Here is a 72,089-nt window from a genome sequence, read left to right as displayed (position 1 = left end):
TAAAAGCTATTCATATGAAATCTGCCGGATTACTTCAGCCATTGCCTATTCCAGGTTGGAAATGGGAAGAAATCAGTATGGACTTTATCACAGGTCTTCCAATGACACAGCAAGGTCATGACTCAATATGGGTCATTGTAGATCGTCTCACCAAGTCAGCACATTTTATACCTGTGAACATAAGGTATCACGTGGTGAAGTACACTGAGCTGTATGTTTCTCAGATTGTGAGGCTACATGGGGTACCCAGGACTATAATCTTAGATCAAGGACCACAGTTTATAGCTCATTTCTGGGAGCACTTGCACCAGGCTTTGGGGACTAAACTGATCAGAAGTTCGGCATACCATCCACAAACTTTGGGACTAGACAGAACGAGTGAACCAAATCTTAGAAGATTTGCTGAGAGCTTGTGTTATATCTTCCAAGGGTTCATGGGAGAAATGGTTACCTTTAGTTGAGTTCTCCTATAATAACAGTTATCAAGCAAGCATCAAGATGGCTCCTTTTAAAGCCTTGTACGACAGAAAATGTAGAACTCTATTGAATTGGATCGAGCCCGGTGAAAGGAGATACTTTGGTATTGACTTTGTCACTGAAGCTAAAGAGCAAGTGCGTATTATCCAACTAGCATATGAAGGCAGCTCAATCCAGACAAAAGAGTTATGCCGATAAAAGAAGAAGACCATTGACTTTTGAAGTGGGTGACTATGTATACTTGAAAGTATCACCCATGAAAGGGGTGAAGAGATTTGGAGTGAAAATGAAAGCTTGCACCTAGATATGTAGGGCCATACAAAATTTTGGAACGGAAAGGGAATGTCGCTTATAAGTTACAACTTCCACCAGAGATGAGTGCAATATTCGATGTCTTCCATGTTTCTCAGTTGAAGAGATGTCTTCGTGTACCTGAAGAAGCTATTGCACCCACCAACATAAAGCTTCAACTGGATTTGACCTATGAAGAGAAGCCAATCCGAGTGTTAGAAGAGATGAAAAGAGTAACACGGAGTAAGATCATTAAATTCTATAAGGTGGTGTGGAACAATCACAGTGAACAAGATGCCACGTGGGAACGAGAGGATTATTTACGAGAGGTTTATCCCGCCTTTTCCAAGAATGGTAGGTCTTGCAAATCTCGGGACTGAGATTTTTATAAGGGGGAGGGCTATAACACCCTAGGTGTTAGGCATTGCATAATTTGACTTGCATTGCATGAGCATGAGCATCAAGCATTCATAATTAAGCTTTTACATTTGAAACATGTGATTGAAACATATGAAACATGTGTGTTAATTTATGTTTCCTTGTATATATGCATATGATCATGAGTGAATACATGTAAATGGTTGAGGTGAGTCACTAAAACATCTTAGCTATACTTAGGATGACTAATGGAACATTGTTCATGAAAATCACTTTGTCTAATTAAGCCTCTAAGTAATGCTACGCATGTTGACATGGAAAGCTTTATGTGTAAATAATGTGTGAAATGATTGTGTGACCTTATAAATAGCTTAAACATGTTTAGAGTGTCATTATGAACAACTTTGGTATTCATGGCTAGGGCTAATTTGGTCACTAAGTCATAGTTCAAGTATAAGTCATCATTTGAATGTATTAGGTTTGACCAAGTTTGAACTATATGATAGAGACTTTGCATGGATGTGTGCACTAAAGCAAAGTTGTAGTATCTGATAAGGGGAACAACTTTTATGTTTGGGTCATAGACTAGTTTAGCTCCTAACATGCTTGAAAGGAGCTCACAAAAAATCAGCTTTGCACTGTTTTCAACACTTATAATTTTTGCTAAGTCATTTTCGACTGATAGTGTGACGAGCTCAACTTTGGGCTGATTTTACTCCCTAACTGTTGCGAATTAGAAGAAGGTTTCTTAAGAGATTTTGTAGCTGGTACTTAGGTCTACAAGTTCTGTTTAGGTTGTTTGCACTAACAAGCTACGAACTAGGTGATTTAATTGCTTCAAATCGCGTCGTCGGGCTCGGTTCGGGGCTCTGATGGCCAACTCGTTCGGTCTTCAGTGGCCGACCGACCACAGATGCTGGCCACCGCGTGGTGGAAATGGAGGTCGCGTGTCACCGTTGCTCTGACCAGCCAGGCCACACCGAGCCAGGGCGTGCCTTCATCATCCCCAGCACCCGCCCTCTCCATCCCCGCACTCACATTTGCATTTCACTGCCTCCTCCTTCGCCGTCCACAGTAGCGCAACAGCCACCGTAGCTTAGGCGCGCCGTTGTCAGCATTACCAGCACCGGCTCGCTCCACCTCGCTCGTTCACCACCACAGCCACTCCATAGTCATCCTAGAGTCTCATCGTGCCCACATTTGCTTACCAACCGCGCCCGGTAAGCCGTCGTGCCGCGCACGACCTCGTTGGTGCTCCGCCGCCTCACTCCATCGTCGTGGCCGCACCGCCTCCGACCGCCTTTCGCCGTAGTGGTTGGTGCTCTAGAACCGCCGTCATGTGTAGCAGCTCATAGACTCATTAGATCGAGTCATCAGCGGTCACCGCCGGCGTAGCGCCGTCGACCCATACCGCCACACTGCCATGGCCGCCACCGTCGTCGATAGCCCCGGCCATAGGTCAAATTAGTTGCATCAATGTGTGCAGGAGGTAGTGGGGATGCTTTTAGTACCAACACCGTCACCGGAGAGGCCGCCGTCGACGAGCTCCGTCGAACTCCGGCCGATCCCGCGCCGTGCCCTGTTTTTGTTTCACTGACAGTGACTCAGTTCAGAAAGATAGCTCATTTATTTTAGTTTTACATCCCAACTTTGAAAAATGAAAGTGGAGTTATAGATGTCCATTTCTGGTGAACCCAATTTTGTTGTGTTCCTTAGGAAGTGTAGTTTTTTTTAAATATGAAATGTGCATTTTCTGGTATTTTCATGGTGATTTTAATATAGTTAAATGAGTGCTTTTTGTATGTTTACCATTTTGTAAATTAGATATCTTGACCTAGAAAAATGATAAAAATGTGATTCCAATTTTGTGGGTTTTGTATTGACATGCTCTGGCTAGGAAAAATAATAAGCTTGCTGTAAACTTGATTTAAATGTGGTCTTTCTATTTATTCATTAATAAATAGCATTTTCTAAGGAAATTTGTCAGGATAAAAATATGTAATATATTGCTATGCAAATTTTTGTACAGTAGTATGTCACTAATATGAAGCTAGGAAAAATATATAATCTATTGCTTGACACTTTTCTATAGGGTTTTCTATTTTCACTAAAATAACCTTGCTAGCTTGTCATTTTTGTATAGGATGTTATACATGTGCAAATGGTATGAAATTTCCACAGTAGCTATTGTGAGCATTAGGAGTCCACTGTAATTTTCTGAGAATTTTTTATGCACATTGGGTATATGTTTATTATTTAACCTAATTATCGAGTTAAATTGATAAAGGCATTTAAATGAATAGTTTGGGATTGGACATTATGTTTTCTTGAGTTTATTTGATGTCCTTGAACTGTTGGTATGCTTGGTGAGGTCAGATTTGGAATGTTTATATGCAGTAAAAATATTGTTGCTTTATAATTTAGGTGAGAAAGGTTTTCGGACTAGATTCCGTGGTTTGTATGTTGCATAGTAAAAATGATGTTTGCTGTAAAAATGGTTAATAACAAAGTTGTAGGTAAATTCTTTCATATATCTTGTGTTAAAATTTTAGTACAATAGGCCAAAGGGTTTAGGAGTTAAAGCTGTTTAAAGTTAGTTTTCCGAAATGCTTGCTCTCTGAAATGTCTGGACCGCACTGAATTGATTGCCTGTTTTGGTTAGGATAGATTGTCGAATTAGCTTTTGGTGATTAAATAAGAGTTGTAGACAATTTTATAAGCTTTCCATAAAGTTCAAGATCACAGCATTTGGATAAGTAGAACTCCAGTTATGAGTAAAATAAGTAGCTAGCTGTTTTGTAGTGTAGTAAACGAATTGTTGAAGTGTTTGATTAAGTAATCAAGAAGAGATATGCACCTACTCCAGTAAAATGTGATGCACTTATTATTACTTTAACACCATGCTGTTAAGAATACTTACAAGAATGCATTCATCATGTATCATCATACTATACTTGTCAGCTATGTATGCATTCGCAATATCTTATGCCATATTCATGCATCTAGGATCGACGGAGGAGATAACGTTGCTAGGAATTCAACGAATGAGAGGAAGGGGACCAGCAGGAGATTCCTCAAGCCGCAGCTCCCAAAGAAGAGGAGCAGACCCCTAGAAGAGCTTCTGGAGTGCCCTGACCACCGCCCCACTTCTTTTCTGAAAGGCAAGCCTCGAAGCATTCTAAGTCTCCCAGTGTTTTACAAAATATTACTTGAGTCCTTTATGATTGATGCATTAGGTTATAAGAGTTGGTTGGAACCACTTGATGCATGGAACTACCTTGTCCAGATAAATATCCCTTTAACCCTGTGTAGGTCCAGGATCGAATATATGCTTAGCCCTGCTTAGACCGGTAGAAGTCGGGTGATTTCCTGTCACCTGTGAGATATAGATGGATACCGAAGCACGGTTGGCTATATTTTCTATCGTGGAAAAGAACCATGGGTTAAAGGTAAATTGAGGCCGGGCAGAGTCGATGCGTAGGTTGACTCATGTGATTCTGTCTGTGCCGATTAAGGACCATACCATTGTTGGCACTTTTGACAAGATTGAACGCATGCCTATCACTTAGCTGGCCAGATAACTCGTTCTGACCGTGAAGCTGAGTAGCTCAACTTAGGCCAGGCCCCGCTCTATAAGAGTGCGCACTCTGGATGGTAGTAAAGATGTGCGGGGAGCTAGACTAAGCCCAAGGGCAGGCTGGGCCTGAACGTCCTAGCATTTGGTGTCCCTGATTGTGCGGCGCTGGGCGAACCCGCGAAATGTGTACTTGAGTTGTACCAAAGGTGACCTATGGCTATCGTGGCTGGTAGACCTAGGTTTGTGTTAGGAATAAATTCCCAGCTGGTTGAAATCGATTCGAATCGCCATCTCTCCCGGATAGTGAGAAACTTGGCTAGCCCCAACATCGTAGTAATTGTATTATGGAATATGATGGTTCGGATAAACATGGAATTACTATACCTGCTATGGTTACTATTGTATGTTCTTAAAATGATATATCACATGTTTGGCACAGTATAGTCGCTAATCTAGAGATGGTTAGTTATAATTAACTTGATGATAGAACTATAATTGTATAACTGAGTTAATTGCTTTTATGCAAAATGTTGTTAAGCCACCTCCACGTATACAGCCTTGCATAATCCTTGGAGTCAATTTATTTCTGGTTTATGACGGGTAAGTCTAGCTGAGTACCTTCTCGTACTCAGGGTTTTATTCCCATTGTTGCAGATGGCACAGTATATCATGGATATTGCAAGAGTTGCTTCTATCCCGATGTGGATGAGGAGTAAGCCTTAGGCAGGCTTCTTTACTAATCCCTCTATATGCTTTTGTGGAATGTGATCGTATGTTGGCACTGTATTAAACTATGTTGGAAACACTACTTTCAAACTTAATTTGCTTCCGCTATTATCTATCAAACTTGGTTTGTAATAACTTTATTTCATACTCTGATGATGGAAATGTATCTACGAACTTTATATAATATGTGACATGTATGTTGAATCATGTACGATCTTGGTTGTTTGTGGATCGTTTATCGAGACCCGTCGTGGTACTCGATAGACTACCGGGTTTATATGGGCTCAAGTATGATAGTGCGACCGCTTGTAGGCTGCCATTATACTTGTGCTCTTATAAATTGGTCGGTTCTGCGACACCAGCGGTGTCCTTCGAAGGCTCCATCACCTCCTTGATGCGCTGCGCCACCTCGGACGGAGGGAGCGCCTCATCGACAAGTGTCGTCCCTTCAAGCGGTGCTCCGAGCACCATCTGGTGCAGGGGAACCACACGCGCCATCAGCGGCACCACCCTCCTCGCATGGTAGGCACCGATGATCCCCAAACCCTTCATGCCCCTGTCCTTCAAATTTTGGAGGGCAGCGAGAAGGTCGTCGATGTTCTTCCTCTCCTTGACTGGGATGCCCCACCTCCACGACCTCGGGGCCTCCTTGATGACGCACCCAAAGAAGACTAGCAAGGGGGCGGCGGCCTCATCCTTAACATAGAACCATTGCGAATGCCACCCCTTGTTGGAGGTGGACAGACGCATTGATGGGTACGCATCTGCCCGATTGTTGTGGAGGTGAATACTGGTGTGGGAGGCTCTAGCGATTGGCGGCGGAGGTTGGCAATACGAAGACAAAAACATGAAGTACGTAACCCTAGGGGTGAACCCCGTGGTTTTATAGGGGCGATGGATGTGAGAAGCACAACCATTCGCCTCGATCTTTGAGCCTACCACGACATGCCGCCACATCATGTCACGGGATACGCGCCCGCGATCCCTATCCTTTCCCACCAAAATTGCCTTGGACGGTTCGCCTTCCCAAGCGGATCGGACTCTTTCCCCGTGGAGGGGATACAGGCCAGAAAATCTCTTTCCAGCCCGTGTGGGCCCAGAAAGCCTAAGGGTCGGCCCGATAGTCTCGATGGCCATCCCAACAAGGGATAGGCCCACGGGCGACTAACACCTAGGTACGTGAACATCAGTAGGGCCTCGATCCATGGTTGAGCCCCAGCCAGGCTGACCCTGGATGAAATCCCCATGAATGGGATACCAGGGTCCCCTTAAAGCTATCCAGTTGATAGAAATCGAGTCTTGTAGCCTTACCCATGAAGGGTCCAAAACACCCCCCGGGCGATTCTGCCTGAATCACCCGAGGGCTCGGGGGCTACAGCCATCGGTTGTGCTCGCGCGCACCCTCTGGTGAACCAAAACACCCCCAAGGCGATTCTGCCCAAATCACCCAGGGGCTCGAGGGCAACACCCATTGGGTGTTGTCAGAACAGAAAGTGACCAACTAGTAAATATTTGTAGTTTTGCTGCACGCTGTGATCGGAGGTGGCCTAGCACTCAATGACACAGGATTTATACTGGTTCAGGCAACGTGCCCTACTGTTCAGTGTGTGTCGGTCGGTGACTTTATTCCTGAGCCCAGGTGCTCAAAGTCTATAGTGGGGTACAAACGAGGGAGAGAGAGATGGGGTGTTCGGTCGGTCCGGTTGGAAGGACCGAGATCGATCGGAGTTATGCTATGAACGAAGTGTCCAACCCTAAACCTGAACTTGAAGAAGTCGACTTGGGTTAACTGCCTGTGCTTGGAGGGAGCACATCCCCTTTTATAGAAGAAGGGGATGGCTTTACAAATGAGAGGGAGAGGGAGTATGAACGTTTCTAAGCCTTGTTGCCCACGCCGACGGGGACAGGGACAATGGTGGGCGCCCGCGATACTATTGATGTCACTGCAGAATGTCAGGTACATGTGGGAGGTTGAGCTGCTTTCTTCAAGACTGGAGGACGTCGGTACCTACAAAAATGTTGTCTCGCCGACTGGAGGCATGGCTTTACCACGTTCACCTGGTACGGTGAATTCCGACGCCCACAATACTATTGATGCCCAGAGGCACATGGGGGGTCTTACCGTACGGGTGTTTTGACCGGCGCCTACAATACTGTAGAGGTAAACGTTGGCGCCTACAATACTGTTTGTGGTAGGGCAGTTATAAAGTACTATTCCACAGGGTATGTGTGGCAGAACCTCCTAAGGAATCGGGCCCACATGCACCTATCGTTGTCTTAATAGACCTTGGATAGCGTACACGAGTTCCCAGCAACTCAACAGGTCTGTCGGGTGTCCTCGAGAAACCCGAATCATCCACGATTCTCTTTTCAAACAGGATCCCAATCACAGTCATTGCAGATTACAACAGTTTATTCAAATATATACCAGAGTAAAAGATAGCGGAAGTCTTAAGATAACATAATTACAAACCAGTTGTTTTCAAACTTACAATACCATAAGTGTTATACAACCATAGTAGCGAGATAATATTACATTAACTTTATTTATCATACAAACTAGTGCCTTGTCCAAAGGCCATTCATCACTCCTCATCGTCATTGACTTCAAACACAGACATGCAGCAGGGACCAAAACAAGCCTACGCATGCGACTCACCTGCAACAAGGGTTAACAAACCCTGAGTACAAAGGTACTCAACAAGACTAACCCGACATAACGGGGTGTAAGACTTTAGAGATGCAGGGGTTTGGGACAAGGTAAGGATGTAGCAAAATTCAAACCCTTTGCCAAAAGCTTACTATATTTATCCTATTCTCAAATTTTACCCCTAAGTCCTTTTAGTTCTTTATCTCAAACTAAATGTACATTTCCCATATTTCATTCCTTCTCATTCTATTCTTTTCTCATATTTTAGTATTTCACCAGTCCTGCATTGCTTCTGTAATGAAACGAGTCTCCATATCCGCGGAGCACCGACAATTCGAATTGATTCAAGTTCCAGCTGGGGATTCCTTATCACACGACATATGTAGAACTTAATCTTGCATATATCAACCTCGCTACTGGATCCTCCTATACTAAGCCATCTCCACGCCACCCGAGAGCACAACACACCTCAAATCCGGCCACATTCTAGCCACGAGGGTACACGCTACTCCTGCCATCTCTCCACTCCCAGTGCGTGGGCATTCATCTTAGTATCGGATTAGCCAAAGTAGGCTTACCGGAGTATGTGACCAGTACTACAAAGTGTCTCGTTCAGAAGATCCACAATGAGTGGCCTTTAAGTGACATAGTCGGCAACATCACCCAACATTCAAGATAATTCACCCGACTAGTCTCTAATTCATTCTATTTTCTTCCTTTCTTTCTTTGGCCAGTATGCCATCTTTGATTGTATCAAAACTTTTACTTTGAAAGCCTACCATAAAGCATACTAAGCATTCTACGCCTTTGTAAATGAAAACATCTTCAAGGATGGTAAACAATTATCAAGGTAGGTAATGCATCAAGTAGGTAATATTTGAATTAAACAACTTAATGCAATAAGTAACATAGGTGATAAACTTTTCAAAGTAAACAAGGTAAGGGCTTAATGCATAAACCGGGGCTTGCCTTCGTTGATGATCTCAGGTTTTGGGTTAGTACCACAATTATCAAATCCCGCGACAACCGGGGATTCTTCCAGAACTTGCTCAACTAGAATCGTTTCGTTCTTGGGTTCTACACGAAATGATAACATATGCTTTAACATGATGATAATGTAAACATGATGCTTTCACGGTATATGAAATGTAAAAACACCCGCAAATGATTTTATTTCACAGTACAGTTGCAAGCCAACAAAACCAACTTGCAACCCTACCATCAAGAACTACACATGTGAAATGACTAAATGGATCTTGGAACCCTACTAGTCACAAAACATGACCAAAACAAGATCCAACACTAATCAAACACTTAGGGTTTGCTTTTATCTATTTTTGAATTAAATTTGGAATTAAGCCCAAAAATGAACTTGTTCCAAATGACCTGAAAATTTTATTCAAGATTCCTCATGACAAATTAGTGTACCAAAACAAATTTCATGATTTTTGGAATTATACAGTGACCTACAAAAATCATGGAAATTGCATTTATTAATTAATTGACTAAATTTTTGAACATTAAAAATTCATCCAAATTTCAAGTTTCATATTTTTAAACCATAGTATAACATATATAGAAGCTACCCACAAATTTTCAGAATTTTTAGATCTGTAAATAAATTCCTACAAAATTGCAAAATTGCTGCACTATTCAAAATTCAGAAATTAGAAAAAGCTCACTGTTCTCTCTCTCTCTCCCTGACAGGTCGACCCCGCGTGTCAGCGTCACAGAGACAGGGCACGGCGGCGCTGCCGACTCCGACCAGCAAAACGCGCCGTCAGCGAGGCTCCGGCGAGGGGGCTGGTACCAACATGATCACCACCTCACGGCGGACCTATCCCGACCCTTGGACAAGCAGCAGGCACACCGGAGATGACACTACGATGACCATGGCGGCCACGGCGGCAATAAACGCGGCGGCACACGGCGTATCACCGGCAACAACACAGTAGAGTCTAAAGCGAAGGGTGAAACACGATCAGGGACTCACCACGATTCTCAGATGCTATCTGGTTGAAGGAGAACATGTCCAGAAAGCTCTGGCCACGGTGCGACCGAGCTTGACGGTGCACTGACCGGACGCGAGGAAGACGAGGTTGATCGGCCACTCCGGTGCGACGAGGTGCTGTGGCTGGCTCCAACAGGTGAACAAGGGAAAGACGGAACTTGTGGCGCGCCCAATTTTGGCAAGGGTCACGCGGCTGAAGCAACGGCGAGGAGCGGAGCACGACGGCGGCGGTGCAGAGCAGAAGGGGAAATGGGAGGAACGACGGTGGCAATGAGGCTATTTATAGCCGGGATGAGCTCGCCCGGCTGCGACAGCGCACGACGGAGGCGCCACGGCGACGGTGATGTGCCTGCGCATGGGAAAGCGGCGAAATTTGATCGGCGGTGACCCCCGCGTGGCGCCGGCAGCAAGCAGTGAGGTGGAGATGATTTTTGAAATAATTACAGAACTGCCACTGCTTCCATTTTTCAAATTACTCCCAAATTTTCTAAAGAAGTTAAAAATCTCCAAAAATGAAAGTTGTTCAATTTTTCAAACTCTACAACTTTGCTTCTAGAAATATTTTCAAATTCTGCCTCCATTTTGAAATTTGAATTTGGGGTGCATTTGAGCATTTGAATCATTTCAAAAGTACTCCAAATTTTATATGTAAACTTGAAAAACTTTGAATACCAAAGTTGATCCTTATAAAATAATCTCCAACTTTGCTTTTTGCCTCAACCCCAAATTCCTCATGGATTTTGAATTAGTTAAAAGGGGCCAAAAGGACTTTTATAATTTGAAAATGAATTCAAATTTGATTTGTCTTCCTTTTACTTAGATTTTGATTTTTGACCAGTAACATGGCCCATTAGGGTTATTTGAGTCAAATGACACATGGCCTCACATGAACACATGAAATTTGACCCTTGTGGTCATGATCTTTGTTTAAGGTTTTTGAAACACATCACATGAAATAACAACATTATGAAATAAACCTTATTTAGTGAATGCATTCAAAACTTTATACTATATGAATGCTTTGCAATGCACATGATGACATGTCAAATTTTAGTATTAGGTCAAAACACCAGAGGTGTTACAATATGGTCCCTGGTGCCGTGGTTTAACTTACGAGCCCTGTCTTGCCTTCCTTCGTACGCCTTCTGGTTCTTCCCAAGCGGGCGTCCCCGGTCGGATGGCCCCAGTCGGTTCTGGTGCGCTAGTCGGAGAATAGCGATGGGCAGGGTTTTCTATGAACCTCGGTCGGAGACACGGGGTCGGAGTCTGACACGGTCCTTGGGTCAGGCTTTCTAAGCGGAGGATGTGCGAAGGCGGCCGGGGCCTGACGCTAGCACTCCGATCGGAGAGGTCGTTCAGAGTTGGCCTGAGCCTGAGCTAGTGCTCCGGTCGGAAAGATGGGCCAAAGGCGGCCAGGGCCTGAAGCGAGTGCTCTGGTCTGTTGAATTTAGACTCTCGGGCCGGCCTAGAAGAAAAAAGTCCGTCCTACTAGGCCGAGCGCTGGCGTGGAAGCCGGTCCCCAAGGGACCCTGGGTTTATGAACCCGACAGGAGCCCCCGAGCCCTCGGGCGATTCGGGCAGAATCGTCCGGGGGATATTTGTCTTGCCGACGGGTGCACGCGAGCGCACCCGCAGGTGTAGCCCCCGAGCCCCCGGGCGGTTCATGCCGAACCGACTGGGGGTGCTTCTGAGTTTGTCAACGGGGGATGTTTTTTCTGTTTTGTTGACGGGTGTGCATGAGCGCACCCACGGGTGTAGCCCCCGAGCCCCAGGCGGTTTGGGCTAAACTGGCTGGGGTGTTGTCTCATCAGGCGTGTATGCGTGTTTTAACCAAGGCGTCGTTACGCAGCCGAGGCGGTGAGGTGCGGGGTGGAGCCGCGAACGGACCCAGGCGTCGGCGCGCGCCATGGATCGAGAGAGTTAGTTTAGTTAGTTCAGGAAGCCATTACGCGAGTTTAGGAGTCGTGGTCCCAGGTTTTATTGGAGTGCAGTGAAGCCGTTACGCGAGTTTAGGAGTCGTGGTCCCAGGAGTCGTAGCCGGATGTCGCCGATCCTATCGACGCGAGTTTAGGAGTCGTTGTCCCAGGGTTTCTTTGGAGCGCAGTGAAGCCATCTGAAGTCATTACGAAGACGTTGTTAGTTTAGTTAAAGATCAGACGAGGCGGTGCCCTCGGGTCCTGGCGTCGGTGCGCGCCGGGGACCGGGCGAGTCATATTCGTGGATCTAGCGAGTTTGAGGTCGCCTTCCTTGGCATTTTTCTTGAACCCCCAAGCCCTGTCGGGCCTTCATAGGGGTCAATGTGAGTTTATGTGCGTTTACCCCATCCTCGGTTCCTCACAACCAGAGGGGCTGAGTTTCGTCTCCTGTCCCGATCGCTCGGGCTCGAAAGACTAGCTCGGTGAGTTGTTAACAGGTGTGATCGAGTGGAATCTGGGTCCATCGTTCGTGACGGGGTCAGCATAGCCCTCTTGTGACATTCCACTACTCCTTTACCTGCAACCCGATAGATGCCGAGGTTGTTCTGGAGACCAACCTAGGTGGCCTTTCGGCCTCCCTTCGATGGAGATTCTATGGGCTTGGCGAGAGGTTCAGGATTGAACGAGAAGGTTGAGATGACCCAGTCTGCTAGACCAGGCGAGGGACGCACGGGGCTCATCTGTGGTTTTCTCCCTGGATCTATTTCGGTTGCTCATATCGAATGAGGCAACCTTCGCTTCGTGGCGCAATCACGGAACGTTTTGATGCATTTCGGTGTATGTGCGATGCTTAGTTCCTGAGCCCCTAGGCGGTTCATGACCAAACCGTTCAGGGGGTTTAGGCGTATGGTATGAAATGCGCGTATGGATGTATGAAATGATTATAAAGAAATAGAGGGGGTTTTACAGTGTTTACCTTTGATAGTTTTGAGTGACAGGGCTCGGAGAGCTTGTGTCAGGAAATGTCCGACTAGGGACCCAGCGCTCATCGTTCGTGACGGAGTCGGCGTGGTCCCACATGGGGCGTCCCTTCGCTTCCTACCTATGTCCCGATGCTTATCCTGAGTGAATCGATCGACTTAGGACGGCCGGTTGATCTCTCTTGGTGGAGATCTCGCTAGTTGGATCTCTCCAGGTCTGGCCTTGATGACTGGAGTGACAGGGGTTCGAAGAGCTCCAATCGGAGACGTCCGATCGAGACCTGCGCTTGTCAATCGTGGGTTAGCCCTTGTGTGAACTGTTTTTATTAATGAACACATGCTCACCTTGGTGACCTAAGAGACGGGGTTTGGATAGCTTCAGTCAGAAATGTCCGACTAGGACTTGTATCTCAGGTGTTTATCCTGAGTGAATCGATCGACTCAGGAGGCCGATTGATCTCTCTCGGTAGGAGATTTCAGCTGTTGGATCTCTCTAGGTCTAGGCCTGGGGAGACAGGGAGTCATCCGCGTGCGGTGGCGCTTCGGTTTTCCTGCCCAACGTGCGGTAGTGGTTGGTCATGCGGTAGTGGTGGGCCATGTCCCGGTCATGTCCCGCCTGATCAGGAGCCATTTTGTCATGCTGGGCATGTCACGTCGGTCAAGGGGCGTCCCATATGCATTAAATGGGAAAGAGAGAAAATTTCGCTCCATCGTTCTGCCTTCCCCGATTGGCGCGTCCTTCCCTAACCGTCGTCCCTTTTCTTTTAAGTAGGAGCAGGGAGAGGTTTTTGTTCTGTTCTTTTGCCTGTTCTTCTTCTTCTGTCGCCCTCCTTCTTTTCTTGCCGTGAGCGTTCCTGAGAGCCGCGGCGGTCTCTAGGAAAGAGAAGGGAGAGGGTGAGAGCGGAAGAGGAGAACTTACTGATTCTTTTTGCAATTCGGAGTGAGGATGTCGGACTGGAAGTCATCCACCATGAGGAAGTCGGTGCTGGAGGCCTTTGTCCAGAAGGGGTTTCCGCCGTCATAGGAGGTGGCGCACTGAAGGGTCCCCGAAAGGGAGTTCCCGCAACCTCATTCTGACGAGGTGGTTTCATTCCTTACCTTCCATGAGCGCGGTTTGGGATACCCCATGCACTGGTTCCTGTGTGGGCTTCTCAACGAGTGGGGCCTGGAGCTACAGCATCTCAATCCGATGATGGTGCTGCACCTTGCCGGTTACATTACTGTCTGTGAGGCTTTTCTTGGGATGGAGCCACACGTGAATTTCTTCTAGCGGCTCTTCTCCCCGAGAGCTTTGACGGCGGGGGACTCGGCTGAGATCGCGCCGGTGGGAGGATTTGCCCTACTAAGGAAGCCAGGCGTGGGAGACTCGTATCCCGGGTACCTCCCCTGCGACTCTAATCGGGGGTGGCATGGGTAGTGGTTCTACATCAGGAATCCGGCGATGGCGCCATTCCAGGTGTTCACCGGCAGGAGGTCGAAGATAAAAAGAAAGTTGGTCATGGGGCTGCACCAAAAAGGAGAAGCACAAGGTGGGAGTCATCGAGGCAGAGCTCCAGAAGCTCGTGAAGAGTGGTCTCAATGGGGTGCGGGTGTTTCACACCCTGTACCGCCGCCGGGTCATGCCGTTGTCGGAGAGGGTGCGGCCGATGTGGATGTACAATAGCCTTTCGGACCCGGACCGTATGTCATCGGAGGATCTGCCGGACGATGAGGTCTAGAGTCGCATTGGCTGGGTGCTATAGCGGAGGCCCAAGGAGAGGGTCAAAGGGAGGCCCATACCTTTCAACGCTTCGATCATGTCCCACCTGGTTTGTTCCCTTCTCTAATCTGCGCATTTTTCTCTGCTTTTCCTATTTCTTGATTGGGGTCGTACGTTCCATAGGGGCTCAAAAAGTACAAGTCCCGGCCACACCTTCCCAAGGGACCGGAGGGTCAGGCCCGGCAAGCCACTCAGAAGGAGGCGGCAGACGCTCGGAAGAAGAAACAAACTAAGGAGGTTCGGTGGAAGGAAGAGAAGATGAAGGAGGTCGTCCAGCGCATGAGGGCCAGGGAACTTAGGAGCGACGTCGAGTCGGAACTCACGTCGGATGATCCTCCTATGGATTTGGATGACATGGTCTTCTCCAACGAGGAGGAGAGTTGGGAGGTCGTTGTGACCTCGGCGGCGACGTCCGCTGGTGGTGAGCAGGAGGCTGCGCGGCGTGCGGCGGTTCCTATGTCGAGGAAGCGCACAGCGAGTGCAGACGTCGTTGGTGAGCGAGCGGTGAAGCGGACGTAGTCACCGTGCCTCTTAGCGGCGTCACCGGTCCTATCGTTGTCTGTGGTGGGCGCAGCTGAGCGAGCCAGGTGGTCCAAGGAGTGGACGGGCGCTCGTGTGGCGACGGAACCGGTGCCCACGACGAACTTATAGCCGGAGGAGGCCTTGCCTGTCACGGCTGCAATCGAGCAGTCTGAGCGGTCTGAGGGGCAGACTAGCGCCTGGTCGATACGCGACTTGCAGTCGGAGGATGCCCCGCCTACCACTCCAGTCGAGGAGTCCCGAGCCGGAGGTCGCAGCGACCCGCAGGCTGGGCAAGAGCCGGTCGGGATGACTCTGACCCCGTCTGAAGTGAGGGGGTGCGGGTCGCAGCCTGGGAGCGGTCCTCATCCCGTAGGTCCATGGTCGTCGGAGTCTGCCTTCCGGGTCATGCCGCTCGCCACTCGGTATGTTTCCTTTTGTTGCTTCTTCGACTCTTGCCGACCGAGTCTCTTTGGAGCGTGGCTTACCCACGATTTTTGTCAGCGGCCGGGGGATGCCGGGGTTGAGCATCGCCCCGACCCCCATGCAGGTGGTTTGGAGACCCACACTATAGCGTGTGGCGGTGAGCGAGGGTGGCAACGAGGGTGGCGGCGGCAAGGCCTTCCCTCCTGGGGGTGTTGCCCCCTGGGGGGCTGCTGATAAGGTGGCAGCAGTGGCGGTGGTGTTGGCGGCGATCTCGGTGCTGACAGCGAAGGTGACTCTCGCGGCCCCTTCTTCGGCGGTGGCGGTGGAGGAGATGCATGGCTTGTCTTTGCCATCGGACCCGAAGGCGCCGGAGGAGAGTGTGGCCATGACGGAGTTGGGGCGCCCGGTGGCGTCCCATGCGAATGAGGTGGTGGAGATCCTGTCTGACGACGAGGCGGATCTTGCGGCGAGGCCACCGGTGTCGCCACGGGAGCTGATTGTGTCGCCGCGGGGGCCTGCGGTGGTCCAGTTGGAGGCTGGGCCCTCCGGCGGTTCAACGGAGGGTGACCTAGAGTGGTCCTTTCCTGAGGACCCATCGAAGGCGAGGTTCATCCTCCAGGATTCCCAGGAGCGCCAGCTCTGGGACATTTTTGGGGGGCAAGGGCATGCCGCGGTGTCCGAGCTCACCAAGCTATCCGCAAAGCTTGAGAGCGCCCGGAAGCAGGCTCAGTTTGCCCATCAGCTGGTTGAGGTCAACCTGCAGCTCGCCGCGGAGGTGAGTTTTTGGTACTTATCCTTGCCCTTTGAATCTTTTCGTCGGTTGTTTCTTAGCATGCTTGTTCTTCACAGGAAATAAGGAAGGTGTCGTCCCACAAGTCATACTTCCTCCGGATGGAACATGCCTGGACGACCGAGCTAGAGCGCTGGGCAGAGTTCGCTTGCCGTGAGTCCCAAGTCCAAACGGCCGAGGCGGCTGCGGCGTGGGCGGAGAGGCAGTGTGCGGCGGAGTGGGCAACTGTTGCCGAGCAAGGGCTCGAGGCGGCGAAGGCCCACCATGAAGAGATCGAGGCAGGGCTGTGGACGTCCCTAGCCAATACTGAGGCGGTGCTTCAAGAGGCCTTGGTGGCCCTTGAGCCGGAGTGGGCCACCCTATTGAGGGCACAGAAGGCCCTGGAGGCAGAGCAGAGGGCCCGGTCGGAGGCGGATCGGGAAGTGCTCGGACTCCGGAGCCAGATGATGGGGATGGAGGACGCGAGTGCCCGGCTGCACGAGCAGATGGCTCAGCGGGTTGAGGATTTCTCCACCCTTGAGGCCTCTCACATCGGTGCGTACCCTTTTGTTTTCTTGTGGTGTTGATTTTCCCCTCAGCCTGTTTCTGAGTTTGTCGCCCTTCCTCCAAAGCTGGGTGAAAAGGTGAAGGCGCTGGAGCGAGACCTGGAGACGTCCAAGGCGAGCTTCAGCCGGAATGCCGAGGAGCTGGCCAAGTCCCGTGAAGAGCAACATGCTCTCGAAGGGGATCTCGACCAGATCCACAACGTTGCCTGACTCGTCGTCTCAGAAATCTTTAGGTCGGCGCCAAGTACCAGTGCACCCACGGTCCAGCTGGCGGAGGTCCTAGATGTGGTCAAGGACCTCATCAGGAGCGGGCTATTTTATGGAACGTCGGGGGTGCTAACCTCGGTGGCGACGCACCACCCGAACCTGGACTTCGACGCTATCTACAGTGGATATGCTGAAGGTCTGAGCATGGAGGACATCCAATCCATCAGGGTGAGCTTGCTGCCACACGCGCGGTCGGTGTCAGAGCAAGTCTCCGCTGAGTGGGTGATGGACGTTCGCCGTCAAGATATGGCCCGAAGCATGCGTGGAGAGAATGCTTCCGAGCCTGCGGATAGCCCAGAGCCTGGTTCGGGGTGAAATGTCGCCTCGGCCTCGATCGAGCCAAATGTCGTGCTGCCAGGGAGTGAGCAGCCTACGCCTTCGTCGGTCGCACCATCGGTAGATGCCGCCGGGTCAGTTTAATAGCTTGCAGAATATAAGTAGTTAGTAAACGTAAAAAGTTTTAAGTTCATGGGGGAGCCCCCATGTAAGACGTTCGTGGTGTGTTTTTAATGACTGCAATCGATTTTTGTTTTTGTGATAGAGTTGCTCCGTTCGGGGAAGCTTGTTCCCTTTCGTTCCTTAGTTTTCCCTTAGCATAATTTTGTTTTAAATTTCTTTCTTTCTCATACCTGCCTGTTTCTTTCATAGGCTGCAACTTTGCGAGCCTAGGGCGTGGCCCGCGAGGCTCGGCCGGTCATAACCATAGGAAAAGGCGGGGTGCAATCAGTCGGAATGTTTCAAAGCAAAGCTACGTAAGGTAAAACAAAGGAACGAACTGCCCTTTCTTTCGGGTAGGAAGGAGTTTCTCCATACGAAAGTAAAAGAGTACTTAAGGTAAAAGCAAAAAGAGGGGTAGTAGAGCCCCCTAGTGGAGCCCCCGAGCGCCCTGAGCCAAAAAGTGTTTGGGTTGGGGTGCTCTTATAGGAGCGTTCGCTAAGTAAAGGTAAGACTAAAACTTAGGAAAAGAATAAAAGACATAGCTGTTCCAAGGTCCACGGAGAGAGCGTCGTCCTTCAGTCGGTAGGCTTCCAGTCAGACCACTTCAGTCATCTGGATCCTTGCCCGTTCTGCCCCCTTCTTTGGTTGCTGCTTCTTTGCCTTTTTCTTTGCTTGGCCTGCCAGTCTACCTCAGCAGGCGCTTGAGGAGCTAGCAGTCCTTGTAGAGATGGTTGACAAGATAGTTGTAGTTGGTGCACGAGCTCTCCATGAGCTCATGGAAGTGTCCTGATCGGTCCTGCTGGGGCTGCGTGCCCAGGTGATCGGCCACGGCGACCGACGTGGAGTTGGCTGGTCGACGGCGACCCTTTCTATTCTTCTTTCCCTCTGCGTGGAGGGGCCCTCATCTTGATCCTGGCGTTTGGCCTTTCCTTTGTCATGGCCGCCGTTGAAGCGCGGTGAGAACGGCGCTTGCTGGGGGAGTTGGGCAAAGGTTGGTGGTCCCGGGCCGTCAGTGCTAGGACTCCGGTCGCCGCTGCACGTGCCTTGGTTTGGTCCAAGGCGTGCGTAGATGGGTAGTCGGCACAGAGTGGTTGTTAAGTCAAGACGAGGTGCCATTGCGGCTTCCTGTGCCATGCTTGGTGGTAGGGCATAGTGCCCCATCTACTGCGTCTCTGTTCCTCGGATGGGGAGCGAGGTCACGACTCAGTGTCGTGATATGGAGCTCTCCGCTTGTTGAACGGCGGTGGTCTCCACTAGTGCCTGGAGGTTCCGGTGGATCGCCTGTTCGCGAGGGTCGTTCGGCTCGGACAAGCTGTGCAGGAGCATTGCCGCGGCGGCAATGTTCTGGCTGGCCTGAGCGAACTGCGGGGGATTGGCTCCCCTATTTGGGGTGTTGTGCTAGACCCGACGGGCGTGACCCCGGGCGCCGTTCGTCGGTCTATGCGCGCGGGACGCAGCGTGGTGCGCCGAGCGCGCTGGCGCAGTTGGTGGCCGATGCGGCCACTATCGTTGTAGATCCTCCCGGTGCTCGCGCGTGAGCTCGAGGGTCTCCGCATGAGGGCCCGGAGGGGCATGAGTCCATGCGGACTCCGTTACCCCTGGCGGCCGTTCCGGAGCGTCCGTCATAGCGCACTCGCGGGACGGACGGTGGCTTGGTGCCACATCGCCGATGCTGGAGTCGTCACTCCCGACATCGTCGTCCATGAAGTCGAGACAGCTAGGACCATAGTCCGCCATCCCCATGAGTTCAGACGTGAGAGGGGGTGGTGCCGGCATCCGCTGGAGCCCTTGGGCGTACGCGTCCACGGGAGACACGAGGCCATAGGGGGACCGGCCGTATGGCGGCTGCGACGGGGACAACGATAACCCACCAGGTATTTGGTGGAAGATAGAATGTAGTAAGTAAATAACAGCATGCCTATTACTCACAGCGGGGTTTGAGCAGAGAGTTTGCTTGGAATGAAGCGCAGATGCTGAGCCGTTGGAGTCGCACGTCCCGGAGTTGATGGAGGACGTCCCTCTGATGGGTGCCGGGTCGCGAGTCTCCTCGTGGAGGTGGAGTACGCCGAGCCGGTCGGCGATGAAGTCTAGGCTTCCAAAGCAGAAGGCCTAGGAAGGCTCGAAGACGGGTGGAACCCGCATCCCGGTGGGCGAGAGTGCGGGAAATTCCATCGAGCCGAAGCGAATCATATCGCCCGAACCCACCACGGCGGGGGTGGCGGAGAAATGGGCCATCCGATTACCAAAAAAGTGTTGAATGTACAGTGTCTTCCCCTACGAACGGCGCCAACTGTCGGTACAGAAAGTGACCAAGCTAGTAAATATTTATAGTTTTGCTGCACGTTGTGATCGGAGGTGGCCTAGCACTCAATGACACAGGATTTATACTGGTTTAGGCAACATGCCCTACGTCCAGTGTGGGTCGGTCGGTGACTTTATTCCCGAGCCCAGGTGCTCGAAGTCTGTAGTGGGGTTACAAACGAGGGAGAGAGAGATGGGGTGTCCGATCGGTCCGGTTGGAAGGGCCGAGATCGACAGGAGTTATGCTATGAACTGAAGTGTCCAACCCTAAACCTGAACTTGAAGAAGTCGACTTGGGTTAACTACCTGTGCTTGGAGGGAGCACATCCCCTTTTATAGAAGAAGGGGATGACTTTACAAATGAGAGGAGAGATAGTACGGACGTTTCTAAGCCTTGTTTCCCACAGCCGACAGGGACAGGACAATGGTGGGCGCCCACGATACTATTGATGTCACTGCAGAATGTCAGGTACATGTGGAAGGTTGAGCTGCTTTCTTCAAGACTGGAGGACGTCGGTACCTGCAAAAATGTTGTCTCGCCGACTAGAGGCATGGCTTTACCACGTTCACCTAGTACTGTGAATTCCAGTGCCCACAATACTGTTGATGCCCAGAGGCACATGGGGGCCTTACCGTACGTGTGTTTTGACCGGCGCCTACAATACTATAGAGGTAAACGTTGGCGCCTACAATACTGTTTGTGGCAGGGCGGTTGTAAAGTACTGTTCCATAGGGTATGGTCCCTGGTGCCATGGTTTGACTTACAAGCCCCGTCTTGCCTTCCTTCGTACGCCTTCTGGTTCTTCCCGAGCGGGCGTCCCCGGTCGGATGGCCCCAGTCGGTTCTGGTGCGCCAGTCGGAGAATAGCGATGGGTAGGGTTTGCTATGAACCCCGATCAAAGACACGGGGTCGGAGTCGGATGCGGTCCTTGGGTCAGGCTTTCTGAGCGGAGGCCGTGCAAAGGCGGCCGGGGCCTGACGCTAGCACTCCGATCGGAGAGACCGTTCGGAGTTGGCCTAAGCCTGAGCTAGTGCTACGGTCGGAAAGATGGGCCGAAGGCAGCCAGGGCCAGAAGCGAGTGCTCCGGTCTGTTGAATTTAGATTCTCGGGCCGGCCCAGAAGAAAAAAGGCCATCCTCCTAGGCCGAGCGCTGGCGTGGAAGCCGGTCCCCGAGGGACCCCGGGTTTATGAACCCGACAGGTGTGCTCGCGCGCACCCTCTGGCGAACCGAAACACCCCCCGGGCGATTCTGCCCGAATCACCCGGGGGCTCAGGGGCTACTGTCAGGGACCTAATACCGGGGTACCTAATGAGGTGGAACTAATGACCATCGAACATTGACACTTCCGATCAGACGAGAATGCTATGCGTTTCTTGTCCGAACGACGGAAGACTGGTTCCGCCTCGCCCGACCTCCGAGGGATGGCTCCGCCTTGCCCGACCCTCGGGGGCTAGGCTCCGCCTCGCTCGACCCCCAAGGGCCGGCTCCGCCTCACCCGACTCCTGAGGGCTAGCTCCGCCTCGCCCGACGTCCGGGGGCTGGCTCCACCTCGCTCGACGTCCGAGGGTAATTTCTGCCTCGCCCGATGACCGAGGACAGGCTCCGCCTTGCACGACGGCCAAGGGCAGACTCTGCCTCGCCCGACGAGTACACCCTGCGCCTTCATAATGATGAGCACAGGGTACGACATGACATTCGAGTCAAACGCGGCACCAAGGACCATGCCCTGCACCGCGGCAGGAAAGTACCGCCAGGGTACGATGGGATGGGCGCTTTAGACCATTCCGGGCATGGCAGAGTCTGAATAGTGTTGTAGGCGCCGCCTTCGGCCCTCGGACACGGAACCTGACATAGACATATGACAACCACTACGGTCCAAGAAGAGACGCGCGCCCTCTACAGTGACGAACGTACAGTCACCGCGCAGTCCGCTCCCCACAGGGCTACAGGTCAACACCCTTGTCCAACACGTCGCCCGGAGGGGCGGGACGGGATGTGACCACTTGCTGATCCGGTAAGGGCATGGCGTCGTCAACACGCAGGCGTCCGGCGAACGTGCCAATCCCTGACACTGTCTGGCCGTGTCAGTGAGGCCGGCTCAGCGGAAAAGAAGGGCCCAACACCTTCAGAGGGGCTTCTTGGCCTCTGATTTTTCTCTTTTCTCCCATCTGTAACCCATGCTCCCCTCTTGGTCTATAAAAGGGAGGGCAGGGTCCCCCACTAAGGGGATCAACTCTCGACGGACAAACTCACAGAGAGATCGAACAACACACATCACACACAGCTGGGCAGAGATCAAGCTCTCGGCGACCTTTCGACCAATCCATCAGAGACTTGAGACTCGCCCCTCTCTCGACCGTTTTGTACCTCCCTACTACGAACCATTTTCGGTACTAATAACACGAGTAGCAGCAGCAGACTGGACGTAGGGACGTTCGGCCCGTACCAGTATAAACCTCGTGTCCTTTAGTGCACCATCCGGGCCTAATGCGCATTAATTATAAATTTACTAGCTGGTGTTTGTTCGAAACACCGACAAGCAAGCACATCGACGTGAAGTTCCACTTCCTCAAGGACTATGTCGATGAAGGGCAGATCGTCATCGAGTTCGTCGAAACTGGTCAGCAACTCACGGACGTCCACACTAAGCCGCTTGGACGTCTTCGACTCACGGAGCTGAATGAGATGATCGACATGGAGGGGTACAAAGGATAGCAGTAGGATTAGGGAAAAATTTGTTAGATAACCTACTGTTTTCTTGTGTGAACACACAACAAGGGAAGGCGGCGCCGAAAAGGCTCCCTGCTGTGTACTGTAGCCGCTGTAAAGTCAGGCGCCGAACGGCTCACCTGCCGCACTGTAGCCACAGCAGGGACAGGTGCAGAAGTCGGTCCTGTTGTGTTATCTAATCACTGTAGCAGCATGTCAGCTATACTAGGACTAGTTGGATATAGTTGTATATATAGTTTGCCAGTGCAACTCAATAAAGAGAGTTTGTCTGTGTGATCTGTTCTTCCTCTCTTTTTCTACCTCTGATCATAAAGTGTGGTCGGACAACATCTATCGTGCTCGAACGTGATCGACAAGACTGGTGAGTGATCAACTCACCTGAACCAGTGATCTAGTGGGCTAACAGCTTTTTCCATACCAAGCACAGTACTATATAGTACAGACAGGGAACAGGCAGGGCTTACCTGGACGAGCCAGATGGCAGTGGTGAGGCCGGCGACGGACCAGCCAGCGACGGCAGCGATGTCGATGCCCTGCGGCCGCCGGTGTGTCGGAAGGAACTTGAACAGGCGAGCGGTGGACAGAACGGCCGGCATTTCTGAAACAAATGCGATACTTTGTGGGTTGCAAGCTTGTAACAGAGTTAGCGCACAAGAGGGACAAGTCACAAGAGCGAAATGATAACACTCTGAGCTCAGTTCTGAGTTTATAAGCCCTGGTTTCTGATGGGAGTGGGCAACATCTCACGGCTTCGAGACACGTCACAAGCACGAAGCTGAGCACTTTCCGGCTTCCCGAGCAGCGAGCATGCTCTAATCTCTCTAAAATAAGCTCGGCATCTCACGAAACTGTCACCACGCGTCCGTGCTCCTGTGCTCCGTGGTGGGCCCCGCCTTCTGCGCTATGGGGCCTGCCACGGCAACGCGGAACTCATGCAGGACCGCTGCGTGTCCTCCTCGGCCCCCACACGGCGCCACGATTCCTTTTCAGACAGAGGCGCCCGGATTCTGTCTATTTTATTATGTGTTATGCATGCAGAGTAATTTTACGTTCTCTTGTCATCTGCTGTTCAGTCTTTCCGCAGACATTGGAGCGGTAAAGCAGCTATTGGTGTTCGGTTAACCACCAACGTTAGTTGAAGCAGGTCCTTAGATTTGGTATTGATGGTTGTGGATCTATTCTTTTGAGTCTGGTGAAGCCTCCATTCTATCTACGACTCAAGACTACTTATCCTCGAAGGTACAGGCCGATCAGACAGTTGAGGGGAGCGCTGGCTGTGCTATCAAAGTACGAAAACGAGGCTCCTGGATGTTTCTACCGCAGCCACTTCTCGTAGGCCTGTGGCCCCGATAGGCCCTCGTCCCTGACGAAAGTATCACCTTTGTCTACGGAAGAAAAAGAAACAGATTAGCAATAGCTTTTCTTTAACTGTACTATGCAATTGGGAATTCTTTTTCCACAAGGATGTACTGTGCTTTAATGTTATATATTAAAAGTTGTTGTAAAAAAAATGTACTCTTTCTAGGCCCCTGCACCTCGCAACTGGGACCTACCTGATCGAAGCAAACAGCTTCATTTCATACAGCTGGTATTCAGGTAGTTTTACCAAAGAAAATGTGAACGTATTTTTTTGTTAAATAATAACTTATATTTGTTCCACGCTACATCGAACATTCTTTATCAGCTCAGGGGTTAGCAATGTTACAATCTAAACCAAAATGGTACTGACAGAACTGTTTCCAAATATGGCAATGCAGGCTTGTCTCTAGGCAGCAAACCAATACAAAAGCACTGCCAATCTGGCGGGTTCCAGATACACAATTTAAGTTAGACTGACTTGGGCAACTGTATGGACTCCACTGCATTGTTAGCATCAGGCCTTTTTGTACTCCTGCCCTTATCAGGACCACCAATCACTCCCCAGGTCTTGAATTGACGCTGCCGAGCCCTAGCCCTTTCCTTCTCCTCCTCGGATTTCGTTGCGAAGCAATACGGGCAAGAGACACCATACTCCCATTCAGGTGATTCCATGTCTTCATCGCTAACTGGCTGCTTACACCCATAGCAAAGTTTGTGGGTGCCTTGGGCCAATCCATGCTCCACCGAGACACGCTTAGTCAAACACAAAGCATTCACCCTCCCACAAACTTTCAGCCTTTGGGATTTCCTCCAGATACTTCAATATCCCACCTTCCAAATGATAAACCTGACATGCAAATGTTAAGGTTATGAATCTACATGAAGAATAACTGCCAAAAGGCATGTTCACGCATAAATTAAGGAATATGTATCCACAGAGGTTCAATGAGAATCTCTTCCGTGAAAAGTTAAAGTAAACCAATTACCCCTAAAGGGGCATGAGTTTCACTGAACCTGCCCTTCAATTTTGAAAGATCACTTCATCAGAACATATGCAGTAACGTAACTGTGATAGCAGGTTGACAGGTCACATTGACTAGTGGTGTTTTAGGATGGTAATATGCATGCAAAACATGAAATATTCAGGAAGTCATCTTCAGCAAAGGTAGTTTTCATGACTAAGATTCAATTAGCTGTTCAAGTTTTCTGTTATTATTAATATTATTATCTGTATTTATTCACAAGTCATTGTTCCCTCGAATAGTAAGCTTCACTTATTACCTCCTACATATATAACTTATAAGATACTCCCTTCGTTCCAAAATGTCGGGAACCAATACTAGAGTACCCGAGGAGGAGGAGCTAATAGTGATCAACATTGATTCATCTGAGCAGTCAAGAACGCGGCTACAGCTCCAACCGACCCCCAGGTGCACAGGCTACACCTCGCCCGGCCTCTGGGGAGGGCTCCGCCTCGCCCGAACTCTGGGGGAGGGCTCCGCCTCGCCCGACCCCGAGGCCGCGGGCTCCGCCTCGCCCGACCTCTGGGGGAGGGCTCCGCCTCGCCCGACCCTGAGGCCGCGGGCTCCGCCTCGCCCGACCTCTGGGGGAGGGCTCCGCCTCGCTCGACCCCGAGGCCACGGGCTCTCTCGCCTGACCCCGAGGCCACGGGCTCCGCCTCGCCTGACCCATGGGTTTACGCTCTGGCTCGCCCGACAGGGTCCCATACCGCCGCCAACCACTCCGGGTCCAGGCGTATGGGCTTGGATCAAAACTCTGACACCAAGGAAAAGACTGGCACGCCCCGATGTAACCCGTGGCCATGACAGGCCATACCTGAGGATTCACGTCGAGAACAGCATCGGGCGTGCGATGCTGTTCTGTCTAACCATCGTACGAACGCTGACAGGCGCGTCGGTTGATCACGACGTTCGCCGGGACGGAATGGAACGCCATGACCGGCAGACGATGCTTGCGCATGGCGCCAGTGATGGACAGGGCCGCGACGTGGAGGTGCCCTGTTGACATACAAGATCGGCGAGACCCGCATGAAGGAGAAGAACCCGACGATCCTAAAGGCCTTCTCTCTCTCGTTCTTCTCTTTTCCTCCGCTGGAACCTGTGCTTTCTCCTGGCCTATAAAAGGAAAAGCAGGGCGTCCCATGAAGGGAGGATTTTTAAGCCAGATCAATCGACCCATCGAGACCGAACCACGAGATAAGCACAACACGAACACACGGCTAAGCAGCAACCAAGCTCTCAACACCCGTTCATTCCCTCTATCAAAGACTTGGGACATGTCCCTCTCTCGCCCGTTTGTAACCCCTACTACAAACTTTCAGTGCTACTAACACGAGCAGCAGCGACGAACTGGACATAGTGACTTTCTGCCCGAACCAGTATAAACCTCGTGTCCTCTTAGCACACCATCCGAGCCAGACGCGCAAATACAAATTTACTCGTCGGTGGTAACTCAAAACACCGACTGTTGACGCGCCAGGTAGAGGCCTTTTGCTCGTATCGACGTCCACACCAGGCCTCGGATGGCCAGTCACAACGTAAGCTGGGTCCCGGGCGCGCGCGTGCTCTTCGGGAACCTGGACTTCATCATCACGACGAAGGGAGAGTTGGCGCAGGCTCCCGCCGCCGTCCAACCTCTCCACTCTGCCAGCCTCGGCCTGATCACCGAGGCGCTTGAAGAGACGCAGTTGCACGCACCGGAGGCACGCGCCCCAGGGAGCGACCAGCTCCTCGACTTCGACTACGGGAGGTTAGAGCGCCAGCTCGACGCCTTCCTGAGACCCCGACCGTTCCGGGAGGACCTGCGCCACCTCACCTTCTCGTTCGCCAACGTCATGACGCAGCTTGCCCGAGGAGAGCCGCTCTCCCCGAAATACCTCATCCGAAGCGCCCCGACAGCGCTGCCGTCCGGTCTCCGCAACACCGCAGAGACCATTGGCCACCCTGTGGCGCAACGCACGCCTCCATCCCCCGCGAACGACGAGTTCGTGGGGATGACCGAATATGTCGCGGAATCTTTCCACGACCTCCTCACAGGAGAATCGGAGTCGTCCTCCAGCTCTAACTCCAACAGGGGGAGCCATCACAACTCTCATGAATGTTTCATGGCAGGTACCCCGCCTCGCCTGCGGGTAGAGCAGTTAAAGGCTCGGCACCAAGAGCTCAAGGAAGCACGACTCCAGCTCGAGCAGGAACGCGCGGAGCTCGAGCGAGATCGAGCGCCACGGAGATGGTAGGCGTGCGCGCGCCATGGCCCGCGACGTGAACCGGAGGATCATCGAGGACGATGAAGCCCTCCCACACTTCACCTGGGCGAGCCAAAACATCGCTGCTGCGGCGGCCTGGCTCCGAGGGTTTCTAGGCCCCACGACGCCCAAGAACCGTCGGGCCCATCGCGAGATTCGCACGCTACTCGAGCGTGCGGCGGCGCAACAGGCCGAAAGCTCGATGTCCCGACGACGCGAGCTCGACGCCAGCCAGCGCACGCAGTCAAAGCGACCCGACAAGGACGTGTCAGTCCACCACGTGCAGCAAGACGGCAGGCCGCGCACCGCAGGCGCACCAGGTGCATAAGCGTCTTGGCCATCACCATGACGCGCGCGACACCCTCAACGCCCGCAGGCGTACCCATGGCGATGCGAGGGAGGGGCTAGCCGCGGCTACCACCCACGTCGTGGCGGACGCTACGACAGCGGCGAGGACCGAAGTCCGAGCCTCGACTTGCCGGGACCTCAGGCCTTCGGTCGACACATCCTTAACGCCGTCTTTCCACCGCGGTACCGACCACCGACAAACATCCCGAAATACTCCAGGGAAACGAACCCCGGACTGTGGCTCGAGGATTATCGGCTTGCTTGCCAAGCCAGTGGAGCAGATAATGACGATTTCATTATCCGCAACCTTCCATTGTTCCTGGCCGATTCGACGCGAACGTGGTTGGAACACCTTTCGTCCAACCGAATCCAAAGTTGGGCGGACCTAAAAGAGATCTTCGTGGGGATTTTCCAGGGCACATAAGCGCGTCCTAGGGAACCCCTGAGATCTCAAAAACTGTCGACAGAAGTCCGGGGAAACCCTTCGTGGGTACATCCGGCACTTCTCCCGACAAAGCAACGAGCTGTCCAACATCGCTGACGCCGATGTCATAGGAGCTTTCCTGTCTGGGACCACCTGCGAGTCCCTGGTCCATAAGCTGGGCGTAAGGGCCCGTGAACAACTAAGGAGCTCCTCGACATCGCCACCAGCCACGCCTCGGGCGAGGAGGCGGTCGGAGCGATCTTCGACCGCCTCAAGGGCAAGGCGAAGCAGGACGAGAATGCCGACGAAGGTGCCTCCTACCGTCCCAGCAAGAAGAACAAGCAGCGACGTGAGGGCTCGCTCGTGGCCGCCGCCGACTGCAAGGGGGGTCGGAAGCCCGCCGAGGGTACCCCAAACCACTTCGAGAAGCTGCTCGAAGGGCCATGCCCGAACCATGCCTTCTCCGTCAACCATCTATACAAGGACTGCGGCCTCATGAACGGTTCTTGTCCGGAGGCTCCAACAAGGGGGAGCATAGGGGGGACCCCAAGCCGACCGCGGATGACGCCGAGGGGAAGGATGGCGGCTTCCCGACGATGGATGGCTGCCTCATGATCTTCAGAGGGTCGACGGCCTACGACTCCAAGCGCCGCCAGAAGCTTGTGCGCCGTGAGGTCTATACGGCAGAGCAAGCCGCGCCTTCCTCCGATGGTCGGAGTCCGTCATAACCTTTGATCGGACCAACCACCCGGAAAGCGTCCCGCAGCCGGGACGATATCCGCTCGTGGTCGACCCGATCATCGGCACAAATTGGCTCACCAAGGTACCAAGGGATGGAGACAGCGGCCTCAACATCATGTACGCTGAAACTCTCGACGCCATGGGCATCGACCGAGGGCGCGTCTGACCAACCGGGGCGCCTTTCCACGGCATCGTGCCTGGAAAGCAGGTCGTGCCACTCGGACAAATTGATCTGCCCGTCACCTTCGGAGATCCGTCCAATTATAGGACGGAGACCCTTACCTTCGAGGTAGTCGGGTTCCATTGAACCTACCACGCCATCCTGGGACGTCCATGCTACGCGAAGTTCATGGCCGTCCCCAACTACACCTATCTAAAGCTGAAGATGCCGGGTCCATGCGGGGTCATCACCACCGGCACCTCCTTCCAGCGCGCCTACGAGTGCGAGGTCGAGTGTTGCGAACACGCCGCGGCAATTGTCGCCTCCAAAGAGCTCGAGGCCATCAGGAAAGAGGTCGTCGAAGAAGCACCCGACCCCAAGCAGTCGGCCGGGTCTTTTAAGCCTATCGAGGGCGCCAAGGAGGTCCTCATACCCCAGCGCCTCCAAGGGCAAAGTGTTGCGCATTGGCACCACGCTTTCTCCGAATAGGAAAGCGCGCTCGTCGACTTCCTCCGCGCCAACAGAGACATCTTTACGTGAAGACCCTCGGACATGCCGGGCATTCCAAGAGAAGTCGCCAAGCACGCCTTGAAGATCAAACCAGGCTCCAAGCCGATGAAGCAGCGCCTACGTCGTTTCGACGAGGAGAAACGCAGGGCGATCGACGAGGAGATTGCGAAGCTTTTAGGCGGCCGGGTTCATCAAGGAAGTATACTGAGTACACCTTTATAGTCCAGTGGCAAGCCCCTGGCTGTACAACCAAGAGGTTGCTAGTTCAATTCTTCCGAGCTGCATTTTTTCCTATTTGCTTTTCGCGGACGATGTAGTGCTAGTTATTGAAAGCCGGACAGGAGTGAATCAGAAATTGAAGTTACGACGGAAGACTTTGGAGTCCAAAGGTTTTAGACTCAGTAGAACTAAAACTGAGTATATGAGATGTGCCTTCGGCACTACTACTCAGGAGGAGGAAGATATTAGCTTGGAAGGTCAAGTAGTGCCTAGAAAGGATATCTTTCGATATTTAGGATCAATGCTATAGAGAGACGGGGATATTGATGAAGATGTTAGCCATAGAATCAAAGCAGGGTGGATGAAGTGGCGCCAAGCATCTGGTATCCTATGTGACAAAATGGTACCATAAAAGCTAAAAGGCAAGTTTTATAGGACGGCGATTTGACCTGCTATGTTGTATGGTGCAGAATGTTGACCTACGAAAAGACAACATGTTCAACAAATAAGTGTCGCGGAAATGCGTATGTTACGTTGGATTTGCGGTCATTCAAGAAGAGGTCGAGTTCGGAACAATGATATACGTGATAAATTAGAGGTAGCACCAATTGAAGAAAAGCTTGTCCAACACCGGTTGAGATGGTTTGGACATGTCCAACGGAGACCTCCAGAGGCACCGGTGAGTAGTGAAATCCTAAGCCACGAAAGTAACGTGAAGAGAGGCAGAGGAAGACCAAAGTTGACTTGGGTAGAGGCAATAAAAGGAGACTTGAAATGATGTAATATACCCAAAGACTTAGCCTTAGTGATGGATAAGTCTCATGTGTGGCTGATCTTTGTGGGGCTGTGCTGCTCACATGGTCCTTGTGGTTGTTTTCTGTTTTTAGGACAGCATCTTAGACTAAAGGACAACATCTTAAGACTAAACGACAGCATCTTAGCTAGGACAGCATATTAGCATCTTAGACTAGCATCTTGGCATATGCTTGGCTGGCTAGCAGCCTATAAATGTGTAACCCCAACCCCTCAGGTTGGTATGGCATTTGTGTGAGCTCGTGTGAGAAATAGACAAGAAAATTGCCCCAACTCCTAGTGTCATCCTCTCTCGATGAGAGTAAGAATTCTCCTACTACCAAGAGTGAGAATTCAGCGACTAACAACTGGTATCGGAGCCGTAGTATCCTGTAGCCTGAGCATCTCTTGTTCATCTTCTCTCCCAGTCCCACAACAGCCCCAGCTGTTGGCAGCAGCAGCTCCTCCGACCGCTCCTGTTCACTCCTCTCCCAGCTCGTCTGAAGCAGCCCTCTCCCCACGCAGCAGCCCCCCGGTAGCGTGTCATGTCCGCAGGGTAGTCTCAGCGCTCGGTCGCCTCGAGCACGCGGCGTCGGCAGGAGGCCGAACTTCCCGCGGCAGAGGAACGCAAGCAAGCGGCGACGGCAAGGGCGTCGAGGCTGGCAGCGGCAGAGCTGGCAGCAGCCAGAGCGGAGGCGGAAGCAGCGGCGGTGGCAGCGGAGGTCGAGACTCTGCGCGACAGCATCGGCAGCTCCATTTCCGCTGACAACACCGCCGACGCGGACCTCGAGCTGCTAGAGAGGGAGGCAGCGCGAGCGCGGGCGGCGCAGCGGGCAGCCACGCACGCCCACGAGCGTGGCGGCAGCCCAGATAGGTGCGGACGCGCTGGCGGCGCTCCTGGAGGAGGCGCGCACGGCGGTGGCGCTCCTGGGGCAGCCGCGCACGCCCACGAGCACGGCGGCAGCCCAGACAGGCGCGGACGCGCCGGCGGCGCTCCTGGTGGAGGCGCACACGGCGGCGGCGCTCCTGGAGAAGGCGCGCAAGGCGGTGGCGCTCCTAGAGGAGGCGCGCACGGCAACGGTGGCGGACGGGTCGATGGAGAGCGTGGCCTTCACAGGCAGCGTGGCTCTCTCCCCGGATCGGTACCGACGGGTCGATGGAGAGCGCGGCCTTCACAGGCAGCGTGGCTCTCTCCCTGGATCGGTACCATGGTTACCACAGGCTCCAGGCTGTTGTCAGGGACGTCGGTCCCGGCAGTGGGTGGCCTATCCTCACCAAGGCCAACTACGTCGAGTGGGCTGCGGTGATGAGGGTAAAGCTCCAGGTGCGGCACATGTGGGAGGCAGTCCGGTACGGCGACGTCAACTACGACCTAGATCAACGGACGTTGGATGCTCTCATCGCTGCAGTCCCGCCTGAGATGCAGTTCTCGCTTACCAGCAAGCGGACTGCCAAGGAGGCTTGGGACGCCATCGCTGTGCACGCATCAGCAGTGACCGCGCCCGCAAGTCCACACTGCAGGCACTTCGCAAGGAGTGGGAGAACCTGACCTTCAAGCCAGGTGAGGACATTGATGACTTTGCTCTCTGTCTCAACACTGTTGCAGAAGATGGTGCAGTTCGGCGACAACACCTACGGCGAGGAGAGAGTGGTCGAAAAGCTCTTCCACTGCGTCCCCGAGAAGTACAAGCAGATGGCTCGCTCGATCGAGTCTCTGCTGGATCTCTCCACGATATCGATCGAGGAGGCGATAGGTCGCCTCAAGGTCGTCGACAGCGATGAGCCACAGTCCCTCTCGGGGCCCATCACCACTGGCGGGAAGCTCCTTCTCACTCGGGAGCAGTGGCTTGCCAGCCAAGGTGACCGGAGGAAGGGGGAGCCTTCTTCCGCGACAGGCGGCCGCAAGCGTGGCAAGCCGCGCAAGGCGCGCAGAGACGCCCAGGCCGGGGCGCGACGTGCCGAGGGTGATGCCCGCGGAGGCGCCCAGGGTGGCGCCGCCGGCGGGCACAAGCCGGCACGAGACGACACCTGCCGCAACTGCGGCCAGCTTGGCCATTGGGCCAAGGACTGTCGACAGCCACGGCACGGCCAGGCCCACGTCGCACAGGCGGAGGAGGAGCCGGCTCTATTCATGGCACATGCCAGCATCGAGCTACCTCCAGCGGCACCGACCGCAGCGGCTCTCCTCCACCTTGACGAGCCAAAAGCACACGCCCTCCTCGGCGACAGCTCCGGCAACGACAAGACTGACGGGTGGTGCCTCGACACCAGCGCCACCCATCACATGACCGGTCGACGGGAGTTCTTCACCGAGCTTGACTCTAGCGTCCGAGGCTCCGTCAAGTTTGGGGATGCCTCCGGCGTGGAGATCAAGGGCGTCGGCTCCATCATCTTCACCGCCGTGTCTGGTGAGCACAGGCTGCTCACCGGAGTCTACTACATCCCCGCGTTGAGGAACTCCATCATCAGCTTAGGACAGCTGGATGAGAACGGTTCGCGCGTGGTGGTTGAGGATGGAGTCATGAGGATTTGGGATCGCCGTCGTCGCCTTCTTGCCAAGGTATCCAGAAGTGCAAATCGACTCTACGTCCTTAACGTGCAGGTGGCACAACCCCTCTGTCTCGCTGCTCGTCGGGACGACGAGGCGTGGCAGTGGCACGAGCGTTTCGGGCACCTTCACTTCGAGGCCCTGAAGCGGCTCAGTGCCATGGAGATGGTGCGAGGCCTGCCGTGCCTCGACCATGTGGAGCAGCTCTGCGACGTTTGCGTGTTGACGAAGCAGAGGCGACTCCCCTTTCCCCAGCGGGCGAGCTTTCGAGCCAAGGAGAGGCTCGAGCTCGTGCACGGGGACTTGTGTGGCCCGGTGACACCGGCCACACCGGAGGACGACGCTACTTCCTGCTGCCCGTCGACGACTTCTCCCGCTACATGTGGGTGATGGTCCTCGGCAGCAAGGGAGAGGCTACGGACGCCATCAGGCGCGCGCAGGCTGCTGCGGAGGCGGAGTGCGGCCGCAAGCTGCGCGTGCTGCGCACCGACAACGGCGGCAAATTCACGGTGGCTGAATTCGCGTCGTTCTGCGCTGATGAGGGCATTCAGCGCCACTACTCCGCGCCGTACATCCCGCAGCAGAACGGCGTCGTCGAGCGGCGCAACCAGACGGTTGTGGGGACGGCTCGGGCCCTTCTCAAGCAGAGGGGGATGCCGGCTGTCTTCTGGGGAGAGGCGGTGGTGTCGGCCGTCTACATCCTCAACTGCTCGCCTACCAAGGCGCTCGACGGCAGGACGCCGTACGAGGCTTGGCATGGGCGCAAGCCGGCGGTCTCTCACTTGCGGGTCTTCGGCTGCCTCGCGTTCGCCAAGGAGCTTGGCCACATCAGCAAGCTCAACGACAGGAGCACTCCGGGAGTGTTCATCGGCTACGCGGAGGGCTCGAAGGCCTACCGCATCCTCGACTCGAAGACACAGCGTGTGCGCACGGCGCGCGACGTTGTGTTCGACGAAGGGCGAGGATGGGCGTGGGACAAGGCGGTGGACGATGGCTCGGCTCCGACGTACGACGACTTCACTGTCGAGTACGTCCACTTCGAGGGAGCTGGGGGAGTAGGCAGCTCTTCTTCGGCGAGCGCGTCTACCCCGTTCCCCGAGCCTCCACCGACCCCGGCGCCTGCTACTCCGACAGCACCACGCTCTCCAGCCAGGACCTCGGCTGCGATGAGTTCTTCGCCGGCTCCACGCTCTCCAACCAGGTCGACTTCGACGACGCCTTTGCTCCCGTGGCACGGATGGAGTCCGTGCGACTCCTTGCGCTAGCTGCCCAGGAGGGCTGGCGTGTTCATCACATGGACGTCAAGTCGACGTTCCTTAACGGCGACTTGAAGGAGGTCTACGTGCACCAGCCGCCGGGATTTGCGATCCCCGGCAAGGAGGGCAAGGTGCTCCGCCTGCGCAAGGCCCTCTATGGCTTGCGGCATGCACCGAGGGCGTGGAATGCCAAGCTGGATTCCACGTTAAAGGGGATGGGCTTCGAGCAAAGCCCGCACGAGGCGGCCATCTACCGACGGGGCAATGGAGGAAATGCCCTGCTGGTGGGTGTCTACGTCGACGACTTGGTGATCACCGGCACCAAGGATGCGGAGGTGGCGGCATTCAAGGAAGAGATGAAGGCCACCTTTCAGATGAGTGACCTAGGGCCTCTCTCCTTCTACCTGGGAATCGAGGTGCACCAGGATGACTCTAGGATCACACTTCGACAGACCGCCTACGCCAAGCGCGTCGTTGAGCTAGCTGGGCTCACCGACTGCAACCCAGCTCTCACTCCGATGGAGGAGAGGCTGAAGCTGAGCCGCGACAGCACGACGGAGGAGGTGGACGCTACGCAGTACCGGCGTCTTGTGGGGAGCCTTCGCTACCTCGCCCACACACGGCCGGACTTGGCATTCTCCGTCGGCTACGTTAGTCGGTTCATGCAGCGACCGACGACGGAGCACCAGCAGGCTGTGAAGAGGATCATCCGCTACGTTGCGGGGACTCTCGACCACGGCCTCTACTACCCGAGGTGCCCTGGGGCGGCACACTTCGTCGGGTACAGCGACAGCGACCACGCCGGCGACATCGACACCAGCAAGAGCACGAGCGGGATCCTCTTCTTCCTCGGCAAGTGCCTCGTTAGCTGGCAGTCAGTCAAGCAGCAGGTGGTGGCCCTGTCCAGCTGCGAGGCCGAGTACATAGCGGCCTCCACCGCTTCGACTCAGGCGCTCTGGCTCGCTCGACTGCTTGGTGATCTCCTCGGCAGAGACACTAGAGCGGTGGAGCTCAGGGTGGACAGCAAGTCCACTCTGGCCCTGGCAAAGAACCCCGTGTTCCACGAACGCAGCAAGCACATCCGGGTGAGGTACCACTTCATCCGAGACTGTTTGGAGGAAGGGAGCATCAAGGCGAGCTACATCAACACCAAGGACCAGCTTGCGGACCTGCTCACCAAGCCCCTTGGGAGGATCAAGTTCCTTGAGCTCTGCTCCAGGACCGGGATGGTTCAACTCTCCCACAAGACGACGCACAAGACTTAGGGGGAGAATGATGGATAAGTCTCATGTGTGGCTAGTATTTGTGGGGCTGTGCTGCTCACATGGTCCTTGTGGCTGTTTTTCTGTTTTTAGGACAGCATCTTAGACTAGAGGACAGCATCTTAGTTAGGACAGCATATTAGCATCTTAGACTAGCATCTTGGCATATGCTTGGCTGGCTAGCATCCTATAAATATGTAACCCCAACCCCTCAGGTTGGTATGGCATTTGTATGAGCTTGTGTGAGAAATAGACAAGAAAATTGTCCCAACTCCTAGTGTCATCCTCTCTCGATGAGAGTAAGAATTCTCCTACTACCAAGAGTGAGAATTCAGCGACTAACACTTAGATAGGAGTGCTTGGAAAACAGCTATTCACGTGCCAGAACCTTGATTGCTTCTGTTGGGTTTCAACTCTAGCTTACCCCAACTTGTTTGGGACTTAAAGGCTTTGTTGTTGTTGTTGTTGTTCATCAAGGAAGTATACCACCCCGAGTGGTTAGCCAATCCCGTTCTTGTACGAAAAAAGAGTAAGAAATGGAGAATGTGTGTTGACTACACGGGTCTCAGCAAAGCGTGCCCAAAGGATCCGTTTCCTTTGCCACGCATAGACCAAGTAGTCTTCTCGACCTCAGGGTGCGAAACGTTTTGCTTCCTTATGCGTACTCCGAGTACCATCAAATCACGATGAAAGAGTCCGACCAGCTTGCCACATATTTAATCACCCCATTCGAATCATTCTGCTACGTCACGATGCCGTTCGGTCTGAAAAACGTGAGGGCTATATACCAGCGTTGTATGCTCAAGTGTTTCGAAAACCTCATCGGGCGAACCGTTGAGGCCTACGTGGATGACATCGTGGTCAAATCCAAACGGGCATACCAGGTCACAGCCGACCTAGAATAAACATTCGCAAAACTCCGAGCAAACGGCATTAAGCTCAACCCCGAGAAGTGCGTTTTCGGGGTCCCAAGGGGTATGCTGCTGGGTTTTATCGTCTCCGAGCGTGGCATCGAAGCCAACCCGGAGAAGATCTCGGCCATCACAAGGATGGGCCCGATTCAAAACATAAAGGGGGTACAGCGAGTTACAAGGTGCCTCGCCGCGCTCAGCCGCTTTATCTCGCGCCTCGACGAATGAGGTCTCCCCCTCTATCGGCTCCTGAAGAAGGCCGACCGTTTCGAATGGAGGCCCGAAGCCCAAGAGGCACTTGACACGGTCAAGCGGCTTCTGACGAAGGCCCCGATCCTAGTCCCTCCGACCGACGAGAAACCGCTTCTGCTCTACATCGCGGCCACAACGCAAGTGGTCAGCACCGCCCTGGTGGTAGAGCGAGAAGAAGAGGGACACGCCCTCAAAGTACAGCGTACCGTATACTTTATTAGCGAGGTCTTGTCTGATTCCAAGACCCGCTACCCCCAAATCCAGAAGCTCCTGTACGTCGTCCTCATCGCCAAGAGGAAGTTTCATCACTACTTCGAGTCGCATCCAGTGACGGTCGTGACGTCCTTCCCTCTCGGCGAGGTCGTACAAAACAGGGATGCCACGGGAAGAATCGCCAAGTGGGCACTCGAGCTGATGGGTCAAGGCATTTCATATGCTCCCCGGACGGCCATCAAGTCCCAAGTGCTAGCTGACTTCGTTGCAGAATGGACCGAGATCCAAATGCCACCAGCAGCCGTCGACCAAGAGTACTGGACGATGTAGTTCGACGGATCGCTGATGAAGAAAGGCGCCGGCGCGGGGCTGGTCTTTGTTTCGCTCCTCGAGGTACGCATGAGGTACATGGTTCGCATCCATTTCCCCTTCACCAACAATGTGGCCGAGTATGAGGCACTCATCAACGGCCTGTGCATCGCCGTCGAGCTAGGTATCCAACGGCTTGACGTCCGGGGCGACTCCCAGCTGGTCATCGACCAAGTCATGAAGGAATCAAGCTGCCACAATGCCAAGATGGTTGCGTATTGCCGAGAAGTCCGCCAGCTGGAGGACAAGTTCGACGGTCTCGAGCTCAATCACATCCCGAGGCATCTCAACAAGGCGGTTGACGCGCTGGCGAAAACGGCGTCCGGCCGAGAGCCGGTGTCGACGGGCGTCTTCACCAGCGATCAATACAAGCCCTCGGTCCGATACGAGGTGCCGAAACAGGAGCCGGTGACGGGCTGCCTACCCTGGGCTCGAGGGCTAACCAGTCATCGGCTCCATCCGACCCCGAAGTCATGGAGCTTGACGAGAATCCAGCGACAGAGCCCGACCCTCTGGCCGACTTGAGGACGCCTTACCTCGACTACCTCCTCCGTGAGGCGCTGCCGATGGACAAAACGGAGGCTCAACGGCTCGCGCGTCGCGCCAAGTCCTTTGTCTTTATTGAGGTCGAGCTCTACAGGTGAAACCACACTAGGATCCTGCAGCGCTGCATCCCCATCGAACAAGGAAAACGGTTGCTGAGCGATATCCACGGTGGGGTCTGCGATCACCATGCTGCGCCTAGAACCCTGGTCGGAAACACGTTCCGACAAGGCTTCTACTGGCCGACCGCAACTACGAAGGGTGTCAATACTACGCTCGGCAGACCCACCTACCAGCCCAAGCACTCCAAAAGATACCCATCACGTGGCCATTCGCAGTCTAGGGGCTCGATCTGGTCGGACATCTCAAGAGGGCGCCCAGAGGCTATACGCACTTGCTTATCGCCGTAGACAAGTTTACAAAGTGGATAGAGGCTCGACCGATCTCCGCGATCAAGTCCGAGCAAGGCGTGTTGTTCTTCCTTACATCGTCCATCGCTTTGGGGTCCCGAACTCCATCATCACGGACAACGGTACACAGTTCACCGGAAAGAAATTCCTCCGATTCTACGATGAATACCACATCCTCGTCGATTGGGTCGCTGTGGCGCACCCCCGCACGAACGAGCAGGTCAAGCGCGCAAACTGCATGGTCCTACACGGCTTCAAGCCTAGGATCTTCATCCGGTAGAACAAGTTTGGCGGACGACGGGTCGCGGAGCTTCCCGTGGTGCTTGGAACCTGAGGACGACCCTCAGTCGTGCCACCGGCTACACACCATTCTTCATGGTCTACGGTTCCGAGGCTATCCTCCCGACCGACCTCGATTATGGAGCGCCGACGGTCAGGGCGTACGACGAACAGGGAGACGAGGCGTCCCTCGAGGATGCCATAGACCAGCTAGATGAAGCGCACGACGTCGCCCTCCTCCGCTCGGCCAAGTACTAGCAAGCATTGCGCCGGTACCACAGCCATCGAGTACGGGGTCGGGCCTTCAACGTCGGGCACCTGGTGCTCCGCCTCGTCCAGAGCAACAAGAACCGCCACAAACTCTCTCCACCGTGGGAGAGACCTCACGTCGTCGCGGAAGTGCTTCGACCAGGCACCTACAAGCTCAAGACCATCGACGGTGAAGTCTTCGTCAACGCCTGAAACATCGAACAGCTACGCCGCTTTTACCCTTAATATACGCACATTCTCTTATCAGTTTCGCTATCAACTCCCCAATCTTTAGTGACACCCGACCCCAGCAACGGCAAGAGGTCGGGCCTCACTCGAGGGATGATAAGACCTTATCTATCCCGTAGACATTCTCTACGCCCGACCCTCTCACATTAAGACCCAGAAGCGAAGGTCGCGGAAATAAACACTGAGTAAAACTGATCGGACTGCAAAAAAAACCTACGCCCCAGCGGCTACGGCGTTTTTGCTCACCAGTGTGATCATAGTTTTTTCCGCACCCTGAGCTTTTTAGCCTTAACTACGGCAAGAGTTGGTACGCGTTCAAGAGTATATTCACCTGGCAAACGTTCTCTATGCCCGACCCTCTCTCACGTTAAGATCTAGAAGCTAGGGTTGCGGAAACAAACGCTGAGTAAAACTGGTCGAACTGCGAGAAACCTACGCCCCAGCGGCTACAGTGTTTTTGCTCACCAGCGTGTTCAAAGTTTATTCACACGCACCCCGAGCTTTACGTCCTTAACGACGGAAAGGGTCGAAACGCACTAACTTTTTTATACAAAAAGGGGAGAAGGGCTAAAAACCTGTTTGGCCATAACGAAATTTAAGAGCTTGTCCACTTGCTACGAGTTCGCCGTCTGGTTTATCTGCCTAACTAATTTCTTGGGGGGATGATCCCGTCCTCTATCTCCGCAGGTAAGTCCTATGTCAGCGGGTCACACAAGTCGATCGGACGGCTTGGCCGCTGCCAAGAGATGGGTAAGTAGTAGGATGCCCCATGCGGGTTATGCCGACTCCGTCACGAACGACGGAGCCGGATTCCACTCAAACATATCCGGTAAGAGCTCCCCGAACCTGTCACTCGAGCCATCAAGGTAAGTCCTATGTCAGCGGGTCACCCAAGTTGATCGGACGGCTCGGGCCGCTGCCGAGAGACGGGTCATCTTTAAGTGACACCCGACCCTAGCAACGACAAGGGGTCGAGCCTCACTCAGGGGCTGGCAAGAGTGTCTATTCGGTAGACATTATCTATGCCCGACCTTTTCTCACGCTAAAACCTAGAGGTAAGGTATGCGGAAACAAACGCTGAGTCAAACTAGTCAAACCACAAGAAACCTACGCCCCAGCGGCTACGGCATTTTTTGCTCACCAGCATGATCAAAGTTTTTGTCCCCGCACCCCGAGCCTTAGCCTCCACCTTCCGAGAAAGGGTTTGGAGGGGCCCACCTGCGGAATCTCCATCGAGGAGAGGCCAGCAGGTCGCCCAAGTCGATCGGACGGCTCCGGCCGCTGCCGAGAGACGGGTCATCTTTAAGTGACACCCGACCTAGCAACGGCAAGGGGTCAGGCCTCACTCGGGGATGGTAAGAGAGTGTCTATTCGGTAGACATTCTCTGTGCCCGCCCCTTTTGTATCTCTAGTGACGCCCGACCCCAGCAACGACAAGGGGTCGGGCTTCACTCGGGCCTGGTAAGAGTGTCTATTCGGTAAACATTCTCTATGCCCGACCCTTTAACACGTTAAAACCTAGGGGCAAGATGTGCGAAAACAAACACTGAGTAAAATTGGTCGGACCGTAAAAAACCTACGCCCCAGCGGCTACGGCGTTTTTGCTCACCAGCGTGATCAGAGTTAGTTGCCCGTACTCCGAGCTTTAGCCTCCGCCTTCCCAAGAAGGGTTTGGAGGGGCCCACCTACGGAATCTCCATCGAGGAAAGGCTAACAGGTCACCCAAATCGATCGGACGGCTCGGGCCGCTGCCGAGAGACGGGTAAGGAGCAGTGGGAGGCCCCATGCGGGTTATGCCGACTCCATCACGAATGACGGACCTAGATTCCACTCGGACATATCCGATAAGAGCTCACCAAACTCGTCACTCGAGCCATCGAGGTAACTTTATCAACCCCCGTTCTGCTTTTCCAGTGCATGAGCATTCATTCATCCATTCTCATGCATAAATCCATACATTTATCCCATACATCAAGCATTGCATATGCAATTATTGCATCAAACGCTTCGCGTCGCGTCACGAAGCGGTAGTCATCTCATTCAGCATGAGCGACAACCGACCGGGGTTCGAAGGCCGGCCCGCGAAGGGCTCGAGGCCGCCTCGCGTCGAACAAAGCCAGGGGAGAAAACGCAGATGAGCCCCAGCGGCCTTCACCCGACCCGCTCAGAAGCGGATAGGCTCATCTCGACCTTCTCGTTCGATCCTAACCTCGAGCCAAACCCACAAAATCTACATCGAGGGGAGGCCAACGGGCCACCTGAGTCAATCTCTGGAACGACTAGGGCATCTGCCGGGAGACGGGTTAAGGAGCAGTGGAATGCCACATGAGGGCTATGCCGACCCCGTCACGAACGACGGACCCGGATTCCACTCGGACATGCCCGTTAGCGAACTCGCTGAGCACGACACTCGAGCCATCGAGGCAAGTGTCGTTAGCTCAACCCCTCCGATTGCGGAAACCGCAGACAAGGTGACGCATAAAACTTGGCCGACCCCTACCGAAACCAACGGGGCTCAAGCCGCTCGACCCCAACTCGGGAGTCTGACCGACCGAGGTTCGAAGGCCGGCCCACGAAGGGCTCGAGGCCGCTTCGCGTCAAACAGAGCCAGGGGAGAAAACACAGATGAGCCCCAGCAGCCTTTGCCCGACCCGCTCAGAAGCAGACAGGGTCATCTCGACCTTCTCTTCGATCCTAACCTCGAGGCAAGCCCACATAATCTCCATCGAGGGGAGGCCAGCGGGCCACCTACATCGGTCTCCAGAACGATTCGAGCATCTGCCGAGAGACGGGTTAAGGAGCAGTGGAATGCCACATGAGGGCTATGCCAACCCCATTACGAACGACAGACCCGGATTCCACTCGGACATGCCCGTTAGTGGGCTCACCGAGCGCGACACTCGACCCATCAAGGCAAGTCACATTAGCTCAACCCCTCCGGTTGCGGAAACCGCGAACGGGGTGACGATCACAAAGACGAGCCGACCCTCGACCGGACCCCCGCTACGCGCGGGGGCTCGAGGAAAGTTGGACTCGCAAGGAGAACGAACGTGCGGTCGCAGAACGACAGACCCCCGTAGGGGTCGAAATCAGGAAAGACCTTTTTCGAACCACCAAATCTCACGGCTTTACCTCCGAGGGGTCCGATCGCGACGAAAGAGAATCGCCGTCCCCTGAACATGTTGTGGGCGACAAAGGAAGGACAAGGCCCTCAGAGTCCTCCCATTCGGAAAAGCGTCCGAATGAGTTTTCTACTCCTCCGCATGCTCGGGGGCTACTGTCGGAGACCAATACTAGGGTACCCGAAGAGAAGCTAATGGTCATCAACATTGATTCATCCGAGCAGTCAAGAGCGTGGCTACAGCTCCAACCGACCCCAGGTGCGTGGGCTCCACCTCCCCTGACCTTTGGAGAGGGCTCCGCCTCGCCCGACCCCGAGGTCGCAGGCTCTGTCTCGCCCGACCTCTAGGGAAGGGCTCCGCCTCGCCCGACCCCGAGGCCGCGGGCTCCGTCCCGCCCAACCTCAAGGCCACGGGCTCCGCCTCGTCCGACCCTTGGGTTTGCGCTCCGCCTCGCCCGACGGGGTCCATACCGCCGCCAACCACTCCGGGTCCAGACGTATGGGCTTGGGTCAAAACTCTGACACCAAGGAAGAGACCGACACGCCCCGATGTAACCCGTGGCTATGACAGGCCATACCTGAGGGTTCACGTCGAGAACAGCGTCGGGCGTGCCGGTGCTGTTCTACCTAACCATCGTACGAACGCTGACAGATGCGTCGATTCATCACGACATCCATCGGGACGAAATGGAACGCCATGACTGGCAGACAACACCTGCGCATGGCGCCAGTGACGGACAGGGCCGCGACGGGGAGCTGTCCCTGTGGACATCTACAGGATCGGCGGGACCCGCACGAAGGAGAAGAATGACCTGACGATCCAGAAGGCCTTCTTCTCTCTCGTTCTTCTCTTTTTCTCTGCTGTAACCCGTGCTTTCCCTTGGCCTATATAAGGGAAAGCAGGGCGTCCCATGAAGGAGGGATTTTTTAAGCCAGATCAATCGACCCATCAAGACCGAACCACGAGATAAGCACAACACGAACACACGGCTGAGCAGCAACCGAGCTCTCAGCACTCGTTCATTCCCTCTATCAGAGACTTGGAACATGTCCCTCTCTCGCCCGTTTGTAACCCCTACTACAAACTTTCAGTGCTAGTAACACGAGCAGCAGCGACGAACTGGACGTAGAGACTTTCTGCCCGAACCAGTATAAACCTCGTGTCCTCTTAGCACACCATCGGAGCCAGACGCACAAATACAAATTTACTCGTCGGTGGTAACTCGAAACACCGACACAAAGTATAAGACGTTTTTTTGGCTTTTCTAGAAACAGTGCTTTAACTATGTATCTAGGCATAGTGTATATCCAAGTACATAGCAAAAACTACGTATCTAGAAAAAACAAAACATCTTATAATTTGTAATGGAAGGAGTAGAAATAACAGACACTGGATTTTACCACCTTTCAAAATAAAGACACTGGATTTTGCCAAATGTTTGGTTAAAAAAAATGCTCAAATTTAAGGAATTACCAAAGGGCTAGCATAGAGCCATAGACTATATAGTAAAAATGCACATAAACTGCAAGAAGAACCTCAGGATGCCATTAACAATTTGTGTTATAGAAATATATCATGCAGTCTACATTAGTACAATATCTACATGCAAAGAGAATGTTGAACAGTAGCATCATGATAAGAAAATCAACAGAACAGCAGATAACAGAGGATAGCCTTTTGGTTTACCTCTTTAAAGCCCTTGCCGAGGAGAAAGCTTGATGCCTTCTCACATCGGATACCACCAGTGCAGTACATAGCAACTCTTGGTAGCTGTTTGGATTTGCTGGCATTAAGGTCTGCTGCTGGTTCACCAGTTCCATTGTCATCTACCCCTGACCCTTGGGTGTTAGATTCAACCAATTGGAATTGATCGTCAACCCAAGTAGGAAACTCTCTGAATGTGTTGGTACATGGATCAACAGCTTTCTTAAACTTTCCTATGCGTATCTCATACATGTTACGCACATCAATTACAACCTGTCACATGAATAGTGTAAACAATTCGCACACAATGGAAAAGAAGTTCAACAATGCAAAGATAGGTGATGGGATACTGGAGAATCTGAGATAGAAGAAACACTTACAGTGTCTGGATCACTAATCAAGTTATTCCAGTCTTTCGGCTTAACATATTTTCCAACCATTTTAGTTGGCGTTACACCTGGGTCTCCAAAAGTCACTATCTGCAAACGGCCAAGGAGCAGGACTAAGCTGGACTGTTTCATCATTAAATATCCGGTCACTACAGTAGCCAACCAACAAGAACCATGTAGGCAAATTAACCTCCTTTTTCAATTTGACACGGACATGATCCCACCGGAATGGTGCATCTTCCCCAGCACCAACAGGAGAGTGACTGGTATGTCCATGATGTAAGGCCTCATCCTCTGGAGTAACAGGTGACTGGATCATTCTCAATCCTTTTAAGCGGTCATCTTCTTGAATAAAGTTTAAGACTTTGTCCACAGCAACTGGGGTTCCACATATACTACCATTGATTCCCTCTGGTGCAAGGATAATGCCACCTGAAACATGCTGAGAAGAATCAGCCAGCAAACTGTGAGCCCAATTTTGCAGAAATGAGATATAATATAGTGCGGTGATTGGTAGTTTCATCATCAAAAGGTGAACACAAGTCGGTAGTTGGTGTTCTCATCACAGAATATTTTGGAGTTACTTATGGTCTAGGTTTTCAGAGCAGAGAGAATGGAAGTGGTGAGAGGATGGGTGAATACCCAAAAGGACATCAAGTAACCAAATCATTTAGCTAACTGAATAGACTTGTACTTTTCCTTAATCTTTGGAGGCAATAAACTTGGCTAGCAGCCAGCTCTAGCAATGCACCAACCCATATGTGTGTCGTGGACATCTAGCCTCACGACCATACCTATTCCTCACCATAACATCGCATCGCTCCATTTCTATGGAAACAGCAAGTTGGCTTTCAGAAGTTGGTTAACCATGTCAATGAATGAAAACTCGCCAAACAGCAGAGCAATTGGGTCAAGACAAGATCAGCAATGGAGGCATGCCAGAAGTGAGCATCTCCAAGTGTTCGGTAATAAAAAAAATACTCCAAAGAGTTGCACTTTAGGATGCTTCCAAAAAAAACTCCAATTCCCTTTTATTTGCTCCTAAAAAAATAAAAAACCGACTTCCAGAAACTCCTTGTGACGGTGCTCAACACTCAACAGGTTGCTCGAGAAGGTGATTTATGAACACCGGCGGCGGGCTCGCAACAGGGATGACGGCGATTGTCGGGACTCCATGGACATGTTACTGGACATGCACAAGGATGACAAAGAGTACAGCATCCATCAGTTTTACATCTACATGCATCTATCATGATCAGTAGTTGATTGATCTCTTTCAGGTATCATCCACAGGTGTCATCAGCACTAGGAAAACGGGACGGATATTTCCCGATATCCATCCCGAAAGGTTCAAAACCCTATATGGATAGTCCGTACTTGAATCTGAACATTTAATATCCGACTGTATCCGAATCCGAATACTCAAAATTGGATTTCTGATATGTATGTGAGATAGATATCAATATAATGATCCGTATCCGGTTCTGAGATCCGATAAAAAAAATATGGGATAGAATACAGGATACGGGACATAATGCAGGATCACTGGTATCAGTTTGTATCCGATCCAGTTTCATCCCTAGCAGGCACGGACACCAGAAGCCACAGGGCCCAATCAACACCATGAGATGAAATATGCAAGCGCATCATACTGATTTCTACATGTCTGCGTTTGCAGGTTCAAGAGGGTTGATCCCAAATGCCAGTAAACGAGAGCCAAGATCCTTGGCAATTAGCACCAGTCGGCCTAGGGGGCGCCATCGCCATGAGCATCCTGCAGAGACCACACTCCCAATTGGGGCACGCCCTGCCACTGCTGCAAACTGGGTGCTGTGCTGCCTGTTCCTCCTCGCCGATGCCAAGGCACGATCGTCATGCAAGCCAGCGACCATGCTGCACCTCCCATGCTCTGCTATGTTCACGATCTATTTGGTGCCTTGGGAGCTGGACACCGGGATCCGAGGGTACCATTCCCGGTGCACGCAACATGGAAAAAAATCGCAGGATAGAAGAAAACCACCCACCAACAAGCGATTGTGAGTCCTGCGCATCTGAATGAAGACACACATGCCCCCTTCAGTTTTCCGAGGCGCGTAAGTATTGGGAGTCATATACAAACCCATTGGAGGGTGCAAAATTTTCCTTCCTAACCAAAACCCGAGATTGGGAGTGGGTTTAGGAAACACTTGGAGTTGCTCTAAATGTGATGCCTTCAACATCTAAACATGAAAAATATCTTGGATTCTGTTGGAACTCGATGCACCGCGCAGGTAGTAGTCGTGGGTTATGGGAGGCCGGGGCTTAGGATCCCGGCGGCAGCGGGGCTGTGACGCCGTCCTGCTGGCCGGTGTCCCAGAGCGAGTGCGTGGCGAGAGGGAGAGAGAGAGAGAGAGAGAGAGAACGCGAGCGAGAGAGCGGGAGAGATTGTAATCAATCTCCAGCTGAATCTATCATTAACCAAGAGTTTAGGCTTTATATCCAAATCCTAACAACCAGAGACTAAGCCAACAAACCGAGCTAACAAACTTGCCAACCAAAGGTCCTAAAGACTAGGAACGGCGGCACCGTGGGCATGATCACCATGCAGATCCGCGCGTCGCGCGTGCAACTCCTCAGCCACGGCTGCGCTTCTTACGCTGATAGACCTGGCCCACCATAACATTCATAGATCAGCTAGAGGAAGCTCAAGACACCCTGTGTGAGCTTGGTCTTGACCACCATTACAATGAAGGCAGCGAAATGCAAAGATGCAAACACAACCAATAACCCACCCAGAAGCTCAGTTCTTGGTGGTTCTTGTCATGGTAATGTTGTGCACTCTCCTGTGAGAGCCAGCAGTGTTCCCATATGGCTGTCTAGAACTCATTATACTCTTGGGGGTGGGGGGGATCACCTGTTGGATAGGGGTATTTCACCCTAGCCAAAATTCATGAATTCACACAGCAAGGCCAATAGGGGACTGTAAGGACTAACTTAACTAACTGCATGGATAGCTCCCACAAAATTTCCTTGGCAACCTAAGCACAAGAATGTTTGCCCAAATCTCAACATTTTGTTTTACTGATCAAACCAGGACTTGCTGACATCTTATATCAATAAACTTTAAACTGTGACCAGACCCTTAGGTTGATTGCAGAGTTGCGACTACCACCAATCACCTTGCCAGACCACCACACAGTAGGACAAAATCACATACAAACATACATATCTGACCACGTGAATCAACAGGCGGAGCCATGACTTGGTACGTGGTATGGGGTGTGTGGGGATGACAACAGACAAGTCAAAAAAAACACATGTAGCACTACATTTAGACTCCAATATAACAAGGATAAAGGAAGCATAGCAGCATGTGCTTACTTATACAAAAGAAAACAAAATCCAGTTAATTTGCTTGGATGACAGAATATGTCAATTAATTTAAATCCAACTTTAGGACCATCAAAAAGATAGTAGACGAACATAATCCCATTGATGACTCAACATGATTGCTCAATATCAATAAAGGTTTTGCATCAAAAAAAAATATCAATACAGGTTTTCATGCCATGCCAAATAAATCCATCTCTAGTCAGTGAGTTCAGTTGACCCTCGAAGAGTAAAAAAAATAATCAAAACTTGTCACTCAATGGTTGCACAAAAGCTAACCCTTTTGAAACTATTCAATTCGTCAAAGCAGCAAGGACAAACCTTAAAAGGTTTAGATGGTTGGGTATGCCAAGCTTGAAATGTAACAGTTGACAGTCCAACTGAGCTTTTCCTTGTCTTTGTAAGCATTGGATCAATCATTTAGTTTTATTCAATATTGATCTGTTGCAATTTTGAGAACAATTGCAACTTCAAGATCTGATTGCAGCAGGCCAGCAGCATACCTACAGACTGCAATATAACTATGTATGTTTCCTTTTTAATACAAGAAAGGCTGCAGTAAAATCATTCCAATTTCAAGATGCAGGGAAAGTGACTACATGCTATTCATACCCGAGATCTCCCTCTCATGCCTCAAACAATAACATTCAGCATGATCTGTAAGAGGATCCTGACTATTTTTTCTTATGTCATCAAGAGTTAAACAGAATCCAATGCATTTAATGTAACCACAAAATTTATGTTGAAGTATTTGAGAGGACACAACAGCGATCTCCATAATGATTTCTTCCAAGTCTAGAAGTGACATAAATTTAAGTGAGTTAAGAATCTTAAAGGGAGCCTCCAACATCACTTCAAAATTATTGAGACTAAGTAACCCTAGCTATAGTTCATACAACTAAATTTTTTGTTAGGCCCCTAGCTATAACATTAAGCATAGTGCTGGTTACAGTTAAATAAACACTTATGAACCTGCTAGCAGTAAAGTTTTACTAAGTATAGCAAATTTTCCTTCAGCAGTTATATGCAAGAGGAGCCCTTTAAACTATTGTCTCATTTGATTTTATGTTCGTTCGAAACTTGGACAAAATAATGGAGATTCCCGTTGTGTACTCTCAAACACTCCAAGAGAAACATTGGGTTTAAAACTGCAGTGGATTGTTTGTAACCCAGCTGATGACTTAAGAGAAACATGGACGTATACTCTTCTTCACAAGCTCAAATATGCGTGAACCCATGAAACTGAGATCTTCGATCAGCAAGTAATTTTTCCCTAACTCAACCGGATGATACCAAATAACAATTAGTTAGTTTAAAAAGATGAAACCCATGTATTGCAATTCACAAGCATATTGATTTGACCAAATATCCAGACAGACACAATAAACCACCACACTGCACCATGACAATGTCAGAGTATTTGAGATGACACAACAGTGATCTCCATCAGAAGCGGTGCAGTGTGTTTGCTTTGGTTGGGTCGTTTCATCTTTTGTCACAGGCGAGTCGGATTGTTAGTAGCAAGGCTTTTGTGGTGTTAGTGTGTGTGTTTGTAAGGGTTCTTCCCCTTTTTTCTTCTTAATATAATGATACGCAGCTCTCCTGTGTGTTTGAGAAAAAAAAAATTCTACCAAGTGTAGCATTGAGACAAAACCAAATGAGACTTAAGGGTCCAACATCTCTTTGAGAACTGAAACTAAGCTAGTGTGAGCAGTAATTCATAATGCTAACATCTTTTTATACTTTATTGAATGAAACAACAGTGAGATATCCTCCTAGTATCTTTCTAAAGATGTGATGTTATTTGCATCGACATCCTGCATCTTGATTTTAAAAGCTTAAAAATGATTCTACATGTGATTTAATTGGATTTTGATACAGGAAAAAGGGAAGATCAGACATGCCCTTTACAAAGATCAAGAGACATTAAATAAAAGTTTATGAAAAATGTTTTCTTGTTCACTTTCAGTCTTAATAAGTATGGCAAATGATTATTCAACTTTGAAACATTCTCGGTGAGATGCAAAAGCCTTTGCAACCTACACTTGATGGACAAAATTATGGAGATCTTTGTTGTGTACTAACACTCCAAGAGGAAAATTGGATAGTTCTAGGTGCATAACAGCCTGGAGTCTCAGTTTAATCTCCCTCTTTTGTGCAAGCCTAACAGGAATTTCAAAACCTCCAAGGTTACATACAAACAATTCAAGTACAGCAGGACTCAACTACAACTGTGTTCTCTACACTAACAATGTGGAGGAAACTGTTTTTCATTTGTTCTTCAGCTGCCCTTTCATCAGTAAAGAGTGTTGGCAGTACTTGGGTATTCAATCGAACAATGGAAATGAACTCTTTCAGATGCTATTATAGGCAAAGCAACACTTTCAGAGCCCTTTTTTCATGGAAATCTTCATCATCACAGCCTGGCAAATTTGGAAGCGAAGAAATGACTTCATCTTTGATAGAGGGCGTCCCTCCTTTAGTTCCTGGAAGAGGTTGTTCACTGAGGAATCTAAACTGCAAGCTCTGAGATTCAGTGACGCTAAATGGCCAGCTTTCTCTCTTTGTATAGACTCCCTAGCTTAGTTTCTTCTCCAGTTCTCCCTCTGTCTTACTTAAACTTGTTGCTCTTTCTCTTCTGGTGGCTGTTTCTATGTTGTACAGGCTTGTCCTTTCTTATCTTCTTTTTTAATAAAAAAAAGTCTCTTAAAGTGGGGGTTTCCCCTGTTGTATTCTCGCTCAAAAAAAAAAAGGATTCTTTGCAACACAATGGAGTTATGACTTAGAGTCTGTTTGGATCCCCTGCTCTAAACTTTAGAGCTAAAGTCTCCAAACAGGTGGTCTAAAGTTAGCTCTAAACTGCCCACCTCACATTAGAGCTTTAGATCTCAAAACTGAGTTAAAGTGCTCTAAGTTTTTAGAACTCTAAAGTTTCGAAGAGGGGATCCAAACAGGCCCTTAAGAGAAAAATGGATGAATAGTCTTCTTGAGAAGTTCAAATCTTTAAGTGGACATTGAAATTGATGGCAAGTACTTCATTTCCTAGATCGCTCAATTGGAATATATGCTACAGCATACAAGGGCCTGTTTGGATTCCCTTGTCTAAACTTTAGAGCTCTAAAAACTTTAGAGCACTTTAGATCACTTTTGAGGTCTAAAACTCTAATGTGAGGTGGGCTAAAGTTTAGAGCTAACTTTAGACTACCTGTTTGGAGACTTTAGCTCTAAAGTTTAGAGCTCTAAAGTTTAGAGCAGCAGATCCAAACAGGCCCTTAATTTAATTGTCCAAAAAATGACACCAATTTATCTTATGCATGTATTGCTATTCACAAGTATATTCATTAGACCAGATCTCCAATCAAGTCCAGTTCTACTTCTAATTAAATCACTACAAACTACAATCAGACTGAGAGCCCGCCTGCTGTTTTCCGCGCCCTCCCGCGCGCGTGATTCCTTCCCTCTTCCCGCCCGCGCGCTGCGCGCTTCCCTGCTCACGAGCCGCGCGTTTTCCACCGCCTAGCTCCGTTTTTTGACAGATTCCTCGCCGTTTAATCGCTGCCACGCGTGTAAACGAGCGCCTAGGCGCGCCCAGCGCCTAATTGAGTGTCTACCCCCTAAACGCAATGCTGGGCCAACGTTCAGCGTTTAAACTAGATTAAACGACGTTTAATAACGTTTTTTTTAACATTGCAATCAGTTTGGTGATTGTGGCAGTAAATCAAAATTAATTGAAAATGTAGTATTGAGTGGTGTTACCATGTCTCGTTATCCATGGCACGTTGGAGCAAATAAGCATGTGGTTTTCTTTACTATTTGCAAGTACATATTGGTATTGTTCTTCATTGTGTCATCCATGCTCTACAAAGTCACAATTATTTCTTGGACCGTGACCTTTCCCAAATCGTCTACCTCCCCCTGCCCACCCACCCCTCCCCCCAACACACACACAACACAACTTTTTTTCTGGCCATGATTCTGCCTGTCTAACGTTTTTTGAAATATTGTAATTTAGTCACTAAAGTTTTTATGCCATTCCAATTTCCAAAGGGGGAAAAAAACAAGCATGTTGAGCTTGCCTAACGCCAACAAATTCAAACAGAACAAATGGGTTATGCTCAGAGCTAGAATTAAGTGCTCCGTCACTGTCCTGTCTCTTAAATAACACCCTACAAGATACAGGCACTTATGAATATGATCTCTCACAGCTTAACTCAAATAAGAACTTTATGCAGCATAAGGTTATTGTTGAATTTGCTATTCTGCCTATAAAATCTTACCTGGCCTGCTCTTGTCTATATTATCACGTGCTCTTTTCTAACAATTTAGCTTCAAAAATCTCCAAATAAACCGATACACCATTCATAAATCGAACACATCACAGGTAACAATATCCTGACGTGAGTGAGATTTCTGGGCACTCACCAGCTCCTCGCAGAGCTCCTTAAGCGGCCGCCGGAATGCAGCATGGTCGGCGAAATCAGCGAACCTGTAGAACGACACCACCACCAGCGACGGGGCCTCGCCATCCAGGACCCCGTCCCCCACTGCCACCGCAAAGTTCCGTCCCACCGGCGGTAGGAGGGCGCGCGCGACCGTGCACTCCTGCGGCATGTGGCCGAAGCGGCGGCGCGGTACGAGAGTGCTCGGGGAAGAGGGGTAGGAGGATAGAGAGCGTACTTGGAGGAGGAGCCGGTGGGCGGCGCCACTCGCGGCAGCTGTGGCGGCGCGGCGGGCGGCGGCGAGCGGTGGAGCTGGTAGCATCTGCTCTTCGGGTGGGGGAGGAGACCTAAAGTAGTTTTTTTTTTTTTTGAGCGGAAACCCTAAAGGCTAAAGTAGATGGATTAACGAATTACGGCATGTTTGGTTCCCAGACTAATTTTCAGTGCACGTCTAGGATGATTGGACACTAATTTGAAATATTAAATATAAACTAATTAAAAAACTAAATACATAAATAAAGATTAATTTACGAGACAAATCTATTAAGCCTAATTAATTCATGATTTGACAATGTGGTGCTATAGTAAACATGTGTCAATGATGGATTAATTGGGCTTAATAGATTCGTCTCGCAAATTACCCTCTATCCGTGCAATTAGTTTAATAATTAGCTAATGTTTAGTCCTTCTAATTAGCATCAAACACTAAACACCTCTTTTAGTCCCTACCATGTTTGGATGGAGGGACTAAAGGCCATTAACCCTACCGTACAAAGACAAAACGTCTCTCCCTTCTATTCTTTTTCTCTCTCTTTTCTTCGTCCCCCGCCTCTCCCACCGCCACCAAGTAGTAGCCGGCACCGGGCGCAGCACTAGGAGCAGCTGAGGGAAGGAGCACTAGGAGCGGAAGAGGCAACAGGCGCTCACGCCCCAAACACTGTCCGCGCTCGCCTCCGTCACGCGCATCCATTGCGCCTACCTCTGACGTCCACACTAGCTTCTATCGCCCCATTCGGCGAGAGAGAGAAATGAGAGAGAGAGAGAGAAATGAGAGGGAAAAGGGGCATTAAAGAGGGGGCAGGGGTGTTTTTTTTGTGGTTTAGTCCCCTTTAGTCACCCTAAGGGGATAATGAACTAAACCCTTTAGTCACCCATTTAGTCCTTTTGTTTGGAACTTTAGGGACTAAACTTTAGTCCTATGGAACCAAACAGGCCCTGCCATTTTTGTTTTGCCAATTAAGACGTAATAGATTGTGTGATTGGATTTAGGTTAGATAGTCGTACTATTAAGAGGGGTGATCTCATGGTTAATACGGTTATCTAGTGCCACTGGGTGAATTAACTCCATGCATTTGCATTAGGACCTAGTGAGTGCTAACAACCCTTGAAAATGTTTGAGAAAATTGCTAACTCACCTAAACAAGTGATGGAGCTTGTTTGAGTTAACATGTTTGCACAAGGATTGGAGTATTGGAAGTGAGAAGGAAGAGCCTGGGTGCATTGGACGATGATTGCGCATGCATTGGACAAAAGGTCTTAGAGTCCGATGGCTAACCCTAGGTGCTCGATGGGCAAAAGAGTGCATCGGAGATGTCACTATAGACATCGGACAAACACATTGTCTGGTCCAATGTGTTTTGGGCACTCTCTGTTTGCCAAAATAATTCTTCGGACGTTGAGGTTGCATTGGACAATATGTTTGTGTCAGATGTGTTTTGAGTAGGCTCGAGGTAGTTCTAGGCTTGCATCGAAAGATGTTGCTCAAGCCACATTGGACAATGTTTCTCAATGTCCAATGTGACTGGGACGCATCCGATGTAGGCCGCGTGCTCTTGGCTTAAGTGCATCGAACGCTGGCGCTGTTGTGTCTGATGCAGCATCGGACGATGACGCGCGTAGGTGACCATTGGCAACAACAGTCACATTCAAACGATCAAGTGATGATGTGGCGACACGTGGCACATCGGATGCTGGGGCAATGTCCGATGCCCTGGCTTAGCGTTCGATGCCCACGTAGAGGGCCCAGTGAAGGGGCCAACAGCTCTTTGAACTTTGGGGGCTCTATAAATAGAGCTTGGCTGGGGTTTGCTCACTCTTTTGGCTCTCTAACTTGTTGATACACCTTGTGAGCATACTCCCACACCTCCGACTCATCTAGCTCTTGATTTGTTCATCCAAAGTGAGATTGGGAGTGATCCAAGTGCATTTGCATTGAGTTTGAGCACCTAGTGGCACTTGAGACCGTGTTGGCTGCATGATTGCTTGTTACTCTTGGTAGTTGCCGCCACCTAGATAGCTTGGAATAGCGGGATCGTTGAGCTAAGGGTGGTGCTTGTCTCTGGCTCCGATCGTGATGATTGTGAGGGATTCTTGTGCCTTCCCCACGAGAGATTCATCAAAGGCAACTCTAGTAGATTGCTCGTGACTTGTGTACCCTCATCTTGTTGTGGTTCTTATGATGCCCTTGTGTAGGGCTAGGCTTGTTATGCCTATTAGCATGTGAGCCACCAAGTGAGTGTGTCGTCACAACATGGACTAAGTTGTCGGCAAGCAACCAAACCACGGGATAAATCTTGTGTCTCATTGTCTATTGGATTTCACAATTGGACACTTGCCCTATTCGGTATTGCCATTCTATCACTTGTATTGACATTCCTAGCATATATCTTATGATAGTATTTGCTCGCCTTGTTAAATTGTGGTAGCTAGTTAGTAGCTTAGTTGATATCCTTTGTAACTAGCTTGTTCTCTAGTTCACTAGTGGTAGATGTAGTGACTTAGGTAAATAGCATGTGTGACATACATAGAGATCATAGCAAAATAGCAAATTAGTAGGTGACTTGCCTTTTCTAGTAGAGCTAGAGCAAAACCGCATTATCACCATTTAGTTGTCTAACCAAATTGCTCTAGTGTTTTTATAAAATTTTTAATTAGGCTATTCACCCCCCTCTAGCTATTTAGGACCTTTTTAGGAAGTTAGTCTCAATGATGATGGCAGAAGCTTCAAGGGTGAAGATGAAGGATGGTGAGGTGGAGAAGAAAGGAGTTGTCTTGGCGAAGGAAGATCAAGGGAACTTACTGATGGTCAAGTGGATGGTGGTGGGAAGCTTGCTGTCGTCTAAAAACTTCGGCGAGTAGTCCTTGATCTCTACCATGAAGGCTGCTTGGAACATGGCTCAAGAACGTGTCTTTCCTGATGAGGACATCACTCCTTCGGATGTACCCGCTGATCCTCCAACCGTCATGCAAGGTCCAATGACCCGAGCTCGAATGCGTCAACTCAATTTAGAGGTGAGCTCGTTCTTAAGCGGTCCTTTTCATACTTTTGAGAATAGACTACTACCTACTGATGTTATCTTGCTTAGGAACATAGGAGAGGGTCATGAGAAACTTGGAGAAAGGCATAGAGGTGGAGAAGACCAGCAAGGACGACCAACACAAGCTGGAGGCCCAGTCCAACTGAAGTTGGAGCCCATCTCAGGTTCTAGGACTAGTCTGTCATAAAACTAGTCATACGGGCGCGTCTGGGCTCCGTTTTTGATGATCCACATATGGATGAAAAGCTAATTAGATAAGGAAGCCAATGCAAGTGGTCTCACATCAAAAGTCCTTCGGAATCAACAGGAATCATTGAAACAAGTCAGTGTCTAGAATCTGCCAGGGTGCTGCAACACCGTCTTTTTGTCCGTTGGACCATGTATTATGTTTAGGCCCATTAGGGGCGCATCTAGGGGTCTTTGCATGACCATAGAGTCTTCATAAACAGCCGCCACCCCTCCATTAGGATTAGGTTTTGCTTAGATTAATCTGTCAAGAATAGTTTTGTCGTTCATCGGTTTGTGAGACTCCAACTTCGTGAGATTAATCATTCATCTGCAATTTGGTTGTTTTCTTTCTTGTTCTTGCTTGTGTTCTTCATTGCGTAGGCAGGGATTAGCCTTCTTAGTGAGGTCAACCGGATCCGTGTCTCGGTTGATAAATAGAGGAGTTATGGTGCTAAGATTGCTGGGTTCGATCTTTCTATCTAAAGCCGGATCGGTGTGTCATTCTCCACCACAACGATAGTTACCTCTACTAACGAAAGATTAGGATCATCGTTCCCATTAAGTGGTATCAGAGCTAATGATGAGGGCATCACCTGCTCAGATACAACCACATTGGCAACTTTTGATTCACAGGTGAAACAATTCTTTATCATGATTGTATTTGATACATTTGATGAATTGATGCTGCACCATGATGTGTGTTCATTCTCATTTTCAGAATTACTTACATGGATCAAGTGAAAGCTCTAGTTTGGTTTTGGTTAATTGATGAAACCCTAAGTGCTAACCTAGTTTATCAAGATGATTATGAGATAGGTAGCACTACTCCAAGTGATGAAGCAATGGTGAAGATCATGACAATGGTGATGGCATGGTGATGGTCAAATGCTTAAACTTGGAAAAGAAGAAAGAGAAAAACAAAAGGCTCAAGGCAAATGTATAAAATGTAGGAGCCATTTTGTTTTGGTGATCAAGACACTTAGCGAGTGTGATCACATTTAGGATTGATAGCTGTACTATTAAGAGGGGTGAAACTCGTATCGAAATGCGGTTATCAAAGTGCCACTAGATGCTCTAATTCATTGCATATGCATTTAGGATCTAGTGGAGTGCTAACACCCTTGAAAATGTTTGTGAAAATATGCTAACACATGTGCACAAAGTGATACACTTGGTGGTTGGCACATTGGAGCAAGGGTGAAGAGGTTAGAAGTGAAAACGAGTTGGTCGCGTGGACGCTGGCATCGGTCACCTAACCAGACGCTGGGTCTGAAAGCACCGGACGCTGGTAGCATGCGTCCGGTTGAACTGGTCGGTCAGCACAGTACCTAGGGTATTGCACCGGACGCTGGTCTGGGTCCGGTCAAGGTGGACCGGACGCGTCTGGTCGAAGAAATATGCCTCAAGGAGCTTACTGGAAACGACCGGACGCTGAGGCTTCTGCGTCCTGTCAGTTTAGCCAGAGCGTCCGGTCAGCACATAGCCGTTGTGATCTAACGGTTCAGTTTTAACTCAAAGTGACACGTGGCATAAGACAGTGGACCAGACGCTGAGTCTAGGGTCCGGTCAGTTTGACCAGAGCGTCCGGTCAGAGCGTGTTTTGCCCAGTGAAGGGGTATAACGGCTCTATTTGATAGGGGCTCTATTTATAGCCCCATGGCTGGCTTAAGGGAGAACTCTTGCACATTTTCATTGACATAGCAACCTTGTGAGCTTAGCCAAAGTCCTCCCACTTATCTCCATCATTGATTCATCATCTTTGTGAGATTGGGAGAGAATCCAAGTGCATTGCTTGAGTGATTGCATTTAGAGGCACTTGGTATTCGTGTTGCGCTGCGGATTTCGCTTGTTACTCTTGGTGGTTGCCACCGCCTAGACGGCTTGGTGCAGCGATGGAGGATCAGCACGAGTTGGTGATTGTTCGTGGCCGTCTCCAGTGATTGTGAGGGGAGTTGTACCTTCCCTAGCGGAGCGCCGAAAGGTAACTCTAGTAAATTGCTCGTGTCATTGAGTTACCTCACTTGTGGGTCGGTTCTTGCGGTATCCTATCATGTGGATGAGGTTTGTGAAACACCTCTTAGCCGCCGAACCACCAAGTGTTGGGCGACACAACGGGGACGTAGCGTGTTGGCAAGCATGTGAACCTCAAGAGAAAATCGATTGTCTCTTGTCTTTGGCATTCTTCCGGTAATTGGCTATATATTCATCTTATGATTGGTTCATCCCCTACACGTCGGTATAATCACCCTACTCACTTATTTACATTCTTGCAAACTAGTTGACACAAGCTCTTTAGTGTAATTAGAATTGAGAGCTTGCTTTATTATTTACATTCATCTAGTTGAGCTCTTTAGAGTAGCAAGGTTGTGAGCTCTTAGTGAGTAATTACATAGCAAGTTTATGTGCCTAAGTAATCATTGCAACTAGAATTGTTGGATAGGTGGCTTGCAACCCTTGTAGAGCTAGAGCAAGTTTGCATTACACTATTTGTCATACTAATCAAATTGCTCTAGTTGATTTATAGATTTTTAAATAGGCTATTCACCCCCCCTCTAGCCATATTAGGACCTTTCAAGTGGTATCGGAGCCGTGATCACCATATGATTAAAGGCTTAACAACCTCGGTGTTAAATTATGGCTCAAGTTGTGTTCAACCATGTGGGGGGCAAACCGCCGTTCTTTGATGGCACATGCTATGGTTATTGGAAGAGAAAGATGAGGATGTATCTTGGTTCAATCAATGATCAAGTATGGGAAGTGACCGAAAATGACTATGCTATCATTGATCCCAATGATCCAACCAATTAAGATAAGATCAACAAGCAATACAATACAATGGCTCTCAACACCATATACAATGCCATTGATTCCAAAGTGTTTGAGCAAATCAAGGATTGCGATAGAGCAAATGAGGTGTGGAAGAGATTAGAGGAAACATATGAGGGCACACCGGCGGTGAAGAGTGCCAAGTTGTACATCCTCAAGGACAAGTTGACAAGTTTCAAGATGAAGGATGATGAGAGCATTCCGGAGATGTTCCATCGATTGCAAGTCATTGTCAACGACTTGAAGGTATTGGGAGAAAAGATCAAGGATGATGATGTCTCCCATCGATTCTTGATGTGCTTACCTCCAAGATTTGAGATGTTAAGATTGCTCATCATAAGAGGAGGATTGAAGGACATTAACCCCAACCAAGTACTAGGTGATGTCATGACACAAGAGACATACCATGTGGAAAGGGAGGGGGATGACAAGGAGGACAAGAAGGAAGAAGAGGACAAGAAGAAGAAAAGCATAGCATTCAAGGCTAGTTCATCATTATACAAAAACAAGGGCAAGTCCAAGAAAGAATCAAGTGATGATGATGATCTTAGTGATATTGATGATGAAGCTATGGCTCTCTTTGTGCGCAAGATGGGAAAATTCATGAAGAAGAAGGGCTATGGTGCAAGAAAGAGAAGAGATCACACCAAGAAGAAAGAGTATGTGAGAAGATGCTACAATTGCAAAAGCCCCGATCATGTAGTAGCAAATTGTCCATACAATAGTGACAATTATGAGGATGAGAAGAAGAAGCACAAGGAGGATAAGAAAGAAAAGAAGGAGAAGAGAATGACCTTCCAAAAGAAGAAGGGTGGAGGCTATGTGGTCACATTGGATAGTGATGGCTCTTCGGATAGTGATAGCTCTAGTGATGATGACAAGAAATCTATCAAGAGAGCACTAGCAAGCATCGCCATCAACAACAAGCCCTCCATCTTCGACACTCCATCGACGTGCCTCATGGCAAAACCTACCAAGGTAAAATATGATGTGAGTGATGATGATGAATGTGAAAGTGATGCTTGTAGGAGTGATGATGATAATGAGGAGTACTCCAAGGAGGAGCTCATGAACATGTGTGAGCAAGTGCATACTTGCTTTGAGATGAAGAGAAATGAGTGCAAGGAATTGAACAAGAAAGTCAAATTTCTTGAGCAATCCCTTGATGAGCTCAATGCCACTCATGAGAGGCTAATGGAAGCCCATGAGAAGCTTGGCAAAGCTCACTCTAAGCTTAAAAAGGCTCACTCCTCTCTCATTGAGCAAGTCAAAGTGGAGGAAGCTAAGAAGGAGCAAGTGATCATAACATGTGATGTGGGACTAACATGTGATCTTATTGATGAATCTTTTCATGAACCCATTATTGTTGCTCCTACTAACACATCTTGTAGCACTACCATTTCCACTCCATCTATAAATGATGCATCACTTATGGTGGAAAATAAGAACCTCAAGAAGGAGGTGAATGAGCTTACTCGTGCCTTAGGCAATGCCTATGGTGGAGAAGCCCACTTGCTAAAGTGCTTAGGTAGCCAAAGGTTTTCTCTCAACAAAGAGGGATTAGGCTATACCCCCAAGAAAGGCAAGGCGGCCTTTGTCACTCCCAAAGCTAGCTTTGTGAAGGGCAATGGTCGGTTTTACAATAGATGCAAGCAAGTTGGGCAAATAGAGCAAAATTGCAAAACTAACAAGAACAAGCTATCTAATGTATCCTCAATCAAATTTGATTCTTGTTACATGCTTTATAAGGGTGCCAATGGTGTGAAGGCTAAGTTTATTGGTACACCAATTGTGGGCCCAAAGAAGAAGGCCATTTGGATACCAAAGACCTTGGTGACTAACCTACAAGGACCCAAGCAAGTTTGGGTACCTAAAAGGAATTGATCTTCTTTTGTAGGTAAATTATAAAGCCGGGGGAAGGCATTAGGTGCTTGATAGTGGGTGCACACAACGCATGACCGGTGATCCAAGAATGTTCAATTCAATCAATGAAAGCAAGAGCAATAGGATTGATAGTATAACATTTGGTGACAATGGCAAAGGCAAGGTCAAAGGGCTTGATAAGATTGCAATATACAATGATTTGAGCATTTCCAATATGCTACTAGTAGAGAGCTTGAACTTCAACCTATTGTCGGTAGCTCAATTGTGTGATCTTGGTTTCAAGTGCATTTTTTGTGTGGATGATGTAGAGATCATAAGTGTAGATAGCTCTAACTTGATATTCAAAGGATTTAGATATGAGAATCTATACTTAGTTTATTTCAATGCTAGAGAAGCTTAATTGTCAACATGTTTGATCACTAAGTCTAGCATGGGTTGGTTATGGCATAGAAGGCTTAGTCATGTTGGAATGAAACAATTGAACAAGTTGATTAAGCATGACTTAGTTAGAGGCTTGAAAGATGTCATATTTGAAAAGGATAAGCTATGTAGTGCATGTCAAGCCAGAAAACTAAGTTGGTAACACACATCCTAAGAAGATCATGATGAGCACATCCAAGGCATTTGAGTTGATGCACATGACTTATTTGGACTAACCACATACACTAGCATTAGGTGGAAACAAATATGGATTTGTGATTGTGGATGATTTCACTAGATACACATGGGTGTTCTTTCTTGGTGACAAGAGTGATGTGTTTGCAATATTCAAATTATTTGTCAAGGGCATTCATAATGAGTTTGAAATAACCATCAAGAAAGTTAGAAGTAACAATGGTAGTGAATTCAAGAACACTAGAATTGATGAGTTGTGTGATGAATTTGGAATTAGACATCAATTCTCGGCCAAGTATACTCCTCAATCAAATGGCTTAGTTGAAAGGAAGAATAGAACTTTGATTGACATGGCAAGATCAATGTTGAGTGAGTACAATGTGAGTCATTCATTTTGGGCCGAAGCAATCAACATGGCTTGCTACTATAGCAACCGACTATATTATCACCCCATGATGGAAAAGACACCTTATGAGCTATTGAATGGAAGAAAGCCCAACATAGCATACTTCTAGGGTTTTGGTTGTAAATGCTATATATTGAAGAAAGGCACTAGATTAAGCAAGTTTGAAAAGAAATGTGATAAAGGTTTCTTGCTTGGTTACTCCACTACTAGCAAGGCTTATAGAGTTTGGAATTTGGCTAGTGGTACTCTTGAGGAAGTTTATGATGTGGAATTTGATGAAACAAATGGTTTCCAAGAGGAAGATGAGAACCTAGATGATGTAAAAGGCACTCAATTGGTCAATGCAATGAATAACATCGACATTGGTGAGTTAAGGCCTAGAGAGGTGATTGATATTGAAGATGACAAGAATCAAGTGCTCTCTAACTCAAATGTGCAAACTAGTGGCCTCATGATCAAATCCAAGCAAGCACTAGTGATGGAAATATGCAAGATCAACAAATGGCTAGTTTATCATCTCAACCTAGTGATCAATCAAATGCTAGCAATCAAGTGCAAGTGCTTCAACCAACCAATGTTGCAAGAGATCATCCATTGGATACTATGATTGGTGATATTTCAAGGGGAGTATAAACTAGATCAAGATTGGCATCATTTTGTGAGCACTTCTCATTTGTGTCATCCATTGAACCTAAGAAGATAGATGAAGCTTTAAAGGATGTAGATTGGATCAATGCTATGCATGAAGAGCTAAACAACTTCACAAGAAACCAAGTATGGGATTTAGTTGAGAGGCCTAAGGATCATAATGTGATTGGAACTAAGTGGGTCTTTCGGAACAAGCAAGATCAAGATGGGATAGTAATAAGGAACAAAGCAAGATTAGTGGCTCAATGTTACACTCAAATTGAAGGTCTTGACTTTGGAGAAACATATGCCCCGGTTGCAAGATTGGAAGCAATTAGGATCTTGCTAGCTTATGCATGTGCCCACAACATCAAGTTATATCAAATGGATGTGAAGAGTGTATTTCTCAATAGGTACATCAATGAGCTTGTGTATGTTGAGCAACCTCCCGGTTTTGAAGATGAAAAGAAACCTAACCATGTTTACAAGTTGAGAAAGGCTTTGTATGGATTGAAACAAGCACTAGGAGCATGGTATGAGAAATTGAGGGATTTCCTACTCTCTAAGGGATTCAAGATGGGAAAGGTTGACACCACTCTCTTCACCAAGAAGCTTGGGAATGACTTGTTTGTAATGCAAATCTATATTGATGATATTATCTTTGGGTCAACAAATCAAGAATTTTGTGAGGAGTTTGGCAAGATGATGGCAAGTGAGTTTGAGATGTCCATGATTGGAGAACTTAGTTACTTCCTTGGTCTTCAAATCAAGCAAATGAAGAATGGCACATTTGTAAGTCAAGGCAAGTATATCAAGGACATGCTCAAGAAGTTTAAAATAGATGAGAGTAAAGCTATTAGTACACCAATGGGGACAAGTGGAAACTTGGATAGTGATGCTAGTGGCAACATGGTGGATCAAAAGATGTATCGGTCTATGATTGGAAGTCTACTCTATGTGACTGCATCAAGGCTGGATGTGATGTTTAGTATATGCATGTGTGCTAGATTTCAAGCATCACCAAGAGAAAGTCATTTAAAGGCAACTAAGAGAATATTGAGGTACTTGAAGCATACACAACATGTTGGATTATGGTATCCCAAAGGAGCAAGATTTGAGTTGATTGGATATTCGGACTCCGATTATGCGGGATGCAAAGTTGAGAGAAAGAGCACATCGGGCACATGTCAACTATTGGGAAGATCACTTGTATCTTGGTCATCAAAGAAGCAAAATAGTGTAGCACTTTCAACCACCGAAGCGGAGTATATTTTGGCTGGTAGTTGTTGTGCTCAATTACTTTGGATGAAGGCTACTTTGAGTGACTTTGAAATCAAGTTCAAGCAAGTGTCATTGCTATGTGACAATGAAAGTGCCGCAAAGCTCACCAACAACCCGATTCAACACTTAAGAACAAAGCATATAGATGTCTGTCATCATTTCATAAGAGATCACCAACAAAAAGGGGACATTTGCATAGAGAGTGTGGGCACCAAAAATCAACTTGCCGACATATTCACCAAGCCACTTGATGAGAAGAGGTTTTGCAAGCTAAGGAATGAATTGAATATACTTGACTTCTCCAATATGTGTTGATGCACCCCCATTATTTGACATGTCTCTCCTTCGAGCAATCCAAGGTAAAAGTTGATTGGCATGGCATACATCCTTACTAAGGACATGATTAGTGCGTCTAGGCATATTTCACATTTGAATAGGCTCATTCATGAAGATTAAATGAACTTGATGCTTGTATGGTACCACTATTGCTTGTATGTTTGAAATGATCTAGTGGTAGCATATGACATGTTTGTGGGCTTGTAAACCTAGTGTTTGATTTAGAAAATGAGCTATAAGTGTTTAACTCAATATGGTACAAGATAACCTTTATTTGGAGGTGTGAAGAAGCTTGTCCTTGGATCAAACCGAGTTAAATAACTTTTGCAAGTACTCTAGATTGAACAAATTGGGAAAATGATCCTCATTTCACATGGTTTCACCCCAACGTATCTATAATTTGAGGTCACCCCTATGTATACTTTAAGCCTTTGTGGTCATTGATGACAAAGGAGGAGAAATAGTGTACAAAGATAGTGAAACAAAAAGGGGAGAGATAATATATGAGAAAAGAAGGGATCAATTAAAATTTTGAGCATACAAATAGGGGGAGCAAGCTCATAAATTTGTATGGTGCATTTGAATGAGCATTACATATGTTTGCTTGCATGGCATAAGTTTTAATTTCAAATATCCATGCTTGTGTGGTATATGCTAGTTGTAGGTTTGAATGTTGAAATGAAAAATTAGCATGCATATGCTAAGTAACTAGACTTATGTTCATTCTATGGAAACTAGACCCTTGCATGTAATGTTGATCTCACGGGGTATTCTAGTTCTTGTATATGTCTAGTTACTAATGATGCTAAGGATGGTATATTGGTGCACTCCGATTGGTATCATGCTTCAAAGGTCCATCTCTTACACCTTAGCATCATTTGGTAGAAATTGTCTCCTATATTTCCTATCTAAGCATATGTGCAAGCTACAATCCAAACTCTTAGCACATATGTAGGGGGAGTAATTGCTACCATTTGGAGTTCATGAAATTTGTCCATATCCTTTACACATGGTAAATATGCTTGGGCAAGCAACATGGATTCAAATAAACTTTAATTCATATCTTTGTATAAGGGTTGTCATCAATTACCAAAAAGGGGGAGATTGAAAGCTCTAGTTTGGTTTTGGTTAATTGATGAAACCCTAAGTGCTAACCTAGTTTATCAAGATGATTATGAGATAGGTAGCACTACTCCAAGTGATGAAGCAATGGTGAAGATCATGACAATAGTGATGGCATGGTGATGGTCAAATGCTTAAACTTGGAAAAGAAGAAAGAGAAAAACAAAAGGCTCAAGGCAAAGGTATAAAATATAGGAGCTATTTTGTTTTGGTGATCAAGACATTTAGCGAGTGTGATCACATTTAGGATTGATAGCCGTACTATTAAGAGGGGTGAAACTCGTATCGAAATGCGGTTATCAAAGTGCCACTAGATGCTCTAATTCATTGCATATGCATTTAGGATCTAGTGGAGTGCTAACATCCTTGAAAATGTTTGTGAAAATATGCTAACACATGTGCACAAAGTGATACACCTGGTGGTTGGCACATTGGAGCAAGGGTGAAGAGGTTAGAAGTGAAATCGAGTTGGTCGCGTGGATGCTGGGGTCGGTCAACTGACCGGACGCTGGGTCTGAAAGCACCAGACGCTGGTAGCATGCATCTGGTCGAACTGGTCGGTTAGCACAGTACCTAGGGTATTGCACTGGACGCTGGTTTGGGTCCAGTCAAGGTGGACCGGACGCGTCCGGTCGAAGAAATATGCCTCGGGGAGCTTACTAGAAACGACCAGACGCTGAGGCTTCTGTGTCCGGTCAGTTTAGCCAGTGCGTCCGGTCAACACGTAGCCGTTGTGATCTAATGGTTTAGTTTTAACTCAGAGTGACACATGGCATAAGACAGTGGACCGGACGCTGAGTCCAGGGTCTGGTCAGTTTGACCGGAGCGTCCAGTCAGAGCGCGTTTTGCCCAGTGAAGGGGTATAACGGCTCTATTTGATGGGGGCTCTATTTATAGCCCCATGGCCAGCTCAAGGGAGAACTCTTGCACATTTTCATTGACATAGCAACCTTGTGAGCTTAGCCAAAGTCCTCCCACTCATCTCCATCATTGATTCATCATCTTTGTGAGATTGGGAGAAAATCCAAGTGCATTGCTCGAGTGATTGTATTTAGAGGCACTTGGTATTCGTGTTGCGCTGCGGATTTCGCTTGTTACTCTTGGTGGTTGCCATCTCCTAGATGGCTCAGTGCAGCGGTGGAGGATCGGCATGAGTTGGTGATTGTTCGTGGCCATCTCCGGTGATTATGAGGGGAGTTGTACCTTCCCCGATGGAGCGCCGAAAGGTAACTCTAGTAAATTGCTCGTGTCATTGAGTTACCTCACTTGTGGGTCGGTTCTTGTGGTGTCCTATCATGTGGACGAGGTTTGTGAAACACCTCTTAGCCGCTGAACCACCAAGTGTTGGTCAACACAACGAGGACGTAGCATGTTGGTAAGCACGTGAACCTCAGGAGAAAATCGATTGTCTCTTGTCTTTGGCATTCTCCCGGTGATTGGCTATATATTCATCTTATAATTGGTTCATCCCCTACACGTCGGTATAATCACCCTACTCACTTATTTACATTCTTGCAAACTAGTTGACACAAGCTCTTTAGTGTAATTAGAATTGAGAGCTTGCTTTATTATTTACATTCATCTAGTTGAGCTCTTTAGAGTAGCAAGGTTGTGAGCTCTTAGTGAGTAATTACATAGCAAGTTTGTGTGCCTAAGTAATCATTGCAACTAGAATTATTGGATAGGTGGCTTGCAACCCTTGTAGAGCTAGAGCAAGTTTGTATTACACTATTTGTCATACTAATCAAATTGCTCTAGTTGATTTGTAGATTTTTAAATAGGCTATTCACCCCCCCTCTAGCCATATTAGGACCTTTCATCAAGGGAAGGTTTGATTGCATATGGAAAGTATGGAAGGTTAATGAAGTTGATTGGGGACCAAATCCAAGTATTCCTAATGTCCTTCACTAGGCCACCACGTCACTTTGGTCCCAAGGAAAGAAAGAGTCCAAGTACAACACATTTTGGAAGTTGAATTCGAACTGCAAAATAGTCCCAAATTGCGACGGTCGCCACGACTTCATATGGACTCCAATTGGGATGTTCTAGCATTTTTTGAAAGCTTATCAAGTCTATTTTCCAACAAATCTGGATTCATGGCTATATCTTATCCGATGCATCCGCAGTTGTCATTTCAACGCCGGGACTTTTTTGTCTTTGGTGCTGCGTCACCCTATTTTGGGCCGATGGCCCATGTGTCAAGTTGGGTTCATTAGGGATGTGTCCTAGGGGTGGAGATCGACCCAACACCCCCTGGTCGTTCCCCTAGGTATTAATAAGGATTAGAGCCACCACAAAAAGATTGGGTTTTGTTTTGTTGAAAGTTTAGCCATTGCTACTTCCTTGTAGACGTGTGTGTTGACTAGACCATTCGTTCTACTTGATTCAGAACCCCAACTTTGTGAGTTCATATTGGTTTTTCACCTCCATATTTGCAATTGAGTTGCTTCTTCTACTTGTTCTTGCTTGTTCCTCGATTGCTTATAGGAATTACCCTAGTGGTTTGGTTGATCGTGCTCCACAAGATCGCGACGGCCGTTGGAGGTGGTGTATCGGTTGCTAAGGCACAGCATCCTTGGATGGTTGTAGTCGGGCCGTGAACATCATCTCCATCCCCAAATCAAGTTATCCACTTTCTCTCATCGAAAGATCGGGATTCACCCTAGTGGGTTCATATCAGCTAAGGTATACCGTCAGGTTCACATTTATCCCCTAGTTTTGAGTGTTTCACATTCGTCCCATAGTCCAGTGCCATACTCATTTTTTTCCTATCCTAGAACCTTCCGCGCCATAGCCTTTGCATATTTTAGTTTTAGAGTCTGTCGTGTTGAGTTTATGTCCTAGTCGAGGTCTTGTTGTTGGTTAGGTCATGTTAGAGTCCAGTTCATGTGTTTTTCCTCATCATTTCCATCAAATCCTTACTGCTGTGACCAATTTTGCGCGCATTGTTCCTGTTTTGTCCTCTAATTCGGAGTCAGTTCTAAAAACTGGTCTAGTTTTCGCATACGAACTCGATTTTCGACGTTCCATATATCAAAATTGATTAGAATTTTTTTTGGATCCGCTCGTCCCCTGCTTCATCGGGTTCAAAAAATTTTATTTTAGCCAAAAACTGGTCACAAGATCCTCTTTCCGTGGTCACAAGCTTTTTGTCAATTTTGAGTACGTCTTTTGAATTTTCCACAGGCCACGCCTTTCACTTGTTTAAGCTCATATTTTCTATGGTTACTTCTTTTGTGCTCCTAAGTGAAGAAAAAATATCAAAAAAAGAAAAAGAAAAAGTCAAAGAATCCCGAAAAACAATAACAGCCCAAAAATAAAGAAAAAAGAGAGGGGCAAAAGTGGAACAATATCTAGAGGAGCACATAGAGAAGGCCAAAGTGAGCTATGTTAGCGTATATTGTCTAGTTCCTTGTTCATGTTGCTCTTGCTATCCACCATACTTGTTTGTCACACACCTGGCACCTTGCTATCCACCATACTTGTTTATCACACACCTAACACTTGGAACATTTTAGACCAGCAACAAGAACAAGTACTTTGGACTATAATTCAGCATTACTTTCTGTTACTGACTTGTGTGCCAAATATACAAGCTCCACAAACTCTTCAAATCAGTACAGAAAAAGGCTCTTGCAATCTCGGTACCATTGCCTCATAGGTATCACGAACCAGCCGCCAGTTGTACCACCTACTACTTGCATTGGTAAGAACTAAGACGCTTCCACTTGCTATGAAAAGTGACACCACTGCAACCACGTCGTCATTTGGTAGGGATAACTTTCACCGTTTGTTCCTAGTTTTGTGTTTACAATGGTAGAAGGTGATCAGACTGGAGATAACAGTCCTAAGGATTTCAACGAGTGTGTCAGCCAAGAGCAACTACAAGCTGCTGTAGATAATGCCCAAAAAAGGATGAATGAGGCCATCAGGAAGGCCATCACTGACGCACTCATTGAACTTAACATTAGCAACAGCATGGAGAGATTGGACAAACAAATTTCCACGCTAACCGACAAGGTTACTGAGTTGGAAACCTTTGTGGCGGTCAACAATGATGTCTTCAGCAGCAACACCGATGGTCTCTTGCCAGAAGACATGGTGCATGATGCTAATGGGAACATAGATCGAACAGCCTTCCGACAAGCAAGATTACGACGATGTCTTTGCCGCAACACAATAGATATGGGTGGTGTCCACCACCATCAAGGTAATAATCATCGTGTGCCCGATGATCCTTATGCTAAGATTAAGTTCACAATACCATCTTTTTTGGGTCATTATGATGCTAAGGGATATCTTGATTGGAAGATGATGGTAGAACAAAAGTTTAGTGCCCACCTTGTGCCTAAGCAACATAGAGTTCAACAAGCTACTAGTGAGTTTAAGGACTTTGCCATTATTTGGTGGAATGGGCTAGCTACACAGGATGCTTTACCTGGTATGTGGGAAGAACTTAAGATAGCTATGCGTAATCGTTTTGTTTCTCCTTATCATAGAGACTTATGTAAGAAATTGATGCGTTTAGAACAAGGAGAGAAATCTATATAGGATTACTATGGAGAGCTCCAAAAGGGATTGATGTGTTGTAGTGTTGTGGAGGGGAACGAAGATTCCATTTGTCGTTTCTATTTGGGTTTGAGGCGCGAGATTTAGGACATTGTTGATTATAAAGAATTTAACACTGTCAACCAGTTGTTTTAGTTTGCTATGCTTGTAGAAAAGGAATTATAGGGGCATGGACAGCAGAGCAAGAGCAAGGTCAGCACCACATACACGCCACGCTTGGCTCCATCTTCGAGGCTGACCAAGCCAACCACTTTTTGGGCACCTCTACCTATGAGCAAGCGACCAATAGCCTCTAGAGTTATCACTACACCTAAGACACCTCCTGCATGACCTTCAGATTCAGGTAAAAATTCTTTATAGGTGCCTGCCAAGAGTGCCTCATCCGTTGCATCGACGGGGCGCACTTCGGGCATTCAGTGCCACCACTGCCATGGACTTGGCCATGTGTAGAAGGACTGCCCAAGTTAGCGAGCATACATTGCTACAGAAAGATGGTTACATCGTCACCTCTGACATTGAAGAGGAAGAAGACGAAGATACAGATGAAGAGGGCGGTGAAGTCCTTGGTGACGAGGCCACGACGGCCTATAGGAGCATCATTGTACTGCGGGTGCTCAACTCAGAAGTACAGCAACCTCAGAAGCTACAACGCCATAACTTGTTCTAGATTTTCTTCATCATCAGCAACCGTTGAGCACGTATCATTATTGATGGAGGTAGCTGCAATAATTTGGTGAGTTCTGATTTGGTCAAGAAGGTTGGCTTGACCACACGCCCATACCATATTCAGTGGCTAAATGATTCTGGAAAAGCAAAGGTAACACAAACTTATAGAGTTTCATTTTTTATTGGTTCTTATGCTGATTCTATTGATTGTGATGTGGTACCTATGCAAGCCTATTCACTCTTATTGGGTCATCCTTGGGAACATGACAATGATGCTACACACCATGGTAGAAGTAATAAATACACTTTTGTGCATAAAAGGAAAGAAAATTACTTTGGTATCTTTGACCCCTGCTCAAATTGTATAAGCTGATAGAGAACGCGTTGCTAGTTTGAATGATGTTCAATCTAAAAATCAGCAAGTTGCTAATTCTATTCTCCCACCTAAAAAGGATAAGTCTACATCTATTTCTAAGGCTGAGGGGATTAAATTGAAGGGTGGTGTTATGCTTGCAACAAAATGTGACTTTACTGAAATTTCTGACAATGATATTTGCTATGCTTTGGTATACAAACGAGCTATGTTTTCACTTAATGATATTGTTAGCTCGGTGCCTCCTGCTGTCACTAACCTTTTATAGGAGTATGAGGAATTTTTTCCAACTGAGATACCCCCGGGGCTACCACCTATGAGAGGGATAGAGCATCAAATCGATTTGATTCCAGGAGCAACCTTGCCCAACCGTGCTGCCTATTGAACCAATCCTGAGGAGACTAAGGAAATTCAGCGGTAAGTCCAAGACCTTTTGGACCGCGGGTATGTACATGAAAGCCTTAGTCCTTGTGTCGTTCCTGCACTTTTGGTTCCTAAGAAAGATAGAACTTGGCGTATGTGTGTTGATTGTAGAGCCATCAATAATATTACTATTTGGTATCATCATCCTATTCCTAGGCTAGACGACATGCTTGATGAGTTGTGTGGCTCTATAATTTTCACCAAGATTGATTTGCAAAGTGGCTACCACCAAATTAGAATGAAACTTGGAGATGAATGGAAAACCGCGTTTAAAACCAAATTTGGGTTGTATGAGTTGTTAGTAATGCCTTTTGGATTGATAAATGCACCTAGCACTTTTATGTGCTTAATGAATGAGGTTTTAAGAGCTTTTATTGGTCGTTTTGTGGTAGTTTACTTTGATGATATATTGATTTACAACAAGTCTTTTGTTGAACATATGGATCACTTACGTGTTGTTTTTAATGCTTTACATGATGCACGATTATTTGGTAACCTTGAGAAGTGCATCTTTTGCACGGATCAAATTTCTTTTCTTGGCTATGTTGTAACTCCACAGGGAATTGAGGTGGACGAGATGAAAATTGAAGCCATAAAGAGCTGGCCGGTTCCCCAAACCATCACATAGGTGAGGAGTTTTCTTGGTCTTGTAGGATTCTACCACCGCTTCGTCAAAGATTTCAGCACCATTGCTGCTCCATTGCATGAGTTGATGAAGAAAGGGGTGATGTTTCATTGGGGAAAGGCACATGAGGAGTCCTTTAACACTTTGAAGGACAAGCTCACACACGCACCATTGCTGCAACTTCCAAACTTTGGTAAGACTTTTGAGCTAGAATGTGATGCTAGTGGAGTTGGCATTGGGGGTGTTTTGATGCAAGATGGTAAACCCATTGCTTATTTTAGTGAAAAATTGCATGGCCCTGTTCTGAATTATTCCACGTATGATAAGGAATTGTATGCACTTGTCCGTTCTTTAGAGACGTGGCGTCATTATTTGTGGCCTAAAAAATTTGTTATTCATTCTGATCATGAATCGCTTAAGTATCTTCGCTCTCAACATAATCTGAATCATATGCATGCTAAATGGGTTGAATTTATTGAATCTTTTCCTTATATTATCAAACACAAGAAACGGAAGGATAATGTGATTGCTGATGCTTTGTCTAGACGATATACATTGTTGTCCCAACTTGATTGTCGGATTTTTGGTCTTGAATCAATAAAAGAACAATATGCGCTTGATCCTAA

The 72,089-nt window shown here is 49.0% G+C and overlaps 1 protein-coding gene across 1 annotated transcript; it reads right to left on the bottom strand.

Moving 5' to 3' along the window:
* Nucleotides 1-24,319: 24,319 nt before the first annotated feature.
* On the bottom strand, nucleotides 24,320-52,529 carry LOC136517623 (rhodanese-like domain-containing protein 7). The gene is given in 6 exon segments (XM_066511247.1): nucleotides 24,320-24,898; nucleotides 24,900-24,989; nucleotides 43,951-44,241; nucleotides 44,349-44,447; nucleotides 44,548-44,799; nucleotides 52,149-52,529. Coding segments are annotated over 6 exon segments (1,359 nt in total). The 5' UTR covers nucleotides 52,488-52,529; the 3' UTR covers nucleotides 24,320-24,610.
* Nucleotides 52,530-72,089: the final 19,560 nt, after the last annotated feature.

The sequence above is a fragment of the Miscanthus floridulus genome, chromosome 17, assembly GCF_019320115.1.
Source record: "Miscanthus floridulus cultivar M001 chromosome 17, ASM1932011v1, whole genome shotgun sequence".
In the NCBI taxonomy this organism is placed as follows: domain Eukaryota; kingdom Viridiplantae; phylum Streptophyta; class Magnoliopsida; order Poales; family Poaceae; genus Miscanthus; species Miscanthus floridulus.
Note: the sequence above shows the minus strand (reverse complement) of the source record. Positions and strands in the feature narration are given on the sequence as shown.